The 72,089-nt window shown below is 35.2% G+C and overlaps 3 protein-coding genes across 3 annotated transcripts; all 3 read right to left on the reverse strand.

The window, feature by feature from the left end:
• Window positions 1–16,775: 16,775 nt before the first annotated feature.
• Window positions 16,776–19,144, reverse strand: LOC142224474 (uncharacterized). Its single transcript, XM_075294247.1, has 4 exons — window positions 18,908–19,144; window positions 18,378–18,805; window positions 18,118–18,335; window positions 16,776–16,864 (listed from the first exon to the last, which is right to left on the reverse strand). The coding sequence occupies exons 1-4, from the start codon at window positions 19,142–19,144 to the stop codon at window positions 16,776–16,778; spliced, it is 972 nt and encodes a 323-aa protein (XP_075150362.1).
• A 5,632-nt stretch (window positions 19,145–24,776) lies between these two features.
• LOC142224475 (uncharacterized) lies at window positions 24,777–30,852 on the reverse strand. The gene is made up of 5 exons (XM_075294248.1): window positions 30,845–30,852; window positions 26,616–27,238; window positions 26,152–26,527; window positions 25,556–26,071; window positions 24,777–25,107 (listed from the first exon to the last, which is right to left on the reverse strand). Exons 1-5 carry the CDS (start codon window positions 30,850–30,852, stop codon window positions 24,777–24,779), a joined length of 1,854 nt encoding a protein of 617 aa, XP_075150363.1.
• Window positions 30,853–58,866: 28,014 nt separating this feature from the next.
• On the reverse strand, window positions 58,867–61,872 carry LOC142224476 (uncharacterized). The gene is made up of 3 exons (XM_075294249.1): window positions 59,991–61,872; window positions 59,076–59,467; window positions 58,867–58,896 (listed from the first exon to the last, which is right to left on the reverse strand). The coding sequence occupies exons 1-3, from the start codon at window positions 61,870–61,872 to the stop codon at window positions 58,867–58,869; spliced, it is 2,304 nt and encodes a 767-aa protein (XP_075150364.1).
• Between the last annotated feature and the right edge of the window lie 10,217 nt (window positions 61,873–72,089).

The following is a 72,089-nucleotide window of genomic DNA, read 5'->3' on the forward strand; positions in this document are numbered from 1 at the left end:
TTTTATATGGAAATCAAATTTGGCAAATTTTCTACAGAAATAAAATTTTAACAGAATTTTTCAAAGCAATAAAATTTTGACAGAATTCCTCAAAGAAATAAAATTTCGACAAAATTTTCTATATACATTAAATTTTCTATATACATTAAATTTTCTATATAAATTAAATTTTGACAAAATTTTCTATATAAATAAAATTTTGACAAAATTTGCGTTAGAAATAAAGTTTTGACAACATTTTTCTTAGAAATAAAATTTTGACAAAATTTTCTATAGAAATAAAATTTTCTATAGAAATAAATTTTTTATTAAATTTTCTATAGAAATAAAATTTTTATTAAATTTTCTACAGAAATAAAATTTTTATTAAATTTTTAAATTTTCTATAGAAATTTTGACAAAACTTTTAATACAAATACAATTTTCACAAAATTTTCCACTGAAATAAAATTAAAACCAGTAAGGAAAGTCTAAAGTCGGGCGGGGCCGACTATATTATACCCTGCACCACTTTATAGATCTAAATTTTCGATACCATATCACATCTGTCAAATGTGTTGGGTGCTATATATAAAGGTTTGTCCCAATTACATACATTTAAATATCACTCGATTTGGACAGAATTTGATAGACTTTTACAAAATCTATAGATTCAAAATTTAAGTCGGCTAATGGAACACAATGTTAATTAAAAAAATATGGGAAACATTTAAATCTGAAGCAATCTTAAGGAAACTTCGCAAAAGTTTATTTATGATTTATCGCTCGATATATATGTATTAGAATTTTAAGAAAATTAGAGTCATTTTTTCAACTATTCGACTAAGCAATGGCGATTTTACAAGGAAAATGTTGCTATTTTGACCATATTTGTCGAAATCAGAAAAACATATATATGGGAGCTATATCTAAATCTGAACCGATTTCAACCAAATTTGGCACGCATAGCAACAATGCTAATTCTACTCCCTGTGCAAAATGTCAACTAAATCGGAGCAAAAAATTAGCCTCTGTGGTCATATGAATGTAAATCGGGCGAAAGCTATATATGGGAGCTATATCTAAATCTGAACCGATTTCAACCAAATTTGGCACGCATAGTTACAATGCTCATTCTACTCCCTGTGCAAAATTTCAATTAAATCGGAGTAAAAGATTGGCCTCTGTGGTCATATGAGTGTAAATCGGGCGAAAGCTATATATGGGAGCTATATCTAAACCTGAACCGATTTCCACCAAATTTGACACGCATAGCAATAATGCTAATTCTACTCCCTGTGCAAAATTTCAACTAAATCGGAGCAAAAAATTGGCCTCTGTGGACAAAGGAGTGTAAGTCGGGCGAAAGCTATATATGGGAGCTATATCTAAATCTGAACCGATTTGGATGATATTTTGCAAGTTTTTCGAGACTCATAAAATATTGGGATGTACGGAATTTGAGGAAGATCGGTTGATATACACGCCAATTATGACCAGATCGGTGAAAAATATATATGGCAGCTATATCTAAATCTGAACCGATTTTTTCCAAAATCAATAGGGATCGTCTTTGAGCCGAAACAGGACCCTATACCAAATTTTAGGACAATCGGACTAAAACTGCGAGCTGTACTTTGCACACAAAAATACATCAACAGACAGACAGACAGACGGACAGACAGACAGACAGACAGACAGACAGACAGACAGACAGACAGACAGACAGACAGACGGACATCGCTAAATCGACTCAGAATTTAATTCTAAGACGATCGGTATACTAAACGATGGGTCTCAGACTTTTCCTTCTTGGCGTTACATACAAATGCACAAACTTATTATACCCTGTACCACAGTAGTGGTGAAGGGTATAAAAAAAATCTTTAGAAATAAAATTTTTACAAAATTTTCTATGGAACTGAAATTTTGACAAAATTATCTAAGTTTGACAAAAATTTCTATAGAAAAAGAAAAGAAAACAATAAATTTCTATAGAAAATTTTTATAGAAATTAAATGTTGACAAAGTTTTCTGTACAAATAAAATTTTGAAAAAAAATTTCTATAGAAATAAAATTTTGACCATATTTTCTATAGAAAAAAAATTAAAAAATTTGAAAAGTAAGTGAGAGGGAGTTTTCTGAATAACAAACTTAAAGTAACAAATTACAAATTTCTTTATAGAAATAAAATTTTGATAAAATTTTCTACGGAAATCAAATGCTGAAAAAATTTCTAAAGAAATAAAATGCTGTCAAAATTTTATATTGAAATCAAATTTGGCAAAAGTTTCTATAGAAATAAAATTTTAACAGATTTTTTCAAGGAAATAAAATTGTTGACAATATTTTCTATATAAATGAAATTTTGACAAAATGTTCGTTAGAAATAAAGTTTTGACAAAATTCTTCTTAGAAATAAAATTTTGACAAAATTTTCTATAGAAATAAAATCTTGACTAAATTTTCTATAAAAAAAAATTTGACAAAATTTTCTATAAAAAAATTTGTCAAAATTTTCTATAAAAAAATTTGACAAAATTTTTTATGGAAATAAAATTTTAACAGATTTTTTCAAAGAAATAAAATTTTGACAAAAGTTTCGTTAGAAATAAAGTTTTGACAAAATTTTTCTTAGAAATAAAATTTTGTCAAAATTTTCTATAGAAATAAAGTTTTGACAAAATTTTTCATAAAAATAAAATTTCGACAAAATTTTCTATAGAAATAACATTTCGACAAAATTTTCAATGGGAATAACATTTTGACAAAAATTGTTATAGAAATAAAATTTTGACAAAATTTTTCATAAAAATAAAATTTTGACAAAATTTTCTATAAAAGTAAAATTTGAAAGTCTTAAATTGATAGAATTTTACTTTTGCTATGGATGTTGTCAGAAAAAATAATTTGTTTAATTTTAGAGTTTAAAAAGAAAATCCCCCAAATTTACTCTATTAAACCCTACCCTTCCCTAGCTCACACACTTAGTAAAAGTGTTCAGCTTCTGGTTAATAACAATTTACCCATACTCCCTCCATCACTGTGAAACGCTAGTTATGTTATAATTAACCTTTTGCCGATTTCACACATCGAATGAAAGCAATACACAGCTACCTTTTATAAGCTGTACAAAGATCATTATGTCTGAAACCTTGTGCCCTGTATACTTACAGAGGTTTTGGTTGATGGTGCGATATCATCGCATCGAATATGCAATCTTATAGAGGAAATGTCAACAAGTTACAACCTTGTCCTGTCACCATCAACAACACGTATCCGCCACAGACCACATTACACGCATATATTTTAACCTTCTCTTGCCATCAGATTCGCTCTCTCTGTCTCTTTCTTCCTGTTTTGGCAGTTCACAATGTAGGCGACAATCGTGTGGATGAGAAATAAAAACTCATTGTCATTTTTGTTTATGCTTGAGTATGGGGAGGAAAGAGAGATAATTGGGTATGTAAATGTGTTTATTTCACATCGTTGGGAACCCACATACATTCACTCAAACATATAAATTTAAGTTTAACTCATCTCACACACAATTGACTATAGGATTTTCAAATTTCTAGAGGGAATTTCGAAACGATATGAGGGTAAGCAAAAAGGCCTTTTTGTGGATTGCCACTCGAACCAAAAATAATCTGCCAAAATTTGAAGAAAAATTTCCCATAAAATTACCAAATAATAAAACTCATTTTTGGATTTTTTTGCTTATTATATAAAAAAACATTTCCTCTTTTATGATCACTCCTATTGGCAACAATTTATTTGGGTATATAAATATGCCTTGAATTATAAAATTGTCAAAGTTTTAAATATCTTTAGCTTGTACCAACCAGGGAAAATTGCTACTTTTACAAAAAGGTCGATCTTACCCACAATGATTACTTTGATAGAATGCCCTAAAACGAGAATTTACATTTTTAAATATGCTGACTTAATATTGACTTTAAAGAATTTTGTTTTTATAGAAAAATTCTTTTCTATAAGAAGTTTGGTCAAAGTTTTATTTCTATCGAAAATTTTGTAAAAAAATTATTTCTGTAGAAAATTTTGTCAAGACTTTATTTTGATAGAAAATTTTGTCAAAAACTTATTTCTATAGAAGCTTTCCACAACATTTTGTTTCTGTAGAAAGTTTTGTCAAGAGTTTATTTCTATAGAAAATTTTGTCAAAATTTTATTTCTATAGAAAATTTTGTAAAAAAAATTTCTATAGAAAATTTTGTAAAAATATTTTTTCTTAGAAATTTTTTTACAACTTTTTTCTATATTTATCGAAAATGTTGTCAAAATTTTATTTCTAGAGAAAATTTGGTCACAATTTTATATTTATAGAAAATTTTGTCAAAATTGTATTGCTACAGAAAATTTTGTCAAAATTTAATTTCTATAAAAAAATTTTGTCAAAATTTAATTTCTATAAAAAAATTTTGTCACAATTTAATTTCTATAAAAAAATTTTGTTAAAATTTTATTTCTATAGAAAAACTTGTCACCATTTTATTTCTATGGAAAATATTGTCAAAATTTTATTTCTATAGAATATTTTGTCAAAATTTTATTTCTATAGAAAATTTTGAAATTTTATTTCTATATAAAATTTTATAAAAATTTTATTTCTATAGAAATTTTTGTCAAAATTTATTTCTGCGGAAAATTTTGGCAAAATTTTGTTTCTATAGAAAATTTTAAACAAAATTTTATTTTTATAGAAAATTTTGTCAAGACTTTATTTTTATAGAAAATTTTGTCAAGACTTTATTTTTAAAAATTTTGTCAAAAACTTATTTCTATAGAAGCTTTCCACAACATTTTATTTCCGTAGAAGGTTTTGTCAAGAGTTTATTTCTATAGCAAATTTTGTCAAAATTTTATTCCTATAGAAAATTTTGTAAAAAAATCTTTTCTAAAAATATTTTTTCTATAGAAAATTTTTTACAACTTTTTTCTATTTCTATAGAAAATATTGTCAAAATTGTATTTCTATAGAAAATTTGGTCACAATTTTATTTCTATAGAAAATTTTGTCAAAAATGTATTTCTACACAAAATTTTGTCAAAATTTAATTTCTGTAGACAATTTTGATAAAATTTTATTTATAGAGAAAATTTTGTCTACATTTTATTTCTATAGAAAATTTCCTCAAAATTTTATTTCTATAGACAATTTTGACAAAATTTTATTTCTATAGAAAATTTTGTCAAAATTTTATTTCTATAGAAAAATTTGTCAACATTTTATATCTATGGAAAATATTGTCAAAATTTTATTTCTATAGAAAATTTTATCAAAATTTTATTTCTATAGCAAATTTTGTCAAAATTTTATTTCTATAGAAGCTTTCCACAACATTTTATTTCTGTAGAAAGTTTTGTCAAGAGTTTAATTCTATAGCAAATTTTGTCAAGATTTTATTTCTATAAAAAAATTTTGTTAAAAAAATTTCTATAGAAAATTTTGTATAAATATTTTTTCTATAGAAAATTTTGTACAACTTTTTTCTGTTTCTATAGAAAATGTTGTCAAAATCTTATTTCTATAGAAAATTTGGTCACAATTTTATTTTTATAGAAAATTTTGTCAAAATTGTATTTCTACAGAAAATTTTGTCAAATTTTAATATCTATAGAAAATTTTGTCAACATTTTCTTTCTATAGAAAATTTTGTTAAAATTTTATTTCTATAGAAAAATTAGTCACCATTTTATTTCTATGGAAAATATTGTCAAAATTTTATTTCTATAGAAAATTTTGTCAAAATTTTATTTCTATAGAAAATATAAAATTTTTTCAAATTTTATTACTACAGAAATTTTTTTTCAAATTTTTATTTCTATAGAAAATTTTGTCAAAATTGTATTTCCACAGAAAATTTTTTCAAAATTTAATTTCTATAGAAAATTTTGTCAAAATTTAATTTCTATAGAAAATTTTGTCAAAATTGTATTTCTACAGAAAATTTTGTCAAAATTTTATTTCTATAGAAAATTTTGTTAAAATTTTATTTCTATAGAAAAATTTTCATCATTTTATTTCTATGGAAAATATTGTCAAAATTTTATTTCTATAGAAAATTTTGTCAAAATTTTATTTCTATAGAAAATATAAAATTTTATCAAATTTTATTACTACAGAAAATTTTTTTCAAATTTTTATTTCTATAGAAAATTTTGTCACATTTTTATTTTTGTAGAAAATTTGGCAAAATGTTATTTCGGTAGAAAATTTTGTCAAAATTTTTTTCTATACACAATTTTATAAAATTTTTATTACTACAGAAAACTTTTTACAAAATTTTATTTCTATAGATTTTTTTTCAAATTTTTATTTCTATAGAAAATTTTGTCACATTTTTACTTTTATAGATAATTTTTTTCAAATTTTATTTCTATAGAAAATTTGTTTAAATTTTATTTCTATTAAAAATTTTAAACAAAATTTTATTTCTATAGAAAATATGAATAAAAATTTAATTTATATAAACAATTTTTCAAAATTTTATTTCTATAGATCATTTTGTCCAAATTTTATTTGCATAAAAAATTTTGTCAAAATTTTATGTCTATTGAAAAATTTGTCAAAATTTTATTTCCAAAAAAAAAAATTGTCACAATTTTATTTCCATAGAAAATTTTGTCAAAATTTCATTTCTATAGAAAATTTTGTCATAATGTTATTGCTATAGAAAATTTTGTCAAAATTTTACTTCTATAGAAAATTTTGTCGAAATGTTAGTTCTATAAAAAATTTTGTCAAAATTTTATTTCTATAGAAAATTTTGTTAAATTTTTATTTCCACAGAAAATTTTGTCAAAATTGGTCTCAAATGACTTGGCCTGCAATTGCCCACTGAATCGTGTTAGAACCTTGGACCCACCTCACGTCAATATCATGCCATTGGAAAATCGCCCACTTCTATCCCATCTACATATCCTCTGTATTCTCATCACATTGTATATCGATAATTTTAGCCCAATATAAGAGACAAAAATCACAAAATTGACTGACCCTATGCCTATGTTGAGTTCGACGACGTGTGGAATTGAGTTGCAGATGTTGACGATGATGATGGTGACATTGGTGACTCAACACACAAAGAAAAGTCGTTGATTATTGTGTGCTGTTCTGCAATATTGTGGCGTATTGTTATTTGTTGCTGCTGCATATCAATAGCCATGTTGCGCTGTGGTGTATTATTAAACGCCAATATTGGTTTTGCATTTTTTTTTTTTTCGGAGAATATTGGTGTTTTGTTTTTGTCTGGTTGCTCGCCCTCTTCCATTCGATTGTTTGTCTGATGGTTTGCTCAATGGAGTGTGAATGTGGTGATTGGTAATCTGGTTAACGATGGGCTGTGGCGAAAAGTTTATAGAATGATTGTGCAGTAGTATTGGGTATTTTTCTTTATTTAATGCAGATGTAGAATGTATAAGAGCACAGAGAAATGAACTGATCCAAGAAAGCCGTAGTTAAGTAACAAATTTCCTTTTAGAGAGTTTTAAGCTTGAAACTAGACTGAAGCAGATAGAAACTTTGGTCTTTTATACCAACTTACGAACATACTGTGTGAAATCTATGGGTCTAAATTTGTATTCTGACGGCCATAAATATCCGATTATGAGATAATCGAGCCTACAGTTTCTAGAATGACACTTTACTTACTGGGCGCTTACTGTTTCCATAATGACACCTGCGGGCCTACAGTTCATTATTTAGGTGGGCCAACAGTAATGAGACCAAAAGATATAAATATCGTTCGAGCCTACATTTTCTACACTGAAACATAATGGAATAAAGTTCCTATACCAAGGCCTTCGCGCCTACAATCAGACCAGAAGTTTCCATACATATGCCTCAGTGATTCAGTTCATATACTGAAATCTTCTGGTCGAGAGTTCCCATACTGAGGTTTTCACGCATACAGTTCTCACACTGAGATTTCCACGCCTTATTTCTCTGACTGCACTGATACCTCTGAACGAATAATTCATATATTGAGACATTCCGGCCTAAAGTTCCCATACTGACATCTTCGAACCTGCAATAGGAACTGTAGGCATTTGCGAGAACAGTTTCCTTAAAAGATCTGCAAACCTTTAGTTCCTATGCTGAAAACTTCCGGCCTGAGTTCCCACACTGAGATTTTTACGTCTACAGTTCTCACAATGGGTCCTGCGGATCTGCAAATCGGACATTTCGGCTTACATTTTTCCTATTCCGAAAAATTGTGGTCTGGAGTAATGTGGATGGTCGTATAGGATATAGGTCAATTGCCTGGAATTGTGGATGCCTACACAGCCGAGTCACATTTTTCCTATTCCGAAAAATTGTGGTCTGGAGTAATGTGGATGGTCGTATAGGATATAGGTCAATTGCCTGGAATTGTGGATGCCTACACAGCCGAGTCGCAATGTTGGTCCTCAGTCGTCGTCGATGTTGTATGTAGTGGTCCCTTATGAGGTTAGGTTAGGTTAGGTTAGGTGGCAGCCCGAAGTATCAGGCTCACTTAGACTATTCAGTCCATTGTGGCTATTCAGTCCATTGTGACTATTAGACTATTCAGTCCCTTATGAGGGGTGAAGGGGGCATTCGCTATCGGCATATCCTACATTACTCTAGACTTTCCATAGTGTGATTTTCATGCATATATAGTTCTCACACTGAAACCTCTAAAGCTACAGTTCACGTATTTATACATTCGGTCCTAAAGTTCCAATACTGATACAACTCCCATACATAGACCTACAGATCTTCATTTCCTATTCTGAAATCTTCTGGCCTAAAATTCGTATAGTGACACCATCGGGTCTATAATTTTCATACTGAGACATTTGACCCTGCACTTTCCTTACTGAGACCTCCAAACATGAAACTCTTTGAAAATCTTCGGGCACCGCACTTCCTTTACTGAGTTCCTATTCCGACATATTCAAACCTGTAGTCCATACTAGGACATTCGGACTTGCATTAATAATGACAGCAACGATTCCCATACTTAAGCCTTAGAACTCTCATACTTAGACACGCGGAGACCTCATAAGCTGCAGAGCATACACTGAGACCTTCGGTTCTAAAGTTACCACACTGACACATTCGTACTTTAAACTCCTGTACTGAAGTCTTCACGAGTACAGATCCCATACATATGCCAGCAGACCTTAAGTTCCTATTCTGAACCTTCTGGCCAAGACTTCTCATACTGAAACTTTGGGTCTGCATACTGAGACCTTTGGGTCTGCATTTTTCTAACTGGGACCTCCAAACACTAAGGTCCCGTAATGAGATCTTTGTACTTACTGAGAATTTCACTCCTATAATTCTCACACTGACACATTCAAAGCTTCAATTCAATGAGTCCTTCGGGGCTATATTTCTCATACTGAGACCATTGGTTCTGCACTTTCCTTAGTGAGACCTTTCACGGGTATAGTTCTCACACTAAGATCCTCGGACCTGCATTTCTCTTACTGAGCTCTCCGACTGCACTACACATGCTGAGACTTTCGCGCCAAAATATACCATATTGAGATCTTCGCGAGTTCAATTCCCATAACAAGATCTTACTATACTGAAGTATTCGTGCTCCCAAACTTGCAGACCTTAAATTCTTATTCGGAAACCCTCTGGTCTAGACTATTCTTCTCATACTGAGACCATTGGTCCTGCACTTTCCCTACTGAGACTTCCAAACATAAACACACTGAGATTTTCACGCCTATAGTTCTCACACTAAGACCCTCGGACATGCATTTTTCTTACTGAGCTCTCCGACTGCAGTAGACCTATCGCGCCTAAAGTTCTAACATTTAGACCTTCGCGAGTTTAATTCCAATGCTAAGACATGAAGGTCTTCTATTTCAATTCTGAAAACTTCTGTTCTAGATTTATCATATTGCCATCTTCCGTTCTACAGTTCTCTTAAGGATACGTATGAGCCTGCAGTTCTCGTATTGAAAAATTGGAAACTGCAGTTCCCATATAAGGACATTGGGTCTTGCACTTCCCATATTGGCACCTTCGGTTCTACAGTTCTCATACTGAGGCTTTTGGGTCTGCAGTTTTCATACTGCGACATTCGAACCTACAGTTCCCATAGAAGCACATTGGGACCTGCAGTTTCCATAATAAGACCATCGGGTTCTCAGTTCCCGTACTAAGCTATTACTAACCTAACCCTTCGACATTATACATGACTTTCGGGTTTGCACTTCTTTCTTGTTTTTTATTAACTTTTGGATAATTGACTTGCCAACAATATGAGAAAAAAATTGAGTTCATTCTCATATAACAAAAACACCTGTCTTAAAAAAATCATAATATCCCTTACTGGAATTCCAAATGTGAAGTTCAAATATTGAGTTCTTCGAGCCTTAAGTTCCCATTCTGACACCTTGAGTCCTGTAGATAATTCTCATACTAGACATCCGAACTTCTAGTTTCTTTGACACACTATCAAACCTGCAGTTCCTTTACTGAGACCTTTGGGCATACAATTCCTTTACTGATGGCCAAAGCTATTATCAACCCCAAGTTATTATGGAACCCGAAGCTACCATCGTACCCGAAACGACTGAGTGCTGCCCGATTCCATGTTAAGCTCAATGACAAGGGACCTCCTTTTTATAGCCGAGTCCGAACGGCGTTCCACATTGCAGTGAAACCACTTAGAGAAGTTTTGAAACGCTCAGAAATTTCACCAATAGTACTGAGGTGGGATAATCCACCGCTGAAAAACTTTTTTTTGGTGTTCGATCGAAGCTGGAATCGAACCCACGACCTTGTGTGTGCAAGGCGGGCATGCTAACCATTGCACCACGGTGGCTCCCATTTATTTACTAAGGCTCAAAGCTAATACCAATTCCAAGATATTATGGAACTCGAAGCTACCATCGTACCCGAAGCGACTACCACTTCCTATGGAAATGAAGCTGAGGATAGCCCACTACACCAGACCACCTCAATAGGTCATCTCAGCGATTGCAACAACACTGAACTGTGGGAGGCTCCCTAAGGCGTATTGAAAGTTTCCAAAGGATCCCATCGGACTTAAAGTTCCCATTCGGGCACCTTCGAAGCTGTACATAACTCTCATACTAGGACATCCCTTTGTGACACTTTCAAGTCTGCAGTTCCCTTACTGAGAACTTTGGGTATACAATTCCATTACTGAGGCCCGAAGCTATTACCAACCCCATATTATTAAGGAGCCCAAAGCTACCATCGAACCCAAAACAAAGACCACATCTAAGATGGAAATGATCCTGAGAATAGACCACTAGACCAGACCACCACTATGGGTCATCTCTGCGACTGTAACAACATTAAACTGTAGCCTCATTAAGGCGTATAGAAATCTAAAGATCCCAAAGGATCTCATTGGACCTAAAGTTCCCATTCTGACACCTTAGACACTGTAGATAGTTCGCATACGAGGACATTCGGGTTTACAGTTCCTTTGTGACACTTTCAAGCCTGCCGGTCCTTTACTAAGACCTTTGGGCATACAATTCCTTTACTGATGCCCGAAGCTATTATCAACCTCAAGTTATTATGGAATCCGAAGCTACGTTAGAACCCGAAACGACTAGCACATCCAAATCTGCAATGTAAATGAAGCTGAGGATAGACCTCTTCACTAGACCACCTCTATGGCCATCTCAGCGACTGCAACAACATTGATCTGTAGCCTCACTAAGGCGTGTAGAAATCTAAAGCTCCCAAAGGATCCCATCGGACTTAAAATTCCGAAGATGTCCGAACCTTCGACCCTGTAAATTGTGCACATACTAGGACATTCCGGCTTACAGTTCTTTTGTGACACTTTCAAGTCTGCAGTTCCTTTACTGAGACCTTTGAGCATACAATTTCTCCTACCACATCCACTGGAAATAAAGCTGAGGATAGACCTTCACCAGACCACCTCTATGGCCATTTCAGCGACTGCAACAACATTGAACTGGAGCCACCGTGGTGCAATGGTTAGCATGCCCGCCTTGCATACACAAGGTCTTGGGTTCGAATCCTGCTTCGACCGAACACCACAAAGTTTTTCAGCGGTGGATTATCCCACCTCAGTAATGCTGGTGACATTTCTGAGGGTTACAAAGCTTCTCTAAGTGGTTTCACTGCAATGTGGAACGCCGTTCGGAATCATCTATAAAAACGAGGTCCCTTGTCATTGAGCTTAACATAGAATAGGGCAGCACTCAGTGATAAGAGAGAAGTTTACCAATGTGGTATCACAATCGACTGAATAGTGAGCCTGATACATCGGACTGCCACCTAACCTAACCTAACCTAGCCTAGCCTCATTAAGGCGTGGAGAAATCTAAAGTTCCAAAAGGATCCCATCGGCCTAAAGTTCCGAAGGTGTCCGAGTTTTCGACCCTGTAGATAATTCTCATAATTGGACATTGGAGCTTACAGTTCCTTTGTGGCACTTTCAAGCCTGCAATTCCTCTACTAAGACCTTTGGGCTTACAAATCCTTTACTGATGCCGAAGCATTTATCAACCCCAAGTTATTATGGAACCCGAAGCTGCCATCGTACCCGAAACAACTACCACATCCAAATCTACGATGTAATAGAACCTGAGGACAGACCACTGCAACAACATTGAACTGTAGCCTTTTAAAGGCGTGTGGAGACCTAAGGATCCCGTCTGGCCTAAGGTTCCCATTCGGACTCCTTCGAAGCTGTAGTTCTCATACTAAGACATTCGGGCTTACAATACCTTTGTGAAATTTTCAAGTCTGCAGTTGCTTCACTGAGATCTTTGGGCATACAGTTCCTTTACTGAGGACCGAAGCCAACCCTAATTTATTATGGAATCTGAAGCTTCCATCGAATCCGAAATGACTACCACATCCTGTGAAAATGAAACTGAGGACAGACCATCACCATGGATACTCTCTGCGACTGCAACAACATTGAACTTTAGCCTCACAAAGGTATCTAGAAACCAACCCACAGCCAACCAAATGTCTTATCACCTTCCACTCACTGGTTTAAGACCAGCCCTTCAGTTACGGACTGGTCTCATCCTCCATAACCTAACCTAACCTAACCTTCCACTCACTTACGTCTATGACAAATACGCCGACAAATTCTCCAGTTCTCGCAATTCTACTACGAGACAACCCCTTAAGCGTATTGTAGAGAATTTTTCAACTTTAACACAGGCAGATTGTAAAAATACTTTCCGAAGAGACTTGGAGATGGCCGAACTTACCGCACCAGATGGGAGAACCAGAGAGATGAAAAACAAAATCCTCACTACAAGAGAGGGACAGTCGGTAAGGAGATGGACAGCTAAAAGATTAGAAGAACCAAATTAAGATCGCAAACGACGCTTTAATCCATACTCCTACTATTCTCTGAAAATACTATTAACTCTCAAAATTGGGGCATAAAAGGGTTAAAATCCCTTTGCCGTCATTATCCATGCCAAAACTTCCGAAAGACTCCACGCCCCATAGTTAACTATGTATTTTGTTTATTCGTTTTTACCCATATGCGTGTGACCAACCTCGTATACGATTTGGTATTTGTGCAGATGTATGCGATGTTCATGAATATCTCTACATAATCGAGGTTTATTTGGTTTTGGTATTTTGTGTAAAATTGTGTTGAAAATTAAACCACAACATTTAATGACAACCTAATTATGCGTACAAACGATTTATAAATATTTTATACTATGTGTAAGTCACTTTGTTCTTTATCGCATGACTGCATGCTATGCGATCACGGACGTCCCGCGTCTCGCAACTCCCTGACATCGAGTGTCAAATCATTTCAACTGAGATATCTCAGGGCTGGCGGTGTGAATGCGTGAAGCCTAGGTGGTATCCGCAAAGGTGTCGACGCAAGAGGTGCGAAATTATGTGGTTACCTAGTGGATATGAACACTGCGCTCCGCTGCCTGGTGAAAAATAGTGTGGTCTTCTAGGAGGCTAGTACCATAGTGGGTCGAGGTTTTTGATTTTTGGCTATAAATGACTGATTAAAATTATGCGGTTAAATTTATAGGCCTAGGTAGTCTTAGAATTCGCTCTTTGGTGTTATTTGATAAGGGGGAGATGTTGGTGTATTTGCGTTGGAATGGTTAAATGGGTGCGTGTGAGTGTGCGTGTGCCAGAGAGCGCTTTGGTGTGCGAGTTGATAAACATTTCCTTGTGGTTCATTTGGTTTTTGATACGAATATAATGGAATTTATTATTTGTCAGAATGAATCCTTTATCATGGCATCTCAATGCTTTTGCTATCGGACGGGGTAGAGTGAGCTATAGGGTTTAATACTGATATGGAAATGTTCAATAGAGTAAAGAAGAAGATGTGAGTGTATGTAACATATGTGTGTACGGTTTAATAATTTGGACTTTAGTTTGATTTACTATAATTTAAGTTAGGTTATACAGGATGACATCAAATCTCTTAGAAAGGGATTTGGTTTCCAATTAGACCATGTTGGCCTGTTCTGAGTCCTCACAGTTTTCTTCCTTTCCTCTTCATTATCTATCTTCTTCGGCCAGGATCAATCCCATCTTATTTGCGTTTTCAACAGGGTTTCTAGGTTTTCTACCGAGAAGCCTTGATAAAGGCAAGTATCTCTTTCAGATTACAGTCCCGGACATCAGTAATATCCTGAAAGAAAAAGCAACCCAGAATCCTGTTTATTATAAAAGATAATGCTGGACACTAGCACAGCAAATGGTAGGAGTCTTATTATCAATCATTAAGCATGCTCACAATTCCACCACAGGAGCCACCGTGGTGCAATGGTTAAATAGCATGCCCGTTTCGACCAAACACCAAAAAGTTTTTAAGCGTTGGATTATCCCACCTCAGTAATGCTGGTGACATTTCTGAGTGTTTCAAAGCTTCTCTAAGTGGTTTCACTGCAATGTGGAACACCGTTCGGTCTCGGCTAGAAAAAGGAGGTCCCTTGACCATACCAGTGTGGCCACACCGTAAAAGTGTAAGCAAATCTTTATACAGAAAGCTCATCAATATTGAGCGTGAGAATCATATACGATTTTTACAAATAAAAAAAATATCTTTTGACGAAAATCAACTATACAATTCCATTACTGAGGCCCGAAGCTATTACCACCCCAAATTATTAAGGAGCCCAATGCTACCATCGAACCCAAAACGACTACTACATCCAAATCTATCTATCTATCTTCTAAGATGGAAATGAACCTGAGAATATACCACTAGACCAGACCACCACTATGGGTCATCTCTGCGACTGTAACAACATTGAACTGTAGCCTCATTAAGGCGTATAGAAACCTAAAGATCCCAAAGGATCTCATTGGACCTAAAGTTCCCATTCTGACAACTTCGACACTGTAGATAGTTCTCATACGAGGACATTCGGGTTTACAGTTCCTTTGGGACACTTTCAAGCTTGCAGTTCCTTTACTAAGACGTTTGGGCATACAATTCCTTTACTGATACCCGAAGCTATTATCAACCCCAAGTTATTATGGAACCCGAAGCTACAATCGTCCCCGAAACGACTACACTGTTAGAAAAATAAGTTTTCATATGTTCCGATATAAACAAAATGTGTTTTGGGCACAATTTTTAAACACAATATATTTAAGTGCAAACATGTAATGTTCCTAAACTAACACTAAATGTTTGGGAAACATATGTTAATATGTTAAAATATATTATTTTTGGGGTATGAATGTTTTATAAAAATAATATGTGTGAATGTAAATATATATAAATTTACAAATTTCGTGTAAACATGTATATGTTGTGATATTTTATTCAGAGAGCGGCAGAGAGAGAGTATAGAGAAAGAAATAGAGATGGAAACCGGGAGAATAGACATTTGAAAAAAAAAAAAACAGCATGTGTTTTCGCCTTGAGAGCAGCATTTTATGTATGTATGGGCATGTGTTTTGTTTATCTTTTGGCATTATGGGCACAATTTTTTTTCTTGGTTCGTTAAAAGAAATCGGAACGTATGCTAACTACAGCTCCACGTGGCCAACAAATGTATGTTTCTGTTAAATAATGTTATGTTTGCATGGGCTCGTGAGCGCTGCAAGCTATGCTATATAAATGTAACTTATAACGATAATTGTCTATTGGTGATTATAACAGCTACGTAGTCCAGTGGTAGTATGTTGGCTTACAAATTGCATGGTTCCCGGTTCGATTCTTCGTCCAGGCGAAAGGTAAAATTTAAAAAAATTATTAAATTGAATAAATTCTTCAACATTATATGTATTACAGAAAAAGGTGCCAAGAACTAAAAATTTCGTGGAAGTGAAAATTATGTAAGGGAATGGGGAGAAAATTCTTCCAAGCATATAATATTTTTGGGCTCCAAATGCTTTCAAACATATAATATGTTCACATAAAACAAACATAATAATGTTTCGGCAATATCCAATAATATATGTGTTTCCTGCAAAATATGTTTGGAACATATGTTAGAGAAGCGATTTTTTTAAGGGTGTACCACATCCAAATCTAAGATGTAATAGAACCTGAGGACAGATCACTGCAACAACATTGAACTGTAGCCTTTTGAAGGCGTGTAGAGACCTAAGGATCCCCTCGAACCTGTAGCTCTCATACTAAGACATTCGGGCTTACAGTACTTTTGTGAATCTTTCAAGTCAAGTCAATGGGCTAACGTGGTGCAATGGTTAGCATGCCCGTTTCGTCCAAACACCAAAAAGTTTTTAAGCGTTGGATTATCCCACCTCAGTAATCCTGGTGACATTTCTGAGAAGCTTCTCTAAGTGGTTTCACTGCAATGTGGAACGACGACTATAAGCTAGAAAAAGAGGTCCCTTGACCATACCAGTGTGACCATACCGTAAAAGTGTAAGCAAATCTTTATACAGAAAGCTCATCAATATTGAGCGTGAGAATCATATACGATTTTTACAAATAACAAGTATATACGGCCGTAAGTTCGGCCAGGCCGAAGCTTATGTACCCTCCACCATGGATTGCGTAGAAACTTCTACTGAAGACGATGGCAAGGTATTTTAAAACTTCCTAACACCGTAATATATACCACATAGTCCATACGTGGTATATATTAAACTAAAAAAGGCCGATTAAATACGTATATAATTAAGTTTAAAGTTTCTTTAGAAATAAAATTTTGACAAAATAAAATTTTGACAACATTTTCTATAGAAATAAAATTTTGACAACATTTTCTATAGAAGTAAAATTTTGATAAAATTTTCTATAGAAATAAAATTTTGACAACATTTTCTATAGAAATAAAATTTTGACAACATTTTCTATAGAAATAAAATTTTGCCAAATTTTCTATAGAAATAACATTTTGACAATGTTTTCTATAAAAATAAACTTTTGGTAGATTATTTTTGGCTCGAGTGGCAACCATGATTATGAACCGATATGGACAAATTTTTGTGTGATTGGGGAACGGCTATATATAACTATAGACCGATATGGACCAATTTTGGCATAGTTATTACCGGCCTTATACTAACACCACGTTGCAAATTTCAACTGAATCAGATGAATTTTGGTCTTCCAAGAGGCTCCAGAGGTGATCGGTTTATATGGGGGCTATATATAATTATGGACCGATATGGACCAATTTTGGCATGGTTGTTAGAGACAATATACTAACACCACGGACCAAATTTCAATCGAATCGGATGACTTTTGCTCCTCTAACATGCTCCGGAGGTAAAATCTGGGGATCGGTTTATATGGGGGCTATATATAATTATGGGCCGATGTGAACCAATTTTTGCATGGTCATTAGAGAACATATACCAACACCATGTACCAAATTTCAGCCGGATCGGATGAAATTTGCTTCTCTTAGAGGCTCTGCAAGCCAAATCTGGGGGTCAGTTTATATGGGGGCTATACGTAAAAGTGAACCGTTATGGTCCATTTGCAATACCATCCGACCTACATCAATAACGACTACTTGTGCCAAGTTTCAAGACGATAGCTTGTTTCGTTAGGAAGTTTGCGTGATTTCAATAGACGGACGGACGGACGGACATGCTTAGATCGACTCAGAATTTCACCACGACCCAGAATATATATACTTTATGAGGTCTTAGAGCAATATTTCGATGTGTTACAAACGGATGATGGATGTCCATAACGATGTTATCGCTGCCTCGTGCACCTTGCTTAGCCAGCACATCTGCTGCTCATTACCCCTTATTCCATAATTGTCAGGTACCCAGCACAGAGTAATATTATGTTGCTCAATGAGAGCTCTAAGCTCTCTATGACAGCGGCTGAATACCTTCGACGTTATGTTTGCATTATCCAAGGCCTTTCTTGCTGCCTGTCTGTCGCTGAAGAAGTGAATATCGCTTCTGAATATCGATCACATCAACAGGAGCTCCGAAGCTTTGGCAAATACCACCGCCTGAAAGATCCTGCATGTGCTGTTCATTTTATATGACTCCCTTATTCCTAACTCTTCGCAGTAAATACCACTGCCCGTACCATCATCCATTTTCCATCCATCCGTATAAATAATCAGATCTTCAAAATGTAAACGCCTTTGTTCCCCACCCAATATACTTGGGAAAATCAATCTCAGATTGTGCTCATATATATGCTGAGTCACCATATAGTCCGTCGTTAAGTGATGCTCAACTGAAGCAACAAGTTCCGTGTGCCTGCAGATCGCGATTCCAAGCGAGTCTAGGCTTTTCAGCCTCATGAGTACCACTTCAGCTATCTTCCTGATATGCAGATCACGCGGGCAAATGGGAGTGTTAATGCCTTCAAAGTTGCAGTGGCCGTTGTTCTCATTGCACTAGTCATAAAAATAAGAGTCATTCTGTTTATCCTGTGAATTTCCGTATATGATTTCTATAAATCGTAATGATCCACCATATCTGGCATCTGGTCTTATAACCGCATTAAAATGCCAGAGAAAGAAGGATGGTTTCATTCCCCTGCATTCCTCGACCAGCTTTTGGCATGCATACAGTGCCGCATCGGGCTTTTCTAAAAGAACTGCCGTATTTGCCAGCCAGTTTAGTCTGAAATCCAAGACCTTGGACGATTTCGAAAGGGTCAATTTGGTTGCTTGAAATTGTGGGTTCTTGTACCCGGTGGTACGCAGTGTTCGTATATAGCCTCTAGCACCCATGTAAAAATTGGTGCATATTGGGCCATAATTATAGACACCCCCATATAAATCGATCCCAAGATTTGATTTTCGGAGCTTTCTGGAGGTGTATTTTTCATGCGAGGGTACATAAGATTCGGCCTAGGCGAATTTATGGTCGTATAAACTTGTTTTTTTTTTAATTCTGACAAATATTTGCCCAGTGTTACCATACCGTAAAAGTGTTAGCAAAGTTTTATATATAAAGCTCATCAATATTGAGCATGAGAATCATATAGGATTTTTACAAATAAAAAAAAATCTTTTGACGAAAATCAACTCTGATAATTAAATGACAATATTTGATTAACTTAAGTCTAAAGCACAGAAGGCTTTATGGACTCTTTTATGACCTCTGATCTCGGAGTTGTCTTCGATTTTGTTTTCTGTTTTCTCCAAACTATTTTGGTGTGCTGAAAGACATCTTCTTTTCAATTTAATTTAATTTGATTTAGAGCCAAACATTCTCTTTCACATAGCTACTGTCTGAGATTGCACACCAAAAAAAAAAACGAAATTTGCAAAATACTTGCAAAAAAATAAATGTTTTACCCTCTTATGGTTAATTTTTTGTGTTTTTTTCTTTTTTGTTTTCATACCAACATTGCTTGAATGAAAAATAAAAAAAAGCTACAGGACAAGCTTTGAAGGAAAACAAGATGAACAAAAACACCGTGTATCTCCAGGGAGTTTTGATATCATTACCTTGATTAGTTAGTCTGCCATTTGGTGCTGAGTTTACCTTTAGCGCGGTTGCAAGCTGAGTTGTTTTTACCACCGTTGAGTTTTTCAGACGAAAAGTTGAAAAGTTTTTAATATTGTTTGTGGCTTTTAGCGTTGTAATCGCCTAAATGTGTGTATGTGTGTGTGTGTGTGGGCAAACAAACTGTTTTAGATAAATCAGCAGTCAGTTGGGGCACTTAGTAGTCAGTCTGTCCCCATATATATGATGGTGATGCACTTTGGAGGTCATTCCGTATATGAAATTGAAATCACTTTTCTAGACCATGCTTTAAAGGGGGGGGGGGGGGATATTAACTTTGTCATTCCGTTTGTAACACATCGAAATATTGCTCTAGGACCCCATAAAGTATATATATTCTAGGTCGTGGTGAAATTCTGAGTCGATCTAAGCATGTCCGTCCGTCCGTCCGTCTGTTGAAATCACGCTAACTTCCGAACGAAACAAGCTATCGACTTCAAACTTGACACAAGAAGATGTTATTGATGTAGGTCAGATGGTATTGCAAATGGGCCATATCGGTTCACTTTTACGTATAGCCCCCATATAAACTGACCCCCAAATTTGGCCTCTAAGAGAAGCATATTTCATCCGATCTAGCTGAAATTTGGTACATGGTGTTAGTATATGGTCCCTAACAACCATGCAAAAATTAGTCCATATCGGTCCATAATTATATATAGCCCCCATATAAATCGATCCCCAGATTTGACCTACGGAACAGCGTTGCCAGAATTGTTTCACAAAAAACCGCCAGATTTGCCCAAAAAAAGCTAAAACAAGCATATATACAGTAGTAAGTTCAGCCGGGCCGAATCTTAACATAAATACCCACCACCATGAATCAAATATAAAGAGTGATACGGTCAAAATTTGGTCAATATAAACTTGACGTATTTCTTTCAATTTTGCATTTAAAAAACCTTAACACCCCTCATTTTGAAGGTGTGTGTGTGTGTAGAATGTTGCTCCTATTTTGATTTTGGAATTCACTCTTCAGTTGTCAAAATTCCGTCCTTCAGTTGTCAAAATTCCGTCCAAGCGATTGCTCGCGCATCGCGAAAATCCGAGCTACTCGCACGCAAAGCTGGCAAAATCGCTAAAAGTTGCCAAATCAACCGTTACAAATATAATTAAAGTGTTTGGGGAACGTTTGTCGACAGTCAGGAAGTCTTAATGGGGGGGAAATCGAAAACCGGAAGCCGCTGAGACGACAAAGAGAGTTGCTGGTAGTTTCAAGCGAAACCCTAACCTCTCTCTCCGAGATGCCGCAAATAAGCTGTGTGTATCGTCTACAACCGTGCATCGCGCCAAAAAACAAGCCGGACTATCGACTTACAAGAAGGTAGTGACTCCAAATCGCGATGATAAACAAAATACGACGGCCAAAGCGCGATCCCGGAGGCTGTACACGACGATGCTGACGAAGTTTGACTGCGTGGTAATGGACGACGAAACCTACCTCAAAGCCGACTACAAGCAGCTTCCGGGACAGGAGTTTTATACGGCAAAAGGAAGGGGAAAGGTAGCAGATATTTTCAAACACTTAAAACTGTCAAAGTTCGCAAAGAAATATCTGGTTTGGCAAGCCATCTGTACCTGTGGCTTGAAAAGCAGCATTTTCATAGCTTCCGGGACTGTCAACCAAGAAATTTACGTGAAAGAGTGTTTGAATAAACGTCTGCTGCCTTTCCTGAAGAAACACGGTTGTTCCGTACTGTTTTGGCCGGATTTGTCATCTTGCCATTACGGTAAAAAGGCCATGGAGTGGTACGCCGCCAACAACGTGCAGGTGGTTCCCAAGGACAAGAACCCTCCCAACACGCCAGAGCTCCGCCCAATTGAGAAATACTGGGCTATTGTCAAGCGGAACCTAAAGAAGACCAAAAAACTGCTAAGGACGAGCGGCAGTTCAAGGCAAACTGGCTTTCTGCGGCGAAGAAGGTGGACAAGGTGGCTGTACAAAATCTGATGGCAGGTGTCAAGCGTGAGGCCCGGCAATTCGGATTTGGAAAAGCGAAAGCCTAACTGAATATTTTTCCTGAATTTTATACTAATTGAACTTGAAAAAGAAATTTAATTTGATTTTTTAAATAAACGATTTCACCGATTTACACGCGTTTTCCCTTGACCAAATTTTGACCGTATCACCCTTTAATAATTTACTTTGAAAATGCTTAGTTGTGGCGGGTTACTTGATAGTATATAGAATTTCAGACAGATATTCTCCCAAGCAGATAAGTTCAACCAGTGCGCTTCCCGATGATAAATTTAAAGATTCTACTTATGAAGACTAGACCAGATTCTGGATTTATAAGAACCAATTTTGTTTGAGTTTTAGAGAAAATATAAACATATCGTATTTAAATGGTTACGAAGAGTAAAATATGGAACGTTTGCTTTCAATTTCATGCAATTTTTATGATCAGTGCGCCTGCTATACCCTCAAGAAGTGAAATCGGCCTATATCGATGCCTTACCAAATGGACCGGTAAAAATAAATGCGATACAGATTTTTGAGGGTTAAGACACATGTTCGGGCAAATCGTATGAAAACTGCTGTTGCTAGAAGCCCAATGAGGTAAATCGGGAGATCGGGGCTATACCAAAACATGGCTCGATACACACCATATTCGGTTGACATATTTGTGGTCCTAAAATACCTCTAGGTTTTCAATTTCCGGCAAAATGGATAAAAACTACATATTCTAGCAGCCCAAGAAATAAATTTTGGGAGGTAGGTCTATATTTGGGAGGATTTGGTAGGTAGGAGTTACCGTGGTGCAATGGTTAGCATGCCCGCCTTGCATACACAAGGTCGTGGGTTCGATTCCTGCTTCGACCGAACACCAAAAAGTTTTTCAGCGGTGGATTATCCCATCTCAGTAATGTTCGTGACATTTCTGAGATTTTCAAAGCTTCTTTAAGTGCTTTCACTGCAATGTGGAACGCCGTTCGGACTCGGCTATAAAAAGAAGGTCCCTTGTCATTGAGCTTAACATGGAATCGGCACTCAGTGATAAGAGAGAAGTCCACCAATGTGGTATCACAATGGACTGAATAGTCTAAGTGAGCCTGATACATAGGGCTGCCACCTAACCTAACCTAACCTAACCTAACCTAACCTAGGTCTATATGGAGGCTATACCAAAATATGGACCAATACTTTGGTAAAAACTACGAATTCTACAAGCCCAAAACGTATAGTCGATAGATCACTCTATATGGGGGATATACCCAAACATGGACCAATAAGCACCATTTTTGGCACACGTTTTGATGGTCCCAAAATACCTCTAGAGTTCCAATTTCAGGCAAATTGAATAAAAACTACGAATTTTAGAAACCCAAGATGTAAAGTCGGGAGATCGGTATATAAGGGGGCTACACCAAAACATTGACACCCCATTTGCGACACACCTATTTGTGGTCCCAAAATACGTCTAGATTTTCGGTATCAAAAAAATGGGAGAGTAAATACAGTTTCTAGAGGCCCAAGAAATAAAATCGGGAGATCGGTCTATATGGGGGCTATACCAAAACATGGACCGATACACTCCATTTTTGATACACATTTTTGTGGTCATAAAATACTTCAGATTTTCAATTTCAGGCAAATCGGATAGTAAATACAGTTTCTAGAAGCTCACAAAGTAAAATCGGGAGAACGGTCTATATAGGGACTATATGGAAACATGGAGTGATACACCCCATTTTTAACACACCTTTTTGTGGTCACAAAATACCTTTAGATTTTCAATTTCAGACAAATCTGATAGTAAATACAGTTTCTAGAAGCCCAAGAAATAAAATTGGGAGATCGGTCTATATGGGGGCTATATCAAAAGATGGACCGATATGCCCCACACCTATTTGTGGTCCTATAATACCTTTAGATTTCAAATTTCAGGCAAATCGAATAGTAAATACAGTTTCTAGAAGCCCAAGAAGTAAAACGGGAGATCGGTCTATATGGGGGCTATACCTAAACATGGACCGATAGGCACCATTTTCGGCACACCTTTTTATGGTCCTAAAATACCTCTAGATTTCCAATTTCAGACAAATCTGATAGTAAATACAGTTTCTAGAAGCCCAAGAAATAAAATCGTGAGATCGGTCCATATGGGGGCTATATCAAAAGATGGACCGATAGGTACCATTTTCGGCACACCTTTTTACGGTCCTAGAATACCTCTCGATTTCAAATTTCAGGCAAATCGGAATGTAAATACAGTTTCTAGAAGCCCAAGAAATAAAATTGGGAGATCGGTCTATATGGGGGCTATATCAAAAGACCACACCTATTTGTGGTCCTATAATACCTTTAGATTTCAAATTTCAGGCAAATCGAATAGTAAATACAGTTTCTAGAAGCCGAAGAAGTAAAACGGGAGATCGGTCTATATGGGGGCTATACCTAAACATGGACCATTTTCGGCACATTTTTTTGGTCCTAGAATACCTCTAGATTTTCAATTTCAGACAAAACTGATAGTAAATACAGTTTCTAGAAGCCCAAGAAATAAAATCGGGATATCGGTCTATATGGGGGCTATATCAAAAGATGGACCGATAGGTACCATTTTCGGCACACCTTTTTATGGTCCTAGAATACCTCTCGATTTCAAATTTCAGGCAAATCGGAATGTAAATACAGTTTCTAGAAGCCCAAGAAATAAAATTGGGAGATCGGTCTATATGGGGGCTATATCAAAAGATGGACCGATATGCCCCACACCTATTTGTGGTCCTATAATACTTTTAGATTTCAAATTTCAGGCAAATCGAATAGTAAATACAGTTTCTAGAAGCCCAAGAAGTACAACGGGAGACCGGTCTATATGGGGGCTATACCCATGACCCTAAAGGTCAGTAAGGACCACAGCGAGTCAGAAGGGACTCCAAGTTAGTTAGTCGAGATGAGTCAGGAGGGACCCCGTTGAGCCAGTAAGGGCTCCGCGGAACTCGATAGGGTTCAACATATATCAACAAATGGGTCAGAAGGGACTCCATATACTCCGTTGAGCCAAAAAGGCTTAAAGTTCCAGAAGTCAGAGTATGGGACTCCAAGTTAGTTAGTCGAGATGGGTCAGGAGGGACCCCGTTGAACCAGTAAGGGCTCCGCGGAACTCGATAGGGTTCAACATATATCAACAAATGGGTCAGAAGGGACTCCATATACTCCGTTGAGCCAAAAAGGCTTAAAGTTCCAGAAGTTAGAGTATGGGCGCATCGTGTGTTTTAGAAATGGGCCAGAAAGGACCCTCCAAGCCTTTAGGCCAGTAAGTGCCACCGTATTATAGGGACTCCCGCTGTTAGATGAATAAAGCAGGCTCCAATGTATACCTGAAAAATAGAAGGCGACAACCCTTGGCTCAGCAATATTATTGTCCACCTTAAGTATAATTTCCTTTATGGCAGGAATCGACTCAGATAACGAGAACAATGTATACACCGAGTTATAGTTTCTAGACAAAACGTTAAGCGGATTAAATAATTCATAGTTGTGTCTACAAAAGTCAGTCTTTAAGAGTACAAAGTTCCTAGTTAAGCGATTAGGAACATTATAGCAAATTTTCGAGGTTAGGTAGTGTAAATCAGTATCTCCTTTAATTAGTTTAGTGAGAAATACAATACCATGCATGAACCTTCTACGCTCAAGAGATGGAAGATCAATTAATAAAAGACGGCTAGAATAAGGAGGCAAGTCGTATAAATTATTCCAGCCAAGCCCTCTCAAAGCAAAAATAAGAAACTGCTTCTGGACAGATTCAACACGATCAATATAATAGCGATAACTTGGTGACCAGACAACACATGCGTACTCCAATATCGGCCTAACCAGAGTCGTAAAGAGCCTTTTCGTCAAATAAGGATCAACAAATTCCTTAGACCATCTCTTAATGAAACCCAAAACACCCATTGCCATATTCACACATTCCTCAATATGAGGACCGAAATCAAGTCGGGAATCCAACAAAACGCCTAAATCATTAAATCTCAGCACATTCTCAATCTTATAGTTCCCAATGCAGTACTCAGTCTGTTCACAAGCTCCGCGGGAAAAAGTCATCTTCTTACACTTTAAAAGATTAAGTACCATACAATTAGAAGCGCACCATTCGACTAGTCTGTCAATGTCATCCTGAAGAAGGGAAGTATCCCTAGCAGAATCAAGTGAAAGAAACAATTTAACGTCATCTGCGTACAATCTTTAAATGCAACTCTCTGATTTCTACCATGCAAGTAGGAATCGATCCAGCGCATAAGGATAGGTGGGAATCCCAAAACATCCAATTTGTATAGTAATAACCTATGATTCACCATGTCAAACGCCTTGCTGAAATCCGTATAGATCACATCCAGTTGACGTGTCTGAGTGAATGATTCGAAGACATGACCAACAAATTCCAATAAATTAGTTACAGTAGATCTACCTCTCATAAAACTATGTTGGGATTCCGAAATAATATTACGAAGGGAGTACGAAATTCTCCTAGTTACCAAAAGCTCAAACAGTTTAGGTATCACACTCAACTTAGCGATACATCTATAATTCTCAATGTTCGTTCTATTACCTTTCTTGAACAAGGGAATAACATGACTAACCTTCCACATGTCTGGGAAATTGCAAAGACAAGTTAAACAGATGTGTCAGGGGAATATATAAAAGATCCGCATATTCCTTCAGAATGGAAGAAGGTATACCATCAGGTCCAGGGCAATAATTTATAAATAAGGATCTCAATCCGTCGAGCACTTCAGATTCCGTCAATGTAATATGAGAAAATATAGGAACAGAAGGAATGAAATAGGGATACTCTGATCCAACATTCGAATTGTCAACATAGGACTCTTTAAAATAATCAGCGAAAAAATCAGCGATCACTTTCTCATTATCAGAAACTGTACCCTTATACCTCATGAAACTAGGAAAGGTCAGAGTCCTTCTTTTCGAATTAACGAAATTATAAAAACTTTTAGGGTCGGAGTTTAACGTATAGCGCATTCTTATCAAATAACGTTCATAACAGTCCTTATTAAGACTAACGAACTTGTTTTTAGTAACTGAGTAGTTGCGAAAATCTATAGAATTGCCACTCAATAGAAATCTTCTGTACATCTTATTCCTCAAGTTACGAACACGACGTAGTTCCCTTGTAAACCAAGGGGGTCCTAGATACGACCGTCTATTGCATAGGGGAACAAAACTCCTAATCAGATCATCAAAGATAGTATAAAACCTAGAAACTTGAGAAACTAGGTTGTCGCATTCAAATAACCAATCAATCCGGCTAAGAGCATCCTTAAGACCAGTTATGTCCGATTTCCTAAAATTTAATCGTATATACTTTATATAGTCGGAAATCGATATTTCGATGTGTTACAAACGGAATGACAAACTTATTATACCCCCGTCACCAGTATATGGTGGTGGGTATAACAAACAAACAAATAAACAAACATACTTTGAATGTTATATATAGATAAAGTCTGACACCAATATTTCGATATTTTACAAGATATTATTAGATCTTACCATTTTTCGGATATACTCATATCTAATTGTATCAAATTAGATCTCTCAATTTTTAATCGGGTAAGTTGTTTGTTTTTCGGTGTAGAAGTATTAGATAACCTGTTTCTCACATATGATATTTTCTTCAAATTCATCCTAAAGTGGTCTTAACAAATTTATGGATTTTTATAACAATCATTAGGGAGGAATCCAATTAATTGCATGAAAAAATTTTCGCAAAACAAAGATATTTAATAGCATCTCCAAATTAATGGGCTCTATTAAATTTTATTATGACTAATAGAAGCAACCCTTATCAAAATCCCCAACACCTGGATAAAGAAAAACAAAATATTTTTTCATATTCATTCATCTTTGAGACCAATTATCTGAGTCTATGATTTAATCTAACCCTTTTCAATGGGGTTCCTATGTAATATACTAAGCAATAACCTCGAAAATAAAATTGTTTTCGTGTAGTAATGATATTACCAAGTAAAACCAATTATAGCCTTTAACCCTTTTTATACCATTCACCACTACTGTGGTACAGGGTATAATAAGTTTGTGCATTTGTATGTAACGCCAAGAAGGAGTAATCATAGACCAACCTTTTAGTATACGGATCGGCTTAGAATTAAATTCTGAGTCGATTTAGCGATGTCCGTCTGTCTGTCTGTCCGTCTGTCTGTCCGTCTGTCTGTCCGTCTGTCTGTCTGTCTGTCTGTCTGTCTGTTGATGTATTTTTGTGTGCAAAGTACAGCTCGCAGTTTTAGTCCGATTGTCCTAAAATTTGGTATAGGGTCCTGTTTCGGCTCAAAGACGATCCCTATTGATTTTGGAAAAAATCGGTTCAGATTTAGATATAGCTGCCATATATATTTTTCACCGATCTGGTCATAATTGGCGTGTATATCAACCGATCTTCCTCAAATTCCGTACATCCGAATATTTTATGAGTCTCGAAAAACTTGCAAAATATCAGCAAAATCGGTTCAGATTTAGATATAGCTCCCATATATAGCTTTCGCCCGATTTACACTCATTTGCCCACAGAGGCCAATTTTTTGCTCCGATTTAGTTGAAATTTTGCATAGGGAGTAGAATTAGCGTTGTAACTATGCGTGCCAAATTTGCCTGAAATCGGTTCAGATTTAGATATATCTCCCATATATAGCTTTCGCCCGATTTACACTCATATGACCACAGAGGCCAATTTTTAACTGTGATTTAGTTGAAATTTTGCACAGGGAGTAGAATTAGCATTGTAGCTATGCGTGCCAAATTTGGTTGAAATCGGTTCAGATTTAGATATAGCTCCCATATCTATGTTTTTCTGATTTCGACAAAAATGGTTAAAATACCAACATTTTCCTTGTAAAATCGCCACTGCTTAGTCGAAAAGTTGTAAAAATGACTCTAATTTTCCTAAATTTCTAATACATATATATCGAGCGATAAATCATAAATAAACTTTTTCGAAGTTTCCTTAAAATTGCTTCAGATTTAAACGTTTCCCATATTATACCCACCACCATAGGATGGGGGGTATATTAACTTTGTCATTCCGTTTGTAACACATCGAAATATTGCTCTAAGACCCCATAAAGTATATATATTCTGGGTCGTGGTGAAATTCTGAGTCGATCTGAGCATGTCCGTCCGTCCGTCCGTCTGTTGAAATCACGCTAACTTCCGAACGAAACAAGCTATCGACTTGAAACTTGGCACAAGTAGTTGTTATTGATGTAGGTCGGATGGTATTGCAAATGGGCCATATCGGTCCACTTTTACGTATAGCCCCCATATAAACGGACCCCAAAATTTGGCTTGCGAGGCCTCTAAGAGAAGCAAATTTCATCCGATCCGGCTGAAATTTGGTACATGGTGTTAGTATATGGTCCCTAACAACCATGCAAAAATTGGTCCACATCGGTCCATAATTATATATAGCCCCCATATAAACCGATCCCCCGATTTGGCTTGCGAGGCCCCTAAGAGAAGCAAATTTCATCCGATCCGGCTGAAATTTGGTACATGGTGTCAGTATATAGTCTCTAACAACCATGCAAAAATTGGTCCACATCGGTCCATAATTATATATAGCCCCCATATAAACCGATCCCCCGATTTGGCTTGCGAGGCCTCTAAGAGAAGCAAATTTCATCCGATCCGGCTGAAATTTGGTACATGGTGTTAGTATATGATCTCAAACAACCATGCAAAAATTGGTCCACATCGGTCCATAATTATATATAGCCCCCATATAAACCGATCCCCCGATTTGGCTTGCGAGGCCTCTAAGAGAAGCAAATTTCATCCGATCCGGCTGAAATTTGGTACATGGTGTTAGTATATAGTCTCGAACAACCATGCAAAAATTGGTCCACATCGGCTCATAATTATATATGGCCCCCATATAAACCGATCACCAGATTTGACCTCCGGAACCTCTTGGAAGACCAAAATTCATCTGATTCAGTTGAAATTTGGTACGTGGTGTTAATATATGGCCTCAAACTCCCATGCAAAAATTGGTCGATATCGATCCATTATTATATATAGTCCCCATATAAACCGATCCCCAGATTTGACCTCCAGAGCCCCTTGGAAGAGCAAAATACTTCCCAATCGGCTGAAATTTGGTACGTGATGTTAGTATATGGTATCCAACAACCATGCAGGAATAAGAAGTTTTAAGATACCACAACCCAAGTAATTCGATTGTGGATGACAGTCTTTCGTAGAAGTTTCTACGCAACCCATGGTGGTGGGACATAAGATTCGGCCTGGCCGAACTTGCGGCCGTATATACTTGTTTTTTTACTAACATTGTGTTCCACCCTAGTGCATTAGCCGACTTAAATTTTGAGTCTATAGATTTTGTAGAAGTCTATCAAATTCTTCCAGATCGAGTGATATATAAATGTATGTATTTGGGACAAACCTTTATATATAGCCCCCAACACATTTGACGGATGTGATATGGTATCGAAAATTTAGATCTACAAAGTGGTGCAGGGTATAATATAGTCGGCCCCGCCCGACATTAGACTTTCCTTACTGGTTTTCTCCTAAAAACGTAGCCTATCTCTAGGGCGAAAATAAAAATACTCAACTATAAAATAGACTAACACATTTCTCAAACAACAACCCCCTCCCCCTTCCCACAAAAAAAAGAGTTGTTAACAAGATTGTTTAACATACAATTGGTGTCTGACTTCATATCCTTTTTTCCCACCCATCCTTTTGAATTGAAGGTTTTTGTTTTTTTGTTCTCCAATTCCAACGTCTACTCAACAATGATAATAAATGTTGTAAAAAGAATCTGTGTTAACAAATCTTTTAGATGCTCGAGGATATAACAGAGGAAACACCAACAAAGCAATCGCACAGTCACTCACATACAAACACATACATTTCCATTTACGCAAAAAAAAACGTACAAACAAAAACCTCTTCAATTGTTACCATATGTAAGTGTGATTCAATGAGCTTGCCAAGTATGTGTGTCTGAGTTGAATTACATATCTTTGAGCATATTTTTCTTCTCTCTCTCTCTCCCTCTCTGTATATCTTGTGAAGGAGCGAAAGTAGATGTGAAGCTGCTAAGTGAAGTCAAGTGATACCACAACAAAAGCAAAAAAAAACCCACAACCCTCTTGGCAATCTTCAACATCCATAACGTGGGATAACAAGCCAGAAGATTTTATGGAAGTCAAGCAAAAAATGGAACTTAATATTCTCACATCCTCGACCTCATACAAAAAAAAGGATGTTTTAACACTTAAACGCGTGACTTCCTCTACTGACACATTCTTTTATTGTTTCGAATATGTTGTTTGTTTGTTCTACCATTCGGAAAAAGTCTTCGATGATTTCTTTTTTATGGCAGCTGCCTGGTATTATTGCCCCGAAGCTAGTAATGTATGTTTGCCTTTTTGAGTGTCCTTTTTTTGTCGGAAATACTGTTGTTAACTTATTGTGTCATTCTTACTTTCGGAAGGAACAACAGAATAATTGAGTCAATTGTTGGGGCATGCTTGAGATATGAAAGAAATGAAATGAAAAAAACTTAAAATGTTAAGAGATGTTGATGCAATAAACAATTGTTCTATTTTTGCAATTGTTTTATGAACTAGTCAGACCATAATTGTTATATTTGCAGGAAGCAATTTTAAGTGTTTTTTTTTTGCAATAATAAAAGACCTGAAAAATATTTCTGATATAAAATTTCCTACATTTTAGTCCAGGAAAATTGAAACAATTTCAATAAACAAATACAGCTAATTGTTAAGTTTTAAAAAGGAAACAATGAGCAAAATATTTTTTTATTAAACAAATTTCAATTTTTTAAGGATGATTTTCTACTTTCAATTTTTTCGATTATGAGCAAATTTTTTTATAAAAATTTTAATATTTAAAAGATGTAATGCGTTGATTTTTTCTATCAATTTTTTCAGTTATGAGCAAAATATTTTGATTTTAGATTTTTTTAATTTAGATTTTTTAAGGATGGAACCCGTTGCTTTTTTTATTTCTATGGGTTATCACAAAATCAAATATTTTTTTATAAAAAACTTCGATTTTTTAAGGACAGAATCCTTCTATGTTTATACCCTGCGCCACATTGTGGAACAGGGTATTATAGTTAGTGCATATGTTTGCAACATCCAGAAGGAGACGAGATAAACATATGGTGTCTATGGCAATATTTCCCAGGGGCGGCCGCTGAGTCGGTCTAGCCATGCCCTCTGGCCGTCCGTCTGCCTGTGAACAAATTTTTGTAATCAAAGTCTAGGTCGCACTTTTAGTTTAATCAACTTCAAATGTGGCAAAATATGTGTTTTGAGTCAGAATATAAGCCTATTGATTTTGAAAGGAATCGGTTCTGTTTTAAATATAGCCCCCATATATGTTATATATTTCGCCCGATATCTACTAATATGGCCCCAGAAGCCTGAATTTCAGCCTGATTTACTTTAAAATTTTCACAAGGAGTGAAATTGATAATGTCGTAAAGTTTGCCGAATTTGGTTGAAATCTGCTCATATTTAGATATAATTCCCATATATATCTTTCGCCAGATATGCACTTATATGGCCCCAGGAGCCAGAGTTTTGCTCTGATTTGCTTTAAATCTTTCAAAGTGAGTGTAATTAATATTATTCCTATTCATGCCAAATTTGGTTGAAATCGGTTTATATTTAGATATAGCTCCCATATATATCTTTCGCCCGATATGCGCTCATATGACCCCAGAAGCCAGAATTTTACCCTAATTTACTTTAAATTTTGCGTAGGGAGTATAATTTATATTGTAGCTATGGGTGTAAAATTTGGTTGAAATCGGTTCAGATATAGGTCACATGTATATCTTTCGTCCGATATGCACTTATATGCCCCAGAAGCCAGAGTTTGTAAGGGCAAAGTCGCCACCTCGTTTTTACCCCCCCCCCCCCCCCCCCCCAAGCGCAGCGATGTATATCTTCGTCTGACCACCCCTCTCCTTCCACCTTGCTCAGCAAAGTGGAAGTCTACCACGCTCCTCGCCTTTCACGTGTTCAGCGAAGTATAATCTTCGTCTGACACCCCTCTCCATCCCCTTTCTCGACGAAGTATAATCTTCGTCTGACCACCATTCTCCTTCCCCCTTGCTCAGCGAAGTATAATGTTCGTCTGACACCCCTCGTCTACCCCACCCCATGTTTAGCGAAGTATAACCTGCGTCTGTCACCGCTGTCCTTGTTCAGCGAAGTATAATCTTCGTCTGCCAACCCTCTCCTCCCACCCCCTCGGTCAACGAAGTATAGTCTTCGTCTGACCACCATTCTCCTTCCCCCTTGCTCAGCGAAGTATAATCTTCGTTTGTCCACCCCGCTCATCCCCTTACACGTGTCCAGCGAAGTATAATCTTCGTCTGACACCCCTCGTCTACCCCACCCCATGTTTAGCGAAGTATAATTTTCGTCTGACACCTCACCCCTTGCTCAGCGAAGTATAATCTTCGTCTGATCTCTCATTCCCCCTTGCTCAACGAAGTAGAATCTTCGTCTTGCACCACTCTCCACCCCTTGCTCAGCGAAGTATAATCTTCGTCTGACCACCATTCTATCTTTGTTTGTCCATCCCGCTCCAACCCTTTCACGTGTTCAGCGAAATATAATATTCGTATGTCTCCCCCACCCCATGTTCAGCGAAGTATAATCTTCGTCTGATCTCTACTTCCCCCTTGCTCAGCGAAGTAGAATCTTCGTCTGACCGCCCCTCTTTTTCCTCCTAGCTCAGCAAAGTGGGAGTCTACCCGCTCCACGCCTTTCACGTGTTCAGCGAAGTATAATCTTCGTCTGACACCCCTCTCCACCCCCTTTCTGAGTGAAGTATAATCTTCGTCTGTCCACCCCGCCCCCCCCCCTTCCCGCGTTCAGCGAAGGGGGGGGGGCGGGTTACACCCCTCGTAACCCCACCCCGTGTCTTCGTCTGTCACACCTCTCCTTGTTCAGCGAAGTATAATCTTCGTCTGACACCCCTCACCTCCTCCTCCCGGGGTTCAGCAAAGTACAATCTTCGTATGACACCCCCATTTTTCTCAGCGAAGTATACGCTTCGGTTGTCCTCCCCTTTTACCCTTTCGCTCGGACCTCCTTCCCCCACCCCCTTCTGCTACCCCTGACCCCTGGTTCCGAGTTCACCGGGGTCGTCCATCAAGGAAAATGTGACCGTATATCCCGCACGACCTCTCCTAGCGCCGCGAGGAGCCGCTATCTGTGTTGGACGAATATATTAGTGACTGTATTTAACCTTTCTGTGTAATTATTTTGTTTAATCTGTGTAAATAAAGATCTTTTGTGCATTTTAAAGAAATAAGCAGTGTGTTCTCTCTCTGTCAGTCAACTAAAAATAAATGGTTTGTAATGATCCTGGTACCCGCTGAGTCTTCCCTGGATAATAGTGATAAAAAACATGTCGTTACAAGTTTTGCCGTAATTTGTTTTAAATTTTGCAGAGGGCGAAAAATTAATATTGTAGCTTCATATGTAAATTTATATATAGCTCTCATATATGTCCTCCGATTAGGATTAGCCGACTGAAATTTTAAGTCCACAGTTTTTCTTAAGAAGTCTTACAAATGTTGTCCCGAACTTTATATATAACTCCAAAACATTTAACGGATGTGATATGGTATCGAAAATGTGGATCTACAATGTGGTGCAGGGTATAATATAGTCGGCATTTCCTTAATTGTTTTCATATAAAAATAAAGACTATCGGAGAATTTTCGTAATTTTTTGGATTCCCAGTATGGAAATTTTTTAGTATGGAAATTTTATGAAAATATAAGCATAATGCAGGCTTTATATAAAAATTTAAATTGTTTGACAATTTTTCATTGAGGGGGTCATCAATACTTTTAATGGTGTTACATTTCGATTTAATTGCCTTCACTAAAAATCTCCTCACACATTATTTCCCTATTTCTCGTATTTAATTTCAAAAATTTTAAACTACTCAATATGGACTAATGCGAAAAAAGTCACCCATATTGGTTTTAAATCACATTTCTCTATCCAAAATCCATTTTAATTAATGTCCAATTCTTTCCCCCCAAACAACTTTGATGCGCCGCTTGTCCATAGAGAAACTATGCCTAACATGAACAATCAATAAAAACAAAAACTATTTTGTAATAAAAGGCCAAAATAAATGTTGTAAAAATCTTGATTGAAAATGTTTGGTCTCTTGCTTTCTCAGGGTTGTCACATGAACAACAACCAAACAATTTTGGATAACCAGATTTACCCAGTTAAACTGAGATGTGTAGAGACCAGCCTTTGGATTATACCATGGTACATAGATACAAAATACTCTGAAATAGCTTTGTTGACAACATATTCAGGACATTGGTTAGTATGTAGGAAAAAAAGAGGACACTTTTGGCAAAATTACATAGATCACAGAATGTCAACAACAAAAACCGAAAATACGCCTTGACCTTATGCTGACATAGTAACTAAACAAAAGTCTCTAGAAAGATAACAAGGAAAATCCTTCCCTTCTCCCTTGACAAAATATCAGCATGAATTTTCTCCAATGGACCAGACTTTGATAAGATATCGATGTTTGTTGTGATATGCCAGAATATGCCTTTGTGGGAGTTTCTAGTTTGTGAACCACAATAGCCACATCATCATCGTCCTGCTCGACATGATTATTAGGAAATTTACTTTACCTTTGATAGAGTAAAAGTCGTAGCCAAAATGAAGTTGCCTTAATAAGCTCTATAAGGGTTAACAACTTGGTCAAAACATTAGTTATTGTATCGCATTACATGTGAGGGTATCTATGAAGGCTGCCTATGAGATACATCCATTGAAATACCAGTTTCCCTAAATGGATGTGCGATAGAGGGTAAGAAATTTTCAGTAAGATATAGACACAGTTGAAGGTTATTAAATAATACCGATGATGGATACATTTACCAGCCAAAACCAATTGAAAGTTCATCCTAAGTCATCAGGGAGAATAAAAAGCTCCCTGAGATGGACTTAATTTTCACTTCAAAAGATGTTCTTTTGAGGTTATTTCTTTACGAAATTTTCGCAATAAATTAAACTTTTCTAAATTTTATTTTGTGTTTTTTTTTTAATTTTCTAAATTTCAATGGGTATAAAAAAACAACAAGAACAAACAAATATTGAAAATATCCCAAGAGTATTTTAAAAAATGTCCCTATTTCTCGACTAACGAGGAATTTTCTATAAAATATGCTGCAGTTAAAAAAACAACAAATATTTTATTGTTTTAATTTGTATACCCTCCACCATAGGATGGGGGGTATATTAACTTTGTCATTCCGTTTGTAACACATCGAGATATTGCTCTAAGACCCCATAAAGTATATATATTCTAGGTCGTGGTGAAATTCTGAGTCGATCTGAGCATGTCCGTCCGTCCGTCCGTCCGTCTGTTGAAATCACGCTAACTTCCGAACGAAACAAGCTCTCGACTTGAAACTTTGCACAAGTAGTTGTTATTGATGTAGGTCGGACGGTATTGCAAATGGGCCATATCGGTCCACTTTTACGTATAGCCCCCATATAAACCGACCCCCAAATTTGGCTTGCGGAGCCTCTAAGAGAAGCAAATTTCATCCGATCCGGCTGAAATTTGGAACATGGTGTTGATATATGGTCTCTAACAATCATGCAAAAATTGGTCCACATCGGTCCATAATTATATATAGTTAGTATATGGTCTCTCACAACCGTGCAAAAATTGGTCCACATCGGTCCATAATTATATATAGCCCCCATATAAACCGATCCCCCGATTTGGCTTGCGGAGCCTCTAAGAGAAGCAAATTTCATCAGATCCGGCTGAAATTTGGTACATGGTGTTAATATATGGTCTCTAATGACCATGCAAAAATTGGTCCAGATCGGTCCATAATTATATATAGCCCCCATATAAACCGATCACCAGATTTGACCTCCGGAGCATCTTGGAAGACCAAAATTCATCTGATTCAGTTGAAATTTGGTACGTGGTGTTAATATATGGCCTCAAACACCCATGCAAAAATTGGTCCACATCGATTAATAATTATGTATAGCCCCCATATAAACCGATCCCCCGATTTGGCTTGCGGAGCCTCTAAGAAACGAAAAATTCATCCGATCCGGTTGAAATTTGCAACGTGGTGTTAGTATATGGTCTCTAACAACCATGCAAAAATTGGTCCATATCGGTCCATAATTACATATAGCCCCCATATAAACGGGCCCCCAAATTTGGCTTGCGATTGCTCTAAGCGAAGCAAATTTCATCCGATCCGGCTGAAATTTGGTACATGGTGTTAGTATACGGTCTCTAACAACCATGCATAGCCCCCATTTAAACGGACCCCCAAATTTGGCTTGCGATTGCTCTAAGCGAAGCAAATTTCATCCAATCCGGCTGAAATTTGGTATATGGTGTTTGAATGTGGTTTTTAACAACCATGCAAAAATTGGTCCACATCGGTCCATAATTATATATAGCCCCCATATAAACCGATCCCCAGATTTGGCTTGTGGAGCCTCTAAGAGAAGCATATTTCATCCGATCCGGCTGAAATTTGGTACATGGTGTTGGTATATGGTTTCTAACAATCATACAAAAATTGGTCCACATCGGTCTATAATTATATATAGCCCCCATATAAACCGATCCCCAGATTTGGCTTGCGGAGCCTCAAAGAGAAGCAAATTTCATGCGATCCGGCTGAAATTTGGTACATGATGTTGGTATATGGTCTCTAACAACCATGCAAAAATTGGTACATATCGGTTCATAATTATATATAGCCCCCATATAAACCGATCCCCAGATTTGGCTTGCGGAGCCTCAAAGAGAAGCAAATTTCATGCGATCCGGCTGAAATTTGGTACATGGTATTGGTATATGTTTTATACCCTCCATCATAGGATGGGGGTATATTAACTTTGTCATTCCGTTTGTAACACATCGAAATATTGCTCTAAGACCCCATAAAGTATATATATTCTGGGTCGTGGTGAAATTCTGAGTCGATCTAAGCATGTCCGTCCATCCGTCCGTCTGTTGAAATCACGCTAACTTCCGAACGAAACAAGCTATCGACTTGAAACTTGGCACAAGTAGTTGTTATCGATGTAGATCGGGTGGTATTGAAAATGGGCCATATCGGTCCACTTTTACGTATAGCCCCCATATAAAGGGACCCCCAAATTTGGCTTGTGGAGCCTCTAACAGAAGCATATTTCATCCGATCCGGCTGAAATTTGGTATATGGTGTTAATATATGGTCTCTAACAACCATGCAAAAATTGGTCCACATCGGTCCATAATTATATATAGCCCCCATATAAACCGATCCCCTGATTTGGCTTGCGGAGCCTAAAAGAGAAGCAAATTGCATCCGATCCGGCTGAAATTTGGTTCATGGTATTGGTATATGGTCTCTAACAACCATGCAAAAATTGGTCCATATCGGTCCTTAATTATATATAGCCCCCATATAAACCGATCCCCAGATTTGGCTTGTGGAGCCTCTAAGAGAAGCGTATTTCATCCGATCCGGCTGAAATTTGGTACATGGTGTTGGTATATGGTCTCTAAGAATCATGCAAAAATTGGTCCACATCGGTCCATAATTATATATAGCCCCCATATAAACCGATCCCCAGATTTGGCTTGCGGAGCCTCAAAGAGAAGCAAATTTCATCCGATCCGGCTGAAATTTGGTACATGATGTTGGTATATGGTCTCTAACAACCATGCAAAAATTGGTCCATATCGGCCCATAATTATATATAGACCCCATATAAACCGATCTCCAGATTTGGCTTGCGAAGCCTCAAAGAGAAGCAAATTGCATCCGATCCGGCTTAAACTTGGTACATGGTATTGGTATATGGTCTCTAACAACCATTCAAAAATTGATCCACATCGGTCCATAATTATATATAGCGTCCATATAAACCGATCCCCAGATTTGGGGTGCGGAGCCTCAAAGAGAAGCAAATTTCATCCGATCCGCCTGAAATTTGGTACATGATATTGGTATATGGTCTCTAACACTGTGCAAAAATTGGTCCACATCGGTTCATAATTATATAGCCCCCATATAAACCGATCCCCAGATTTGGCTTGCGAAGTTTCCAAGAGAAGCAAATTTCATCCAATCCGGTTGTAATTTGGAACATGGTGTTAGTATATGATCTTTAACAACCGTGCCAGAATTGGTCCATATCGGTCCATAATTATATATAGCCCCCATATAAAACGTTCTCCAGATTTGACCTCCGGAGCCTCTTGGAGGAGCAAAATTCATCCGATCCGGTTCAAATTAGGAACGTGGTGTTAGTATATGGTCGCTAACAACCATACCAAAATTGGTCCAATCACACAAAAATTGGTCCATATCGGTTCATAATCATGGTTGCCACTAGAGCCAAAAATAATCTACCAAAATTTTATTTCTAGAGAAAATTTTGTTAAAATTTCATAATAAAATTTTCATCATTGTCAAAATTTTATTTCTATAGAAAATTTTGTCAAAATTTTATTTCTATAGAAAATTTTGTCAAAATTTTATTTCTATAGAAAATTTTGTTCAAATTTTATTCGGTTCATAATCATGGTGGCCACTCGAGCCAAAAATAATCTACCAAGATTTTATTTCTATAGAAAATTTTGTCAAAAGTTTATTCTATAAAAAATTTTGTTAAAATTTTATTTCTGTAGAAATTTTTGTCAAAATTTTCTTTCTATAGAAAATTTTGTCAAAATTTTTATTTCTATAGAAAATTTTGTGAAAATTTTATTTCAATAGAAAATTTTGTTAAAATTTTATTTCTGTAGAAAATTTTGCCAAAATTTTATGTATACTTTGTCGATCTTTTTTGATTTAATATATAGCATGTATGGACTTACATACAATTTAAAAGATAGTGTTAGGAGGTTTTAAGATACCTTGCCATCGGCAAGCGTTCCCGCAACTTAAGTAATTCGATTCTGGATGGCAGTGTTTAGAAGAAGTTTCTACGCAATCCATGATGGAGGGTACATAAGCTTCGGGCTGGCCGAACTTACGGCCGTATATACTTGTTTTTTTTTTTTAATTTTCATCAAAATTTTGATTTTTGGTGAGTATCACGAACGTCAATATCAATCTACGACGCATATTTAAAAAGAAATAGCAAAAATAAATTTTTCATCAAAAATTTCGAGTTTTTGAACGCATATTTAAGGATTTTCTTTTTATATTTTCATTAAAATTTTGATTTTTTGTGGTCAAGGCGGTTTTCACTCTAGTACGCATTTTTGGAGAGCTACGGCTCTCTTAATTATAAAAACAAAATGCATTCATTGAAAAGTTTATTGAGTTTTGGCCGAGGAAAAAAGTTCGAATTTTAAGGACATAAAATCTGTGCTCATGACAATATTTTTGTCAGTGTGGATACAACAGGCAGACTAATAGAAAAAATGTTTAGTATTCCATCGAAACTGAAATTGAACCCATGACCCTGTGTATGCAAGATGGACACCAAGGTGGCTCCCAAATTTGACTCAAATTTGAGACTCAATTTTATCATATGAACTTGAAATAATTTGGGATTTTTATCGACTACAGCAAATTGCAATCATTATAAAACCGTACCTCGAAATTATTCATTTTAGAGATATACTCTAAGCTGGAGCTATGTAAGTAGAGTTTGTTTACTTGTGTAAGGGTTCGATTTTTTGGGGTGATAATACCTTTGGAAATAAAACCAGTAAGGAAAGTCTAAAGTCGGGCGGGGCCGACTATATTATACCCTGCACCACTTTATAGATCTAAATTTTCGATACCATATCACATCTGTCAAATGTGTTGGGTGCTATATATAAAGGTTTGTCCCAATTACATACATTTAAATATCACTCGATTTGGACAGAATTTGATAGACTTTTACAAAATCTATAGATTCAAAATTTAAGTCGGCTAATGGAACACAATGTTAATTAAAAAAATATGGGAAACATTTAAATCTGAAGCAATCTTAAGGAAACTTCGCAAAAGTTTATTTATGATTTATCGCTCGATATATATGTATTAGAATTTTAAGAAAATTAGAGTCATTTTTTCAACTATTCGACTAAGCAATGGCGATTTTACAAGGAAAATGTTGCTATTTTGACCATATTTGTCGAAATCAGAAAAACATATATATGGGAGCTATATCTAAATCTGAACCGATTTCAACCAAATTTGGCACGCATAGCAACAATGCTAATTCTACTCCCTGTGCAAAATGTCAACTAAATCGGAGCAAAAAATTAGCCTCTGTGGTCATATGAATGTAAATCGGGCGAAAGCTATATATGGGAGCTATATCTAAATCTGAACCGATTTCAACCAAATTTGGCACGCATAGTTACAATGCTCATTCTACTCCCTGTGCAAAATTTCAATTAAATCGGAGTAAAAGATTGGCCTCTGTGGTCATATGAGTGTAAATCGGGCGAAAGCTATATATGGGAGCTATATCTAAACCTGAACCGATTTCCACCAAATTTGACACGCATAGCAATAATGCTAATTCTACTCCCTGTGCAAAATTTCAACTAAATCGGAGCAAAAAATTGGCCTCTGTGGACAAAGGAGTGTAAGTCGGGCGAAAGCTATATATGGGAGCTATATCTAAATCTGAACCGATTTGGATGATATTTTGCAAGTTTTTCGAGACTCATAAAATATTGGGATGTACGGAATTTGAGGAAGATCGGTTGATATACACGCCAATTATGACCAGATCGGTGAAAAATATATATGGCAGCTATATCTAAATCTGAACCGATTTTTTCCAAAATCAATAGGGATCGTCTTTGAGCCGAAACAGGACCCTATACCAAATTTTAGGACAATCGGACTAAAACTGCGAGCTGTACTTTGCACACAAAAATACATCAACAGACAGACAGACAGACGGACAGACAGACAGACAGACAGACAGACAGACAGACAGACAGACAGACAGACAGACAGACGGACATCGCTAAATCGACTCAGAATTTAATTCTAAGACGATCGGTATACTAAACGATGGGTCTCAGACTTTTCCTTCTTGGCGTTACATACAAATGCACAAACTTATTATACCCTGTACCACAGTAGTGGTGAAGGGTATAACAAAATGTCAAATGATAAAAGAAGTAAAAAATTTTCCTTCATTTTATTTGTTTCTATGATTCACCTCATATTACCAAATGTGCTTTTTAAAAAATTATCCTCAACACCGTGTGATGATTTACAACTTTACTCCTCCAATTTTCTAGTTACATATTTTCCATCTTTCCACCTTCTGTATACCCTTTTTTTGTAGTGATTGTTTACATTTCGTAGCTGGTGGTAAACCCCTTTGCTAAACAAAGACTTTAAAGAAGGCGTTTGTGTTCAAATGATGCCGTACTCTTGATACTTGTGGTAGTGCTGGTAAAGCTAGTCCTCCCATAGCCTTTGATGGTCGAGGTAGAGTTAGTTATCAGAGTACAAGAGAAAAAGAAGAAGAAGAGGGGTAGTGCTAAGAATTTCAAATGCAGAGGTATTGAAGCATAAGCGTAAAAGGCTTTATTGCCTTTTGTTTGAATCTATCCGAGAGAATGTTTTTCCAGTTGAGGTTTATTTGATTGTTGTTGTTGCTGTTTGCTGGTGTCGATGGTTGGTGGTGGTCGATGATGTTGGATCTTCTCCAATTGAGTTTCAAGAGTTGTGTGTGCGTAACTGTGGTTGCCCCCAAACATACATGTGAGAATCCTTTGTAAATAAACACAAACAAAATGCCAAATATACATGAAGCAAACAAGAGTACATATCCACACACACACACATGTCCATATACACCCATGCAATGTTTGTATCAGCCCCGCATACATTTTCTAATGAAGATGTGAACAAATTGCTTTGACAAAGAAGAATAACAAACTTTCAATAACGAAATCGTATTAATAATCCAGTTCGGATATAATTGGGACAATGAGTGCAATAAAATTCTTAGTGAGCCGAGTGAATGAAGAAGAGAGAGATATATATGAAGGAAACTTACTACAAATATTATGATCAGCACAGAGAGATACAAAATCTTTTCTCTCAAGTCAGAAGCTCTCAATCTCTCTTAACCACTCTCATTATTTGATGGTAGACATTTTTAATCTCTTCTCTTACTGGGTGACATTTGATATAAAATTTCTATTTTTGTCTAAACGCTCTCACCAATGCTTGCAGGGATTTTAAAACATTGTCATGAAGAAAAATTTGTGTGTGCTAATACCGTAGTATTTATGTGTTTGTAGTATATGTATATGTCCATTATGTTGTGGCTAAGGGGCTATATTGTTGTAGACATATGTTTTTGTCTCAACCAATGATTTTCATTTCTAAGATTGTCATTCGGTTACAAATCCTTATGAATAATTATTTTCCTAAAATCGACTAAGTATGAAAAATATAATTTAATCGTAAAAATGTTTAACAAATTTTTCCAATTAAATTTTTAATTGAATTGATTAAATACGTACATAATTAAGTTTGACAAAATTTTCTATAGACATAAAATGTTGATAAAAGTTTCTATAGAAAAAAAATTTTGACAACATTTTCTATAGAAGTAAAATTTGGACAAATTTGTAATAGAAATAAAATTTTAACAAAATTTTCTATAGAAATAAAATTTTAACAAAATTTTCTATAGAAATAAAATTTTGACAACATTCTCTATACACGCAAAAAAATAATTCCTTCCTCCCAAACGAAATTTTAGACAAACAAAGTTCGCTTCTGATTTACTTTTCGCTGCACGGATGAAAAAGACAGTTTTACATATGTTTGGCTATAAACATTATATGTTTGGAACACAAATTTTTAAACACAATATATTTGAGTGCAAGCATATAATGTTCATAAACTAGCATAACATGTTTGGGACATATATGTTAATATGTTAGAACATATTATGTTTGGGACATAAAATGTTTGTAAATATAATATGCTTGAATGCAAACATATATTAATTTAGAAATAGCCTATAAACATGTTGTTATTACAAAATTAACATTTTATTTTTCCTTGGGCAATTGATCTGCTACTTCTTTGATCCTTACAAACTGTGTGGTCCGCTGTTCGAATCCCCGTCCGGCAAAAGGTAAAATTAAAAAATAAAAAAAAAAATAAAATTGAATAATTTCTTCTACAATGTTTGTATCACAGAAAAAAGTGCTAAGAACTAAAAAATCTCGTGGAAGTGAGAAAGATGTGGGGGAATATACAATTAGGCAGAAACAAAATTTTGAGCATTCAGGTCGAAAACCTATGTTGTTAGCACCTATATTACCTGTTTATTTTCATAATTCATTATGATTGTAAATATATAAATAAATAAATAAAATTTTGAGCACAATATTGTTTGGGAGAATTTTTTAAGCATATAATATTTTTGGGTGCAAAATGCTTCCAAACATATTATATATCACATAATAACATATTGATTTTTGGAAGACAACATTCTTGAATTTGGATGCAAAAATACAAAATGTTTGGAACTTAGACTAACCAAACATATATTGTTTAGACCAATATGCTTTCAAACATATTATATATTGGAAGAGATCAAACATATAAATGTTTGGGCAATACCCAAAAATGTATATGCTTGAAGCAAAATATGTTTGGGAGTATACAGTATGTCAAGAAAGTCTTTTGACATTGCCAACTATTTCAAATTCTAGAAATAATTGAAATATTAAATTTTTAATTCTGTGTACGTATGTATACTTTGCAAAATACATAATAAATTTTTTTTTTAAATTTCATTATATTTAATTTTGGAACAAAACATAATTTTTAACCCATTGTCAAAACACTTTCTTGGCAAACTGTATGTTACAGAAGCGGTTTTTTGAAAGGGTGTGTAAGGAAGTGTATTTGGAAGAAAAGTATATACTTTTTGTGATAAACGTTTATTCTTTCCCAGGATGTAAAAACAATTTCATAAAGACTAACTAAACAAAAAAAACTTTTTTCTTGCTAATTGTATTTTCCCTCACATCTTTCTCACATCCACGAGGTTTGTTAGTTCTTAACACATTTTCCTGTAATACCAACAATGTAGAATAAATTATACAATTTTATAAATTTTAAATTTTTTACCTTTCGCCTGGACGGAGAATCGAACCGCGGACCATGTACTTTGTAAGCCAACACACTAACCACTGAGCTATGTACCTGTTATGGTCATCAATAGATAATTATCCATATAAGTTATATATATATATATATAGCATAGCTTGCGGCGCCCACGAACCGAATAAACAAAGCTTATTTAACAGAAACAAACATTTAGTTTGGCACCGTGGAGCAGTGGTTGCTACGTCCGACTTGCATGCCAAGGGTCGTGGGTTCGATCCCTGCTTCGACCAAAGTTTTTTTTTTACATATATTCCAGATAGGTTCGGAAGATTCCGACAAAATGTTCAACATTACATTGTAGTATATTAAATTTTGAACTGTAAAATGTATCTTATTAAAGACCTAAAGTCAGAAAAGAACAGTGTTTGATATACTTTTTTTTTATTGAAAAAATAAAAATTTTGTAACAAACGAATTTTTTTGGTGATAAAAGTTTAAAATTTTCGAAGCAATTCAAAAAACTCTAACAAAAGAAAAACGTTTTCGGTACACGTTTTCCAGACGTTTTTTTTTTTCTTTGCATGTAGAATACAAATTTTGACAACATTTTCTATAGAAATAAAATTTTGCCAAAATTTTCTATAGAAACAACATTTTACAAACTTTTCTATAGAAATAAAATTTTGACAAAATCTTCCATAAAAATAAAATTTTGACAAAATTTTCTGTTGAAATAAAATTTTGGTAGATTATTTTTGGCTCGAGTGGCAACCATGATTATGAACCGATATGGAAAAATTTTTGTGTGTTAATTGGGATCGGCTATATATATAACTATAGACCTATATGGACCAATTTTGGCATGATTATTAGCGGCCATATACTAAGACAACGTTGATCTCCTAGAGGATCCGAAGATCAAATCTGGGGAACGGTTTATGTGGGGTCTATATATAATTATGGACCGATATGAACCAATTCTTGCATGGTTGTTAGAGACCATATGCTAACACCACGTACCAAATTTCAACCGGATCGGATGAACTTTGCTCCTCTAAGAGGCTCCGGAGTTAAAATCTGGGGATCGGTTTATATGGAGGCTATATATAATTATGGACCGATATGGACCAATTTTTGCATGGTTGTTAGTGACCATATAACACCACGTACCAAATTTCAACCGAATCGGATGAATTTTGCTCCTCCAAAAGGCTCCGGAGTTAAAATCTGGGGATCGGTTTATATGGAGGCTATATATAATTATGGACCGATATGGACCAATTTTTGCATGGTTGTTAGATACCATATAATACCACGTACCAAATTTCAACCGATTCGGATGAATTTTGCTCTTCCACGAGGCTCCAGAGGTCAAATCTGGGGATCGGTGTATATGGGGGCTATATATAATTATGGACCGATATGGACCAATTTTTGCATGGTTGTTGGAGACAATATACTAATACCATGTACCAAATTTCAACCGGATCGGATGATTACTATTTCTTGGCGTTACATACAAATGCAATCCTAACAAGTATAAACGGCCGTAAGTTCGGCCAGGCCGAATCTTATGTACCCTCCACCATGGATTGCGTAGAAACTTCTACGAAAGACTGTCATCCACAATCGAATTACTAGGGTTGTGGTATCTTAAATCGTTTTCTAAATTGTGAGTTAGTCCATACGTGGTATAAACATAAGCGTAGGAAGGCCTCTGGGGAGGGGGCTTAGACCCCCCCAGAAAAAATTTAGCCCCCCCCAGAATTTGAAAACCTATTTACGATTTGTTATTGCTTTTATATAATATTAAACAAGTAAATAAAACCGCACAAAGTTCCAATAAAGAATTTCATATCTTTATCACAAAGTTCCGCTAACGAATTTTCATTTCAATTGCCGATGGCAATATAAAGCTTTATTTTTATATAAGTGAATTATTTATTATAAGTTAATGTTTGAAGTCTGATATTTATGAAATAAACATTTGGTTGAACTTATGATTTAAGTTCTTAAATTTATGTTTAGTTTAATAACTAAAGCACCTTTATTGATTTGTTTAGTCAGAGTTTTAGTCGATTTAATTAAAAAAATTGTAATTGATATTAAAACTATTATTTTATAAATAAATATCTTAATAACGGTGCAAAAAACCAGAATCGCCAAAAAAGTTATGAAACTGTTCCTTATGTGTCCGAAAGTGATGCAAAATTGGCGCAGAAGCGATGAATTTAAGATGGACATGTCACAGGACGGATGCCCACCATTTCAACAACCGTTGCACTGAATTTGCATCACTTCTTAAGGTGTGATCCGAATTCAGTGTTTTGAATGTGAATTAAAAAATTCATTTTGATATTTTCCCAAATAAATAATGGGAAATGGGAACGTTTGACCTAAAATATTTTCAAAACTTCGCATTTTTTCTAGAATGGAAGTAGATTTTTTTCGACATCATTTAAATAATTTTTGTCATTTTATTAATTCTTACTTTTTTATCCTATTTGAAACAAAAAATACCCATTAAGAATATAAAAAACGAGTTATAAAAATTGTGTTAAAATAATGAACTTCTTTGTGAGAACATTTTTGGAAGTGCTTTAAAAGTTATGCCTTTATAACAACTCCCAATTTTTTTGCTGGGAAAAAGTGTGGAACTACTTTTAGTTGCTTTATTATAAATTAACTGTCTAGTTACGATAAAGTCTGATTTTTATTTAGTTTTATAAAATAAAACAGTAATTTAACCTAAAACTTCAGTCCATTAATTTTTAGCTAGGGGGGGGGGGCTATAGCACCCTAGGAAAATTGTCTAGCTACGCTAATGGGTATACATTAGACAAAAACAAGTATGCGTAGGTAAGTCTACAAATAATTACAAATCGATATGGACTTTTGCACGGTAAGTAGGGAGCCAGAATTGAAATATGGGGGTCGCATATATGGGGGCTATATACAATTATTGATATGGACCAAATTTTGTGTGATTGGGGATCGATTTATATGAGGGCTATATTAACTATAGACCGATATGGACCTAGTTAGGCATGGTTGTTAACGGCCATATACTAGCACAATATACCAAATTTCAACTAACTCGGATGAAATTTGCTCCTCCAAGAGGCTCCAAAATCAAATCTCGGGATCGGTTTATATGGGGGCTATATATGATTATGGACTGATATGGACCTTTTTTGGCATGGTTGTTAAATATCATATACTACCACCACGTACAAAATTTCAACCAGATCGGATGAATTTTGCTTCTTCAAAAGGCACCGGAGGTCAAATCTGGGGACCGGTTTATATGGTTGCTATATATAATTATGGACTGATATGAACCAATTCCTGCATGGTTGTTGGATACCATATACTAACATCACTTACCAAATTTCAACCGAATCGGATGAATTTTGCTCTTCCAAGGGGCTCCGAAGGTCAAATCTCGGGATCGGTTTATATAGGGGCTATATATAATTATTGACCGATTTCAACCAATTTTTGCATGGGAGTTTGAGGCCATATATTAACACCACGTACCAAATTTCAACTGAATCAGATGAATTTTGGTCTTCCAAGAGGCTCCGGAGATCAAATCTGGCGATCGGTTTATATGGGGGCTATATATAATTATTGACCGATGTGGACCAATTTTTGCATGGTTGTTAGAGACAATATACTAACACCATGTACCAAATTTCAGCCGGATCGAATGAAATTTGCTTCTCTTAGAGGCCTCGCCAGCCAAATCGGGGGTTCGGTTTATATGGGGGCTATATATAATTATGGACCGATGTGGATGATCATATACTAACACCAAGTAGCAAATTTCAGCCGGATCGGATGAAATTTGCTTCTCTTAGAGGCTCCGCAAACCAAATCTGGGGATCGGTTTATATGGGGACTATATATAATTATGCACCGATGTGGACCAATTTTTGCATGGTTGTTAGAGACCACAGACTTACACCACGTACCAAATTTCAGCCGGATTGAATGAAATTTGCTTCTCTTAGAGGCCTCGCAAGCCAAATCAGGGGATCGGTTTGTATGGGACATATATATAATTATGGACCGATGTGGACCAATTTCTGCATGGTTGTTAGAGACCATATACTAACACCACGTACCAAATTTCAGCCGGATCGAATGAAATTTGCTTCTCTTAGAGGCCTCGCAAGCCAAATTTGGGGGTCCGTTTATATGGGGGCTATACGTAAAAGTGGACCGATATGGCCCATTTTCAATACTATCCGACCTACATCAATAGCAACTACTTGTGCAATGTTTCAAGTCGATATCTTGTTTCGTTCGGAAGTTAGCGTGATTTAAACAGACGGACGGGCATGCTCAGATCGACTCAGAATTTCACCACGACCCAGAATATATATACTTTATGGGGTCTTAAAGCAATATTTCGATGTGTTACAAACGGAATGACAAAGTTAATATACACCCCATCCTATGGTGGAGGGTATAAAAATTAGGTCCCCTAACATACTAACAGTATGGAGTGACCCATATGGTTTTCTCTCTATTAATGGGCTATGCGATTGAGTATAAATGCTTGTTAAAACGTTAATGATGTATTTGTAGTTTATCATTTGATATACCATTTATATATGTACGTATGTATGTGTGCGTATGTGATGACCATATGAGGTCGTCATAGGGGTGTGGTTTCTTGCGTTCTTTTCCTTCATTTTCCCCAACCATTAAGTGGGTGTGAAATATAAAGACATTAAATGTTTCATTAAATGGGAAAATTTTGTTTTTTTTTTTTGTTGGTGTAGAGGGCTCATCTTAGCAAACATTACTATAGCCCAAAGGAGTATTGCCAAAGAATCCATTGAAGTATTCAAGATGAAAGATAGGGTTTCTAAGGCCTTCAAGAAAATAAAGGGGTTTTCAATAAGAAGTATTATTTTGAATTAGTTACGTAGTATTTCATTAGCTGTCACTATTAAAACTATTAAACTTCACATAAAACCAAAATTTACGTCGGCTAATGCACTAGGGTGGAACACAATGTTAGTAAAAAACAAGTAATGGAAGTCTAAAGTCGGGCGGGGCCGACTATATTATATCCTGCACCACTTTGTAGATCTAAATTTTCGATACCATATCACATCCGTCAAATGTGTTGGGTGCTATATATAAAGGTTTGTCCCAAATACATACATTCAAATATCACTCGATTTGGACAGAATTTGATAGACTTTTACAAAATCTATAGACTCAAAATTTAAGTTGGCTAATGCACTAGGGTGGAACACAATGTTAGTAAAAAACAAGTATATACGGCCGTAAGTTCGGCCAGGCCGAAGCTAATGTACCCTCCACCATGGATTGCGTAGAAACTTCTACTGAAGACTGTCATCCACAATCGAATTACTTGGGTTGCGGTAACACCTGCCGATGGCAAGGTATCTTAAAACTTCCTAACACCGTAATATATACCACATAGTCCATACGTGGTATATATTAAACTAAATAAGGCCGATTAAATACGTATATAATTAAGTTTAAAGTTTCTATAGAAATAAAATGTTGACAACATTTTCTATAGAAGTAAAATTTGGAAAAAATTCTATAGAAATAAAATTTGGAAAAAATTTTCTATAGAAATAAAATTTTGACAACATTTTCTATAGAAATAAAATTTTAACAAAATTTTCTATAGATATAAAATTTTCTATAGAAATAAAATTTTGACAAAATTTTCTATAGAAATTAAATTTCGACAAAATTTTCTATAGAAATAACATTTTGACAATGTTTTCTATAAAAATAAAATGTTGGTAGATTATTTTTGGCTCTAGTGGCAACCGATATGGACCAATTTTTGTGTGATTGGGGATCGGCTATATATAACTATAGACCGATATGAACCAATTTTGGCATGGTTATTAGCGGCCTTATACTAACACCATGTTCCAAATTTCAACCGGATCGGATGAATTTTGCTCCTCCAAGAGGCTCCGGAGGACAAATCTGGGGATCGATTTATATGGGGGCTATATATAACTATGGACCGATATGGACCAATTCCTGCATGGTTGTTGGATACCATATACTAACACCACGTACCAAATTTAAACCGGATCGGATGAATTTTGCTTGCCCAAATGGCTTCGGAGTTCAAATCTGGGGATTGATTTATATAGGGGCTATATGGACTGATATGGACCAATTTTGAATGGTTCTTAGTGACTATATACTAATACCATGTACTAAATTTCAGCCAGATCGGATGAAATTTGCTTCTCTTAGAGGATCCGCAAACCAAATCTAGGAATCGGTTTATATGGGGGCTATATAAAATTATGGACCGATATGGACCGTTTTTGCATGGTTGTTAGAGACCATATACTAACACCACGTACCAAATTTCAACCGGATCGGATGATTTTTGCTCCTCTAAGAGGCTCCGGAGTTCAAATATGGAGATCGGTTTATATGGGAGCTATATATAATTATGGACCGATATGGACCAATTTTTGCATGGTTGTTAGAGACCATATACTAACACCATGTACCAAATTTCAGCCGGATCGGATGAAGTTTGCATCTCTTAGAGCAATCCCAAGCCACATTTGGGGGTCCGTTTATATGGGGGCAATACGTAAAAGTGGACCGATATAGACCAATTTTTGCATGGTTGTTGGATACCATATACTAACACCACGTACCAAATTTAAACCGGATCGGATGAATTTTGCTCCTCTAAGAGGCTCCGGAAGTCAAATCTGGGGATCGGCTTATATAGGGGCTATATATAATTATGGACCGATGTGGACCAATTTTTGCATGGTCATTAGAGAACATATACCAACACCATGTACCAATTTCAGCCGGATCGGTTGAAATTTGCTTCTGTTAGAGGCTCCGCAATAGGGGGATAGGTTTATATGGAGGCTATATATAATTATGGACCGATGTGGACCAATTTTTGCATGGTTGTTAGAGACCATATACTAACATCATGTACCAAATTTCATCCGGATCGGATGAAATTTGCTTCTCTTAGAGCAATCGCAAGCCAAATTTGGGGTCCGTTTATATGGGGGCTATACGTAAAAGTGGACCGATATGGCCCATTTACAATACCATCCGACCTACATCAATAACAACTACTTGTGACAAGTTTCAAGTCGATAGCTTGTTTCGTTCGTAAGTTAGCGTGATTTCAACTGACGGACGGACGGACGGACATGCTCAGATCTCAGAATTTCACCACGACCCAGAATATATATGTATACTTTATGGGGTCTTAGAGCAATATTTCGATGTGTTACAAACGGAATGACAAAGTTAATATACCCCCATCCTATGGTGGAGGGTATAAAAATATGGGAAATATTTAAATCTGAAGCAACTTTAAGGAAACTGCGCAAAAGTCGACCATTTTTTGTCGAAATCAGAAAAACATATATATGGGAGCTATATCTAAATTTGAACCGATTTCAATCAAATTTGGCACACATGACTATATTACTAATTGTACTCATAGTGCAAAATTTCAACCAAATTGGGCCAAAACTCTGGCTTCTGGGGCCATATAAGTCCATAATTCTACTCCCTGTGCAAAATTTCCACCAACTTGGGGTAACACTGTCTGGCTTCTGGGACCGCATTAGTACACATCGGGCGAAAGATATATATGGGAGCTATATCTAAATCTAAACCGATTTCAATAAAATTTGGCACACTTGACTATAGTACTAATTGTTCTTCTTGTGCAAAATTTTAAATAAATTAGGGTAAAACTCTGGCTTCTGGTGCCATATAAGTCCATATCGGAGCTATATCTAAATCTTAACCGATTTCTTCCAAAATAAATAGGGTTCTATTCTGAGCCCAAACACATCCTTCTGCCAAATTTAAAGTCGATTGGACTAAAACTGCGACCTAGACTTTGATTACAAAAATGTGTTCACGGACAGACGGACATGGCTATATCGACTCTGGAGCCCACCCTGAGAATTTTTGCCAAAGGCACCATGTGTCTATCTCGTCTCCTTCTGGGTATTGCAAACAAATGCACTAACTTATAATACCCTGTTCCACAGTGTGGCGCAGGGTATAAAAATCCTCCCATTACAAATACCATTGGTCTAAATAACAGTTAAGGCCCTTTTTCCTTAAGAAGCCATTTGCTTCGCCTCTTACTTTGTATCATAAACCAGCCATCGTCATCACTACCACCCCATCCATCCCAAGGATTCATTCACCACTCATTAAGTCTCAGAAAATCATTACACCACACACACACACTACAATTACACTATCGTCTATTATTGGAAGTGATTATCGGGTCGACTGTCATTATTATTTTAGATCACCCGATGATTGTTGTTGTTGTTATTTTGTGTCGATTTGTTACAATGTTAATTTCGAAATTGGGTCTTTAATAGATTTTTGACATCATTGTCGTTGGAATTAATGTTGCTGTTGTTGTTGTTGTTGTTCAACTTAATACAAAATCGAATGTTATAAATGTTATACGCAGGTCTTAATTAGCGGTTTTCGATTATGAGAAACAATTACGAGTCATAAGAAAATTCACATGTTTTCAAGCAATAAAGGTTAAATCAAAACGTTTTTCTCTGAATGGTATGTGGGTGGGTTAGTAGACGATGGTGGACAATAAAGATTACGTTAGTGACCGGGAGTATGAGTTGTGGAGTTATAAATTCATTATGTCCATAGGGATTTATCCTGACATACAATATACATTGTAGACAATTTAGAAGTAAATGACAATAAACAAGATTGAAGAATTTATTGGTTTTGGATTTTTGAAGGATGGGTTAAAAGCGAAATTGCTTAGGTTATGAAGGGAGGAGTCTAGGTCATGGGGTATTTTTATACCCTATAGCACGATTTCATTCCGTTTGTAATGTATCGAAATATTGGTCTGAAACCCAATAAAGTATAAATATTTCAAGTCTTGGTCAAATTCTGAGTCTAGTGATGTACGTCCGTCCGACCGTTTTATAGTGCTTCAAAAGTGGCAACAAAATGTGCTTCGATTTTTATTCTAATTTCTGTTTTTAATAGTTCATAATATCGAGCTTCTTATACAAAAATAACATCTTGCGATAACTGACTAGAACAAATATAAAAAAATATTTGAATTTTAACCTTTTTCGGTAGAAAATGGTATTAAATGACATGGATAGTGTAACATAAGGAATGGTCCGATTTTAGTCAAGTTAAATATCTTCTGTAGGTATTATACCAATGGTGGCCACAGTTGGTAGAATTTTCTATTGAATTAAAATTTTATCAAATTTTGTCAAAATTTTCTATAGGATTAAAATTTTGTCAAAATTTTCTATAGAATTAAAATTTTGTCAAAATTTTCTATAGAATTAAAATTTTGTCAAAATTTTCTATAGAATTAAAATCTTGTCAAAATTTTCTATAGAATTAAAATTTTCACAAAATTTTCTATAGAAATAAAATGTTGACAAAATTAGAAGCAACTCCAACTTTTTTTATAAAAATAAAAACCAAACTTCCAATAGAACAATTTTTGACAAAATTCTAATTAAAATTTTGTCAAAATTTTCTATAGAAAAAACATTTTGATAAAATTTTATATAGAACTAAAATTTTGACAAAATTTTCTACAGAAATAAAATTTTGACAATATTTTTTACCGAAATAAACTTTGGACAAAAATTTCTATAGAAATACAATTTTGACAAATTTTTTCTATAGGAATACAATTTTGCAAAAATTTCCATAGAATTAGAATTTTGGCAAAATTTTCTATAGAATTAAAATTTTGTCAAAATTTTCTATAGAATTAAATTGTTGGCAAAATTTTCTATACAAACCAAATATTGAAAAAATTTCTATATAATTAAAATTTTGTCAAAATTTTATATAGAATTAAAATTTTGTCAAAATTTTCTATAGAATTACAATTTTGGCAAAATTTTCTATAGAATTAAAATATTGTCAACATTTTCTACCGAAATAATTTTTTTTTCAAAATTTTCTATAGAAAAAACTTAAAATAGAAAAAATTTTGACAAAATTCTAATTAAAATATTTTCAAAATTTTCTATAGAAAAAACATTTTGATAAAATTTTATATAGAATTAAAATTTTGACAAAAATTTTCTATAGAAATAAAATTTTGACAAATTTTTCTATAGGAATACAATTTTGCAAAAATTTCCATAGAATTAAAATTTTGGAAAAATTTTCTATAGAATTAAAATTTTGTCAAAATTTTCTATAGAATTAAATTTATGGCAAAATTTTCTATAGAAACAAACTATTGAAAAAAATTTCTATATAATTAAAATTTTGTCAAAATTTTCTATAGAAATACAATTTTGTAAAAATTTTCAATAGAATTAAAATGTTGGCAAAATTTTCTATAGAATTAAAATACTGCCAACATTTTCTACCGAAATAATTGTTTTTCGAAATTTTCTATAGAAATAAAATGTTGACAAAATTTCCTATAAAAATTAAATTAAAATTAGGAGCAACTTCAACTTTTTTATAAAAATAAAAACCAAATTTCCAATAGAAAAAATTTTGGCAAAATTCTTTGACAACATTTTCTACCGAAATAAAATTTTGACAAAAATTTCTATAGAAATACAATTTTGACAAATTTTTTCTATAGGAATACAATTTTGCAAAAAAATTCCATAGAATTAAAATTTTGTCAAAATTTTCTATAGAAATAAAATTTTCTCAAAATTTCCTATAGAATGAAATTTTGGGCAAAATTTTCTATAGAAATAAAATATTGAAAAAAAATTTCAATAGGATTATATAGAACTAAAATTTTATCAACACACTCTATGGAATTAAAATGTTGACAACATTTTCTATGGAAATAAATTGTTGACAAAATTTTGTACGGAATAAAATTTTGACAAAATTTTCTACAGCATTTAAATTTTGTCAAAATTTTCTACAGAAATAAAATTTTGTCAATATTTTCTATAGGAATAAAATTTTGACAATACTTTATATCGAAATACAATTTTGGCAAAAATTTCTATAGAAACAAAATGTTCACAAAATTTTCTACAGAATTAAAATTTTGTCAAAATTTTCTACAGAAATAAAATTTTGACAAAATTTTCTATAGGAATATCATTTTGTAAAAATTTTCTATGTAATTAAAATTTTGCCAACATTTTCTACCGAAATAAAATTTTGTCAAAACATTCTATAGAATTAGAATCTTGACAAAATTTTCTATACACAGAAAAAAATTTTAATAAAATATTTCCAATTAAACAGTTGATTGAAGTTGAAAATATTTGCACTTAATAATTTAATTTATATAATTAACTTTTTAATCAAGATAAAAGCATTAGGTTAATTAAGTCAATGATTAAAAATTTTGAATTAAAAATTTAATTGATATTATTAACTTTTTAATCAAACTCGGAAGACTAACTCACATAAAAAAATTATGTTTTTTTTTTAATTTCAATAACAATTTATTTCAAAAAATCAATTTTTTAATCAAACTTAAAACACAAAAATCAGATAAGAAAGCAATTTAACATAGTTACGTTATTAATTCAAAAAATTAATTGAGTATTGCAATGAACATCTATTAAATTTTTAATTGCATCAATTAAAAAATTAATTGAAATTTTCAAATATAATAAATAAATTTTTTAATCAAATATTTTTTATATCCGATTAAAAAAGTGATTGATACTATCATTTCCGTGATTGAAGACATATGGATTAAAAAATTAATTGAATCAATCAATTTCGTGATTGAATCAGAAAACAATTTTTTGTGTGTAGACTTAAAATTTTAACAAAATTTTTAATGGAAATCAAATGTTGACAATATTTTCTATAGAAATAAAATTTTCTCAAATGTTTAATATTTTGTCAATATTTTATTTCTATAAAACATGTTGCCAAAAGTTTATTTCTATAGAAAATATTGTCAAAATTTTAGTTCCATATGAAGCATATTTTCTACTGATATAAAATTCTGTCAAAATTTTCTATAGAAATAAAATTTTGACAATATTTTCCACCGAAATAAAATTTTGACAACATTTTCCATCGAAATGACATGAAATTTTGACAAAAATTTCTATAGAAATAAAATTTTGGACACAACTTTCTGTAGAAATAAAATTTAAAAACAAGTATATACAGCAGTAAGTTCGGCCGGGCCGAATCTTAAATACCCACCACCATGAACCAAATATTAGGGGTTCCTTTGAAATTTCAGGAGGGCTTGAGGACTTGAGGACACTTCCCGAAGATAAATTTAAAGATTTCACCTATGAGGACTATATCAGATTCTGGATTTATAAGAACCATTTTTGTTTGAGTTTTAGAGGAATCATTAACATCTCTTGTAAGTGTGCAAGAAAATTATAAAATAACGTCTTGATTTGAAATCTTAAATCTGTAGAAGTAAAATCTGGAAATTTTACATTGAGTTTCAAGCAATTTTCATGATAAGTGCGCTTTCTACACCCTCAAGAAGTGAAGTCGGTCTATATGTAGCATTACTATATATGGCATTACCAAATGGACCGATAAAAACTTAATCCGATACACATTTTTTGAGCCTAAAATACAAGAATATTTACAATTTAAGGCAAATCAGATAAAAACTACGGTTTCTAGAAACCCAAGGAGTTAAATCGGGAGATCGTTCTTATGGGGCTATACTAAAATATAGACCGATACTCACCTCTTTATGACCTGAAAATACCTCTAGATTTCCAATTTCAGGCAAATAGGATAAAAACTTCGGATTCTAGAAGCCCAAGAAGTAAAATCGCGAAATCGGTCTATATGGATTTATACGAAAATATGGACCGTGTTTACTTTTGGGGAGACTCGGGACGAAAGCTGCAAAGTGATTGGTGGTTAGGAGGTGCTTTGACCGATGTCTTGAGGGGGAGTGGACTGTAATTGGTGATGGTCGAAGACGGCGAAGAACTTCAATGAAAAGAAGAGAGATCAATGCTGGAAACCCTTGCCAGACATAATACCTCACGCAAAAGATATTACGGGCAAATAAGTGGGAAATGAAAAAAGAGTGAGAATTAGGTTTTGTGGTTGATTTATTGGGATGCTTTATGTCCTCACCTAAGTAAGTCTATGAACCAAGTGAGTGTTAAAAAATTCATGTACCATCCACGAAACATCTTATAAATATTTCAATAATTCACAATAGAGAACAGTGTTTTTACAACTATAAAATTCATGACAATTATTCAATTCAGTATCGTACAAATATTTATGACAAATAGTTTTTAAGTCTAAACTATGATGTTTAGACATACCGCCGGGTCAGAAAAAGTTATTGTTCACTTGAGCACAAAACTGATGCTAGAGCTCTAATGGCTTCCGAGAGAAGTTGTTGATTTGGAGCAGGTTTGGATGTAGTCCTGTTGCCTTTATGCGCTCTTTTCTGCTGATTAGTGGATGCATTTTTCATTGGTTTTCGAATCTGTGATAGATTGTTGTTGGAACTGCGTAACCTCCGTTGACTATCCCTGCTTTGATGATAACTCGCGTGTAGAAGGGTGTGATGAGGCCGTCCGCATGTTTGGCACATGTTGGGCGATCGGCAATCGCGAAACCGATGGCTACGCGCCAAACAATTAATACAGTAAACTTCGGCTAGTACCATGGCTTTTCGCTCTCTTGGAGTCATCCACAGAAATTTTGGGCATACCTTTAAAGCATGGAACTTGTTACATAATTTACATTTATAGACATTAGGTTTTAATTGGAGTCTTGTTGAGATTCTGCAAATAAATATAAAAATAGTTAGGGGTATCTTAAAGTAAAATATGATGGAAAACCATATATCTTAAATTGATATGGGTTGTTGTTATGCTGTTTGATTTTCATCTGTTGAGTTTGAGAATGGGAGATAACAAAGTTTTGATATGGGTCTTTTAAGAATTCCGGTTGAAGTACGTACATCTGCAACACGAACATTGCTATCGGATCCCATATACGTTTTTTCTATCCTTCCCAAACACCATTCGCTTGGAGGAAGTAAATCATCCATAACTATTACCATGTCACCGTTCTTAAGGTTTGGAAGAGAATTTTTCCATTTGTAGCGTTTTTGTAGGGACTTAAGGTAATCTTGTTTCCATCTAACTGAGAATTGGTGATGGATTGCTTTTAGTTTAAGCCACCTATTTATGAGAGAAATATTGGAGGACAAGGGTTCTGGTAGTGCCATTAGGGGGGATCCTCTAAGGAAATGACCTGGGGTAAGTGCGGTTAAGTCCGTAGGATCCTCAGATAATGCGGAGATTGGGCGAGAATTCAAGACTCCCTCTATCCGAGCAGATGTTATTTTCCCTAGATGTTATTTTCAAAAATTGAGAAAATTCCCTCAAAAGAGTCCGGCTTGCGCCAAGAAAGTTTCTTCCGTTATCGGAAACCACCCGATGGGGGAGACCCCGCCTCCCGACAAATCGGGAAAAGGCCGCTTCGAAAGCAGCCGACGAGAGATCGGAGCAAGCTTCCAAATGCACGGCTTTCGTTGCGAAACAAACAAAGACACACACATAGCCTTTTATTATTGGAGAATTCCGAAGTGTCGAGCTTTTCAGGTCAAATGGACCTGCAAAATCCACCCCAGTGATGTGAAATGGTGGAGAAAATGTGCATCTTTCTGGTGGAAGAGGTGCCATAATTTGGGAACCTGGATTATGTCTATAAATAATACATGTCTTGCATTTATGAATAATGCTTTTTACTCTAGGTTTGAGTCGGGAAATGTAAAATTCGGTTTGAGTAAACCTACACATTTGGTTGCTTTCTGCATGAGCCAAAAAATTATGTAAGTGTAGTAAATAAAGAGAGCATAGTCTAGAGTTACCTGGAAGTATGATTGGGTAACGCTCTCGATATGGAAGAGATGACTCAGACAGTCTACCATTTACACGTAAAATATTTTTAGAGTCTAAAAACGGGTTTAAGGTTGACAAATTGCTCTTACGTGAAATCGGTTGAGAATTTACAAGAGTTTCATACTCTATTGGGTGAAATTTCTTTTGGGAGAGTATAATTAATCGAGTCTTTACAAATTGTAACTCATCAAGACTCAAATCGATACTTGGAATTCTAATTGAGGTTTTGAATCGAGGGTTAACTCTGTGGTAAAATCTGAAAGCGTAAGAAAGGACCCTTAACGCTCTTGTGTATGATGAAAATCTGAATAATATGTCATCTTCTTTGGTAGAAACGTGACAAGTAGTAACCTGAGTGCTTTCTGGGAACGTTAACGGATTTTTCTTGGGCCAATGGGAATCTGATTTTGTTAACCAATTCGGTCCATTCCACCACAAAGTGTTGGACATAAGATCCTGCGGTTTGCAGCCGCGCGTGCCAAGATCTGCTGGGTTTTCGTGCGTGGAAACGTATCTCCATTTAGCATACGGAGTAAAATCTAGAATTTGAGAAGTGCGATTGGCTACATAGGTTTCCCATGACATGGGGGGCTTTGACAACCATCCAAGAACAATGGATGCGTCTGTCCACAGGGTTATCGAATTGACGTTGCTTTCGAAAATTTTCAGAACATAGTTCACTAATTTGGATAAAAGTACAGCACCATTAAGCTCTAATTTCGGAAGAGTTATGGTCTTCAAGGGGGCTACTTTGCTTTTAGCCGTTAGTAGATTACAGGTAACCTGAGATGGGGACACTTCACATCTCACGTACACGCATGCGCAGTACGCGACTTTTGATGCGTCACAAAAGCCATGTATCTCAATATTACTACTCGGAGTGAATTGGATCCATCTTGGGATCTTTATGTCTTCAATATGGGGTAAATCGAGTTGTAAAGTTTCCCAGTTAGTTAGAGAATCGGGATTAATTGGTTCATCCCAATCGGTACCCTCCAGCCAGAGTTGCTGCATGAGGATTTTCGACCGAATTACAACAGGCGTTATCCAACCAGCGGGATCAAATAACTGCGCTACAATAGATAGTATTTTGCGTTTGGTTGGGTTTGAATCTGGTTGTGTTGGAACATATGTATAGGAAAAGTGGTCTAGAAGCGCATTCCACTTTATGCCTAAAGTCTTAGTTGAACTTTTCTCAGAGAAACGTAAAAAATCTAAGTCATATAGATCTTCTTTGGGAAGTTTGGTAAGTAAATCCGAGTTATTTGCCGTAAACTTTTTCAATGGGAAACCAGCAGATTTGAGAACCGCAATCAGATCTTTCTGTGCCTTTAAAGCCTCTTCGATTGAGAAACCCCCGGACAAAATGTCGTCAACATAAGTCTCTTTACGCAATATTTTTGATACGGTTGGAAACTGTGCTTCACAGTCGGTGGCTAATTGCGGTAAAGTCCTTATTGCTAGAAAGGGGGCACAGTTTACACCAAACGTAACTGTATTCAATTGATAATCTTTAATAGGACCAATTTTATTTGGTTGAAATAAAATGCGTTGATATGGCCTATCTGCGGGGTGTACCTTTATTTGACGGTACATTTTTTGAATATCTCCACTAAACACAAACTTGTATCTCCTCCAATTGAGGATTGTAGATATCAAATCTGTTTGGAGAGTGGGACCCGTGTAGAGCACATTATTTAGAGAAACTCCGGACTTAGTTTTGCGGGAGGCGTTGAAAACAACCCTTACTTTAGTAGACCTATGTTCAGGTCGCACTACCGCGTGATGTGGGAGGTAATATGAGGAAAATTTACCCATGGTAGCAATTTCTTGGGAGGAAGTTTCTTCCATGTGATTCAATGAGATATATTCATTGAGAACGGCATGGTATTCCTTTTGGAGCTCTGAGTTAGCGGACAATGTTCTTTTTAATCTTGAATATTGCCCTAGAGCGAGAAAACGTGACGAGCCTAGAAATAGCGCATCGGGAAAGTCTTGTTTGAACGGGAGGAAGGACCATGTTTACTTTTGGGGAGACTCGGGACGAAAGCTGCAAAGTGATTGGTGGTTAGGAGGTGCTTTGACCGATGTCTTGAGGGGGAGTGGACTGTAATTGGTGATGGTCGAAGACGGCGAAGAACTTCAATGAAAAGAAGAGAGATCAATGCTGGAAACCCTTGCCAGACATAATACCTCACGCAAAAGATATTACGGGCAAATAAGTGGGAAATGAAAAAAGAGTGAGAATTAGGTTTTGTGGTTGATTTATTGGGATGCTTTATGTCCTCACCTAAGTAAGTCTATGAACCAAGTGAGTGTTAAAAAATTCATGTACCATCCACGAAACATCTTATAAATATTTCAATAATTCACAATAGAGAACAGTGTTTTTACAACTATAAAATTCATGACAATTATTCAATTCAGTATCGTACAAATATTTATGACAAATAGTTTTTAAGTCTAAACTATGATGTTTAGACAGACCGAAACTTACCATTTTCGGCACACCTCTTTATGGTCCTAAAATACCTCTGAATTTTCAATTTCGCGCAAATTGGATGAAAACTACGGTTTCTATAAGCGAAAGACCCCAAATCGGGAGGTCGGTTTATATGGGGGCTATACCAAACAATGGACCGACACTCCCCATTTTTGGCACACCTCTTCAAGGTCCCAAAATACCTCTAGATTTTCAATTTCGCGCAAATTGGATGAAAACTACGGTTTCTATAAGCGAAAGACCCCAAATCGGGAGGTCGGTTTTTATGGGGGCTATACCAAAACATGGACCGACACTCACCATTTTTGGCACACCTCTTCAAGGTCCCAAAATATCTCTAGATTTTCGATTTCGCGCAAATTGGATGAAAACTACGGTTTCTATAAGCGAAAGACCCCAAATCGGGAGGTCGGTTTATATGGGGGCTATACCAAAACATGGCCCGATATAGCCCATCTTCGAACTTGACCTGCGCGCAGACAAAAGACGATTCTGTGCCAAATTTCAGGACGATAGCTCCATTATTGAATGCTGTAGCGTGATTACAACAGACAGCCAGACAGACAGACAGACGGACAGACGGACATGCTTATATCGTCTTAGAATTTCTCCCTGATCAAGAATATATATACTTTATATAGTCAGAAATCGATATTTCGATGCGTTACAAACGGAATGACAAACTTATTATACCCCGTCACCATTCTATGGTGGTGGGTATAAAAATGTTCTATAGGAATAAAATTTTGACAAAATTTTCTATAGAAATAAAATTTAAATTTAGAACAAGGAAGGGACTCTGGATAAGCGAGCTTTTGTCAAGTATTGCGCTTTATGTTAATACGGTTTGAGTTTTAGTTCGGTTTTAGTTTACGTTCACCAATGTGGTATCACAATGGACTGAATCGTCTAAGTGAGCCTGATACATCGGGCTGCCACCTAACCTAACCTAGTTTACGTTTGTTGTTAACTATCATTAAAATTTTCTATGCAATTAACATTTTGACAAAATTTTCTATAGAAATAAAATTTGCACGAACTTTTTTGTGGAAATAAAATATTGACAAAATTTTCTATAGAAATAAAATTAAAATTAAGAACAACTTCAACTTTTTATATAGAATAACCAAATTCCGCATAGAAAAAATTTTGGCAAAAACTGTTTAAAAAAAATTAAATTGTAGCAAACATTTCTATAGAAATGAAATTTTGACAAAATTGTCTATAGAATTAAAATATTATAAAAATTTTCTTTAGAATTAAAATTTTGTGAAAATTTTCTATAGTATTAAAATTTTGTCAAAATTTTCTATAGAATTAAATTTTTGTCACAATTTTCTATTGAATTAAAATTTTGTCAAAATTTTCTATAGAAATAAAATTTTGACAAAATTTGCTACGGAAATAAAATTTGACAAAACTTTCTATAGGGGTATAATTTTGTAAACAAATTCTATAGAATTAAAATTTTGTCAAAATTTTCTACAGAATTAAAATTTTGTCAAAATTTTCTATAGAAATAAAATTTAGACAACATATTCTATGGTAATAAAATTTTGACAAAATTTTCTATAGGGGTATAATTTTGTAAAAAAATTTCTATAGAATTAAAATTTTGTCAAAATTTTCTATAGAATTAAAATTTTGTCAAAATTTTCTATAGAATTAAAATGTGGACAACATTTTCTATGGTAATAAAATGTTGACAAAATTTTCTAAAGAAATAAAATTTTGGCAACATTTTCTATAGATAGACAATTTTGAAAACATTTTCTGCCGATTTTTTTTTTGTAAAAAATTTTCTATAGAATTAAAATTTTTTTTAAATTTTCTATAGAATTAAAATTTTGTCAAAATTTTCTACAGAAATAAAGTTTTGACAAAATTTTGTATAGCAATAAAATGTTGTCAAAATTTTCTACAGAAATCAAATTTTGACAAAATTTTCTATAGAAATAAAATTCTATAGAATTAAATTTTTGACAAAGCTTTCTATAGGGGTATAATTTTGTAAAAAATTTTCTATAGAATTAAAATTTTATTAAAATTTTGTATAGAATTAAAATTTTGTCAAAATTTTCTACAGAAATTAAATTTTGACAAAATTTTCTATATAATTAAAATGTTGTCAAAATTTTCTACAGAAATCAAATTTTGAAAAAATTTTCTACAGAAATAAAATTCTATAGAATTAAATTTTTGACAAAAATTTTTATGGAAATAAAATGTTGCCAAAATTTTCGATGAAAATACATTTTCTACATTTTAAATTTTGTCGATTTTTGGTAATATTTTCTTCAAATTTTGGTAGTTTTATTTTTGGCAATGTTTGACAACCGTGATTGATAGTGGTTTTTGAATTTAAACAAAAAAAAAATAAATAAATAAATTTGAGCTAATTTAAATTTTGATTTTTTTTTTTAATTTTTGGATTTTTCTGCCCAAAAATGATAGTATACAAAGGACGCAAAAAACATTGTATCTCTCAAGTTTGCTCCCACACTATTTTTTGGGTTAGTAATATAGCATATTATTGAACTGCTAAATTTTTTAGAAATATTTTTAAAATATTTTTAATTTTGGAGTATTTTTTTTTTTTTGGTAAAACAAACCCTCATTTATAATAAGGAAGGGATAATGGGTGAACGAGTTTTTGTCATGTAGTGCGCTTTATATTAATGGGGTTTGAGTTGTCGAAAGGCCGATTAAATACGTATATAACTAAGTTTAAAGTTTCTATAGAAATAAAATTTTGACAAAATAAAATTTTGAAACATTTTCTATAGAAATAAAATTTGACAAAATTTTCTATAGAAATAAAATTTTTACAAAATTTTCTATAGAAATAAAATTGTGACAAAATTTTCTATAGAAATAATATTTTGACAATGTTTTCCATAAAAATTAAATTTTGGTAGATTATTTTTGGCTCGAGTGGCAACCATGATTATGAACCGATAAGGACCAATTTTTGTGTGATTGGGGATCGCCTATATATAACTATAGACCGATATGGATCAATTTTGGCATGGATATTAGCGGCCTTATACTAACACCACGTTGCAAATTTCAACCGGATCGGATGAATTTTTCTCCTCCAAGAGGCACCGGAGATCAAATCTGGGGAACTGTTTATATGGGGGATATGTATAATTATGGACCGATATGGACCAATTCTTGCGTGTTTGTTATAGACCACATTCTAACACCATGTTCCAAATTTCAACCGGATCGGATGAATTTTGCTCCTCCAAAAGGCTCCGGAGGACAAATCTTGGAATCGATTTATATGGGGGCTATATATAATTATGGACCGATGTGGTCCAATTTTTGCATGGTCATTAGAGAACATATACCAATACCATGTACCAAATTTCAGCCGGATCGGATGAAATTTGCTTATCTTAGAGGCTCCGCAAGCCATATCGGGGGATCGATTTATATGGGGGCTATATATAATTATGGACCGATATGGACCAATTTTTGCATGGTCATTAGAGAACATATACCAACACCATGTACCCAATTTCACCCGGATCGGATGAAATTTTCGTTTCTTAGAGGCTCCGCAAGCCAAATCGGGGGATCGGTTTATATGGGGGTTATATGTAATTATGGACCGATATGGACCAATTTTCGCATGGTTGTTAGAGACCATATACTTACACCATGTACCAAATTTCAGCCGGATCGGATGAAATGTGCTTCTCTTAGAGCAATCGCAAACCAAATTTGGGGGACCGTTTATATGGGGGCTATACGTAAAAGTGGACCGATATGGCCCATTTGCAATACCATCCGACCTAGATCAATAAAAACTACTTGTGCCAAGTTTCAAGTCGATAAATTGTTTCGTTCGGAAGTTAGCGTGATTTCAACAGACGGACGGACGGGCGGACATGCTCAGATCGACTCAGAATTTCACCACGACCCAGAATATGTATACTTTATGGGGTCTTAGAGCAATATTTCGATGTGTTACAAACGGAATGACAAAGTTAATTTACCCCCATCCTATGGTGGAGGGTATAAAAATAAAAAATAATATTTTGCTAATTTTTCAATTGATAATTGTTGATAAAAACGAGATCGAGGTCGTTTTTATCAACAATTATTGAGCAAATTAAAATTTTGATTTTTTTTTTTACATTTTGGGATTTTTCTTCCCAAAAATTATAATATACGAAGGACGCCAAAAAAAGTTGTATATATCAATTTTGTTCTTAAACTTTTTTTAGGTTAATAATTATGGAATAAAAAAATAAAATTTATCTAATTTTGATTAGAAATATTTTTAAAATATTTGTATTTTTCGAATAGTTTTTTTTTTTTATATAAAAACTTTTCCAGGAGCTGTATGACCCTATTAAGTACTTGATAAATATTGCGATTTATTTTTATTTTGGAATATTTTCTATTTGACCTAGGTTACATTATATTCTATAGGGCTTTAAGCAGCCCTTTTGATTTTAAATCCAGCTTTCAATTTTTATTTAAATTTAAATGTTACAAAAATATATTTTTTTTCTTTAACTTATTTTCCATTTGCTACCATTTATGCATGTTTGTTTCATTTATATGGTTTGTCTTCTTCCTACATTGAATTTTAACATGCTCCCTGCTGAAGATTTAGGATGATTCATTCTATGGTGCCTAAAAATAATAACCATTTTTCTACAGAATTCTGAAGAGGAAACTCACTTGGCATAAATATAAAATGAACTTAAAACCGAAATAGAGTAAACCTCCCACACACACATACACTCTCAGGTGACCAAACTGAAACATAGACAATAATACTCCTACAAACAAAAAAGAAAAAAAACAAATCCATGCAAATATCCTTAGACGAATGTCTAAGGGTGAAGTATATCAAATACGTACCTGCTCGAGGGAAGTTAACTTGTAAAGAGAGTCTCATAAGGTGAAATATATTCCAACACTTGTGATTCAAGACTAGCGGCTAGTAGAGAGTGTTGAAGCTTCCCTGGCTTAAGCAAACAAAAACATTTTCCAGTGGGCTTTATACAGGACTTTTGTTGCAGGACTCTATGTTTTTATTTTCAAAATATTTTTTTCTCTTCCATCATGTGCTCGTAGTGGAAAATGTTTTTCTTTTTTTTTGTGGTTATAACCAACACCACCACAACATGGAATAGAATTTGTAAGGGAAAACACACACAAAGGATATAAATTATTTATATATTTTTTTGTTGTTGTTCGTATGCAAATGTAAAATGCACGGATTCTGTGGAAATCACCGGATGTCGCTGTATGTCAGTCAGCAAGGTATGATAATCGTCGATGCTTGGACACTTCGTATGGCCACATTGTTCCCTAAGGTACAATGCAGTACAGTACAGTATCACTGAGTGTAAAGTTGGAGAAACAAATGCTAAATGTCTATAAAATGAATGGCAGTGGCACAGCGAAATGATGAAATACTTTTGCTAGGAGTGAATTAGGGAAATTATCAATTTGAGGGATTTCATTCAACTCACTACGATTGTAATGCAAAACCTTTAAGTAGGAATTAAAAGAAAATATAAACACTATTAGAAAGTATTTATATTAAAAGATGATTGTTGTGTAAAAGAGATTTGGTTTAAAGATAGCCCCAATCGTAGAGTGTTTCCCAATGAAAGTTCCATGGGCGTAGCTAATCTGTGAGAGGAGAATAGTCAAAGAAGGGCGGCAGAACAACCTTTCGCCTGGACGGAGAATCGAACCGCGGACCATGCACTTAGTACGCCAACACACTAACCACTGAGCTATGTACCTGTTATGGTCATCAATAGATAAATATCCATATAAGTTATATTTATATAGCATAGCTTGCGGCGCCCACGAACCGAATAAACAAAGTTTATTTAACAGAAACAAACATTTAGTTTGGCACCGTGTAGCAGTGGTTGCTACGTCCGACTTGCATGCCAAGGGTCGTGGGTTCGACCCTGCTTCGACCAAAGTTTTTTTATACCCTCCATCATAGGATGGGGGTATATTAACTTTGTCATTCCGTTTGTAACACATCGAAATATTGCTCTAAGACCCCATAAAGTATATATATTCTGGGTCGTGGTGAAATTCTGAGTCGATCTAAGCATGTCCGTCCGTCCGTCCGTCCGTCTGTTGAAATCACGCTAACTTCCGAACGAAACAAGCTATCGACTTGAAACTTGGCACAAGTAGTTGTTATCGATGTAGGTCGGATGGTATTGAAAATGGGCCATATCGGTCCACTTTTACTTATAGCCCCCATATAAAGGGACCCTCAGATTTGGTTTGTGGAGCCTCTAAGAGAAGCATATTTCATCCGATCCGGCTGAAATTTGGTACATGGTGTTGGTATATGGTCTCTAACAATAATGCACAAATTGGTCGACATCGGTCCATAATTATATATAGCCCCCATATAAACCGATCCCCAGATTTGGCTTGTGGAGCCTCTAAGAGAAGCATATTTCATCCGATCCGGCTGAAATTTGGTACATGGTGTTGGTATATGGTCTCTAACAACCATGCAAAGATTGGTCCATATCGGTCCTTAATTATATATAGCCCCCATATAAACCGATCCCCAGATTTGGCTTGCGGAGCCTCAAAGAGAAGCAAATTTCATCCGATCCGGCTGAAATTTGGTACATGATGTTGGTATATGGTATCTAACAACCATGCAAAAATTGGTCCACATCGGTCCATAATTATATATAGCCCCCATATAAACCGATCCCCAGATTTGGATTGTGGAGCCTCTAAGAGAAGCATATTTCATCCGATCCGGCTGAAATTTGGTACATGGTGTTGGTATATGGTATCTAACAACCATGCAAAAATTGGTCTACATCGGTTCATAAATATAGATAGACCCCATATAAACCGATCCCCAGATTTGGCTTGCGGAGCCTCAAAGAGAATCAAATTTCATCCGATCCGGCTGAAATTTGGTACATGGTGTTGGTATATGGTCTCTAACAACCATGCAAAGATTGATCCACATCGGTCCATAATTATATATAGCGCCCATATAAACCGATCCCCAGATTTTGGTTGCGGAGCCTCAAAGAGAAGCAAATTTCATCCGATCCGCCTGAAATTTGGTACATGATATTGGTATATGGTTTCTAAAAACCATGCAAAAATTGTTCCACATCAGTTGATAATTATATATAGCCCCATATAAACCGATCCCAAGATTTGGCTTGCGAAGTCTCCAAGAGAAGCAAATTTCATCCAATCCGGTTGTAATTTGGAACATGGTGTTAGTATATGATCTTTAACAACCGTGCCAGAATTGGTCCATATCGGTCCATAATTATATATAGCCCCCATATAAAACATTCTCCAGATTTGACCTCCGGAGCCTCTTGGAGGAGCAAAATTCATCCGATCCGGTTCAAATTAGGAACGTGGTGTTAGTATATGGTCGCTAACAACCATACCAAAATTTGTCGAATCACACAAAAATTTGTCCATATCGGTTCATAATCATGGTTGCCACTAGAGCTAAAAATAATCTACCAAAATTTTATTTCTATAGAAAATTTTGTTAAAATTTTATTTCTGTAGAAAATTTTGTCAAAATTTTATGTCCACTTTGTCAAACTGAATTATATACGTATTGGGTCGATCTTTTTTGATTTAATATATACCACGTATGGACTTACATACAATTTAGAAGATGGTGTTAGGAGGTTTTAAGATACCTTGCTATCGACAAGCGTTACCGCAACTTAAGTAATTCGATTGTGGGTGGCAGTGTTTAGAAGAAGTTTCTACGCAAATCAATGATGGAGGGTACATAAGCTTCGGCCTGGCCGAACTTACGGCCGTATATACTTGTTTGTTTTTATACCCTTCACCACTACTGTTGTACAGGGTATAATAAGTTTGTGCATTTGTATGTAACGCCAAGAAGGAGTAATCATAGACCAACCTTTTAGTATACTGATCGGCTTAGAATTAAATTCTGAGTCGATTTAGCGATGTCCGTCTGTCTGTCTGTCTGTCTGTTGATGTATTTTTGTGTGCAAAGTACACCTCGCAGTTTTAGTCCGATTGTCCTAAAATTTGGTATAGGGTCCTGTTTCGGCTCAAAGACGATCCCTATTGATTTTGGAAAAAATCGGTTCAGATTTAGATATAGCTGCCATATATATTTTTCACCGATCTGGTCATAATTGGCGTGTATATCAACCGATCTTCCTCAAATTCTGTACATCCGAATATTTTATGAGTCTCGAAAAACTTGCAAAATATCAGCTAAATCGATTCAGATTTAGATATAGTTCCCATATATAGCTTTCGCCCGATTTACACTCATATGACCACAGAGGGCAATTTTTAACTCCGATTTAGTTGAAATTTTGCACAGGGAGTAGAATTAGCATTGTAGCTATGCGTGCCAAATTTGGTTGAAATCGGTTCAGATTTAGATATATCTCCCATATATAGCTTTCGCCCGATTTACACTCATATGTCCACAGAGGCCAATTTTTAACTCCGATTTAGTTGAAATTTTGTACAGGGAGTAGTATTAGCATTGTTGCTGTGCGTGCCAAATTTGGTTGAAATCGGTTCAGATTTAGATATATCTCCCATATATAGCTTTCGCCCGATTTACACTCATATGTCCACAGAGGCCAATTTTTAACTCCGATTTAGTTGAAATTTTGCACAGGGAGGAGAATAAGCATTGTTGCTATGCGTGCCAAATTTGGTTGAAATCGGTTCAGATTTAGATATAGCTCCTATATATATGTTTTTCTGATTTCGACAAAAATGGTCAAAATTCCAACATTTTCCTTGTAAAATCGCCACTGCTTAGTCGAAAGGTTGTAAAAATGACTCTAATTTTCCTAAACTTCTAATACATATATATCGAGCGATAAATCATAAATAAACTTTTTTGAAGTTTCCTTAAAATTGCTTCAGATTTAAATGTTTCCCATATTTTTTTACTAACATTGTGTTCCACCCCAGTGCATTAGCCGACTTAAATTTTGAGTCTATAGATTTTGTAGACTTCTATCAAATTCTTCCAGATCGAGTGATATTTAAATTTATGTATTTGGGACAAACCTTTACATATAGCCCCCAACACATTTGACGGATGGGATATGGTATCGAAAACTTAGATCTACAAAGTGCTGCAGGGTATAATATAGTCGGCCCCGCCCGACTTTAGACTTTCCTTACTGGTTTTTTACTAACATTGTGTTCCACCCTAGTGCATTAGCCGACTTAAATTTTGAGTCTATAGATTTTGTAGAAGTCTATCAAATTCTTCCAGATCGAGTGATATTTAAATGTATGTATTTGGGACAAACCTTTATATATAGCCCCCAACACATTTGACGGATGTGATATGGTATCGAAAATTTAGATCTACAAAGTGGTGCAGGGTATAATATAGTCGGCCCCGCCCGACTTTAGACTTTCCTTACTGGTTTTTTTTTTTACATATATTCCAGATATAGTCGGAAGATTCCGAAAAAGTGTTCAACATTACATTGTAGTATATTAAATTTTGAACTGTAAAATGTGTCTTATTAACGACCTAAAG

Source organism: Haematobia irritans, chromosome 2, assembly GCF_050003625.1.
Source record: "Haematobia irritans isolate KBUSLIRL chromosome 2, ASM5000362v1, whole genome shotgun sequence".
NCBI classification, from domain to species: Eukaryota; Metazoa; Arthropoda; class Insecta; order Diptera; family Muscidae; genus Haematobia; species Haematobia irritans.

Bases quoted from the DNA above. Each gene is read 5' to 3' on its own strand.
- LOC142224476 (XM_075294249.1), bottom strand. From the start codon at position 61,872: ATGGAAGAAACTTCCTCCCAAGAAATTGCTACCATGGGTAAATTTTCC. The intron at 59,468-59,990 runs GTAACTCTAGAC...AATAACATCTAG, and splicing joins TTACCCAATCATACTTCCAG to GGAAAATAACATCTGCTCGG. The intron at 58,897-59,075 runs GTACGTACTTCA...ATTTATTTGCAG, and splicing joins GCAATGTTCGTGTTGCAGAT to AATCTCAACAAGACTCCAAT.
- LOC142224474 (XM_075294247.1), bottom strand. From the start codon at position 19,144: ATGGGTGCTAGAGGCTATATACGAACACTGCGTACCACCGGGTACAAG. The intron at 18,336-18,377 runs GTTGATGTGATC...TCACTTCTTCAG, and splicing joins GCCAAAGCTTCGGAGCTCCT to CGACAGACAGGCAGCAAGAA. The intron at 16,865-18,117 runs GTTTGTAACACA...TTCTGTATAAAG, and splicing joins GTTATGGACATCCATCATCC to ATTTGCTTACACTTTTACGG.
- LOC142224475 (XM_075294248.1), bottom strand. The intron at 26,528-26,615 runs GTATACCTTCTT...GCAATTTCCCAG, and splicing joins TTATTGCCCTGGACCTGATG to ACATGTGGAAGGTTAGTCAT. The intron at 26,072-26,151 runs GCATGGTAGAAA...TGATTCTGCTAG, and splicing joins CGCTGGATCGATTCCTACTT to GGATACTTCCCTTCTTCAGG.